Below are 72,089 nucleotides of genomic sequence, written 5' to 3'. Positions count from 1 at the left end.
ATCTTAAGATTGTTATAGTGGTGTGGCAGAGTTAGGGCTTCAGCCCAAGACTTCCAGCCCTGAATAAGCTAGGTAAGCTTTTCTTAGACTGATATTTGCATGCCTCCTCTAAGAGTAACCAGAAACCTTTTGCCCAGCTCTAATCAAGAGTTTTTGTAGGATAACCAGGTCTGAGTGTCTCCCATTCACTCAGGCAGAGGCTCCTGGGCAGTGCAAGGGCTTTCGGAGACCCTAATTTTTCAGAAAGAGTTGATGTTCCATGTTGGATAAATCTGCATCTCAGGGATTACAGAATTTTCCCTGGCAGCTCCCATCCTTGCAGCAGTTTCTTTTCCCTAGCCTGATCATTCCCCCCAACTGCTGTAGCAGATATTCCTGTACGGTTGATGATGTCCGACTCTTCCTTGGGCATCATCTCCAGCTTCACTTTCAGTCCTGGTGGCACCTGCCATGGATGTCCTAGTGGTGCGGAGCAGGGCTGTTTGTGTCCACTCTGCCCATCAGCATCCCCAGGCAATGGCAGCTCTCCCAAGGCTCCTGGCACACCCAGCCATGCTCCCTCCCAGGGCAGGGCAGGGCAGCACCCACAGCTTTCTACCATGGTGGGAGGGGGAATGTATGGGGACCTGGCCTCAGACACTTTCTAGTTGTAAAAGTCATAAGCCATTTTATTAGGCTTTTTCTTCCGATTTTCTCCCTCTGTTGTAGCAGCCATGGATAAGACAGGACATTTAAGTGTCAAGGTTACCATCCCTCCCACCTCCACTGAGAAACCTCCCGCCCCTGCCTAGACATGCTTTCTGACATCTCAGAGCCCAGTATCCTCTTGATCCTTTGGCTAAACAACAGACCTTCACTATCACTCCGGAAGCTGAGCCTTTGAACTCAGATCATGTATGTTTAAGGTGGGGAAAACCATATCTCTGTGTACGGAAAAAGAACTAGTTTTCTTTTTTTTTTTTTTTCTTACTTGCAGTTTTACGGTCTGATTAAAGACGGAGGAAACAGAAAATCCTGGAAAATTTCAAGTTGGATTACTTCTCTGCAGTAGAAGAATCCTAAAATAGAAAGGACACTCGAGTGTCATCAAATATTCCGTAGTTTTGGCTCAGAGCATTAGCAATCACAGAGCTAATAATTTGGCTCTCTACACAGAGTTACTTTTTAACTCCTTCAAACGCAGCTACTGAAGACAAAAACACATGTATGCACACACACAGAATAACAATGTCCTGATATTACCACCTTAATGAAATTATGTACTTCATGGAAAGATTTTTGAACTGATTTTATTGTATTACTCACCTTTTTTTTTTTCCTAGTAGCAGACAATTGCTACTTTGAGAAGGATCCCTTTAAATATACTAAAGCACATTCAAAAAGCTGACAAGTTGTATTTGTAGTTTTCAAAAGAAATAATTTTTGAAGAGAGATACCTTTTTTGGCATAAAGTAATTGGAAAGTACCATAGATATCTCAATAAAACACATCAAAAGTAACTTTCTATAGCTTGTTTTGACATGTCCACTTGTGGGTTGTAGCAGCTTCAACTGAACATCAGTTTTTCCCTCCGTCAGTATAAACCATTAAAAATATTCAACAGAAAAAGCAAATAGAAATAAGTCAGTACTGTGTTTGCCTATTTTCAAATAAAAGGAGATACAGAAAGGAGTGGTCACTGCAGTTGAAAGTGCATTTTTCTGATTCATATATTTGCTGTAACTATTTGCATAGGATTTAAATGTCTAAGAAAAATGCCTAACCATTTTAAAGAGAATGCTGCATTTGAAAAACCTGAAAATGTTAATCTGGTTTCATATTTACAAAGGTTTGTTTACAGTATGCGTGATCAATTCACCAAATGACAGAAAACTTTGGTAAATACAGTTTTGATGTCGAGACTCTTTGACCTGTTTATGGAGGAATAGAAACCTTATCTGCTCTAGAACCAATCCTAAAGGAGCACATTGTGCTGATTTCATTTGAGATCTTATCCTTTCTCTCTCTTTCCTTCTCTCTTTTTCTCTCCCACCCTCCCTTATGAACACTATAGGCTAAGTTATTTCCTTGTCAAGGCTGCTTATCAGGACTAGATTTACACTTGATATCAATTTGTAAACATGTAGCAAATGGTTTATACATTAAGAGAAAAAGGGAGCAGACAGTGTTTTCATCTGCAGAGGAAACGAATCTTGAGAAAATATATGGCTGTTAATTAATATTCTAATAAATAATAAATAAAAATTCATTCAATCACAGAATGAGTCTAGGAAACAGGCAACCAAATTAAGACTAAAAATAGGTCTGCACAGTGTTTGTTTATCCTGTGCACTCAAGGGCACTTTCTGTTCAGTGATGGCATGCAGGTAAGTTAAATGCGTGATGGAGGGTCTTTTCCTCAGGAAAAAAACTTTATCCGAAATACTTCAGTGCATCAACATCCTGCCACTGCTACAGCAATGTTTAAAATTACAATGCTTGTCTTACAAGAGAAAAATCTCTCTAAGGCTTCCTTGTACCTAATCCAAGGGAGCTGCATCATTTTCAAAGGCAGTAGGCAATCAGGTTAGGAGTTGGTCAATGAGAAAGATGCAGAGATAATCTATAGTGACTGGCCTTGCTTGCTGCCTATGAACCTTGTCAAGCAATGCGTACGTAGACACACAGATTGTCCCAGTGACCTCAGTGCTTAAAGCTTCAGTGCTTAAAGATTCCTGTATCTTAAGTGCTTTTGCTGGAGAAAGACTCATGAGAGCCCAAAGCTTATCTCAGGGAAGCATAAGTCTAAGCTTGGGCCAGCACATACAATAAAGGCAGGAATAACATCTGCTCCAGTGCCAGATAATGAGAATCATGAATGGTTTCTGAATACTTAGATGACCCCCAAATGAAGAATTCAAAACGTTGTGTTAGGAAGAGATGTATATGTAGCACATTACCACTGAATAACACCTGTGTAACTCACATAATGTGTAAAAGCTTATTACTGAATAAAAACACTTCAAGTATTTTTCCTTTACTAAATCCTAAGATGCATCACAATCATTTTGTACAGACATGATAAAGGTATAATAATGTGGTATACTGGATTAGGGTAAGTGGTAAATATACAACACATTAGGTCCTCTGCATCAAATGTCCATATTCTTGATTTTCTTCCATTGTTCACGTACAGTAATACCAGGTAACCAGCTCCTCAACAAGCAGGAAACCGTTTATAAGTGCCCATCTTTGGGGCCAGCACATTTAGAAGCAATATTCTCCTGTCCTCTCTGCTTAACCCTAGTAATTAGCTCATGGGCTTAGATTGTCTGGAGCCATTCAAAGTACTAGGTCTCCTCCTGTCTTCCTTTGTGGACTTAGGGAAGACAAGCAAAAGTGCAGTGATCTCACCTTGCATTTCAGATGTGATTGTCAGTGGATGAGAGGGGGTCTAGGACCAGACTTGAGCCAATTCCTGCAGCTTTGGAGAAGACATCTTTGCTCTACAACACTAAAATCCTTATTCTTCCTAGGTTATATGTTACAGACTGCCAGAAAAGGACCTGTAGATCTACTCTTCCCATCTCTCTTTACTGATCTATTTTGCCCTTCTTTGAAACTACTCCCTATTTTCTCTCATGCAACCTGCGTTTTTTCCTGCTCCTTATCATTACATCTACATTCTCTACTGATACATTTCTATCTTCATCCATTTTCTTCTACCTTTTTCTCCTTTTTCCTCCTCTTTGCAGAACTGTTCTTCCAGCCAAGCCTCATCCTTTGCTTCCTATTGTAGAGTGACTGATGGGAACCTGAGGAAGAAATTCCCTCGCTGGGAAGGCGCAGAAATCCAGGGATCTCAAAATCTGTTAAAAAGAAGTAGCAGCGATGCAAGATTTTCAGTGTCTTCTCCATTAAAGCTCCCAAGGCAATTTTATGAGTGAGACGGAAGGAAGGTAGCCATGACAACTGAAGGCTTAATAGTATCTGGTGCCTTCTGCTGACGAGTCTCTTACGGATCCCAGAGTGGAAACTAATGATGCCATCTCCAGGGTGATGCATATCCTTCACTATGACCTAATGGACTAGAATACAAAAATGGCAAATCTGGCATAGAGAGCATTATTTTGAATGCAAACCAGAAAGCTAAGATACTACATTAATCATAAACTGAAAAGGAGATTTGCACTATTCAGGTCCCAGAGAGAAGTAAAGGCTGTGTCCAGATCACCTAGGCTAAATACAGAACTCAGAATTTGTGTCTGTCGCTCTGAGTTGAATGGAAAAGGATCCAGGTTCTGGCAGACTGGCAAGGTAGTCTGCCTCATCAGTCTCCTGAACGTAGATGACACTGAAGGTACCAATTCCAGTGCAAAGTTCCATTGCATGTGATCTGAATATACTCCTCCATGACCTCTTCATAAAGAGTGAATGAGATGTTGCAGAATGTGATCTATGGTGGGATCACCTTAGAAGAAAAGCAATATGAAAATCGAAAGAATAAAAGTGAGTCAAACAACAGAGCCCGCTGATGGGACACTGTTTGCTTCACACAGACTATGGAAAGAAAATATGACTTCCTTGTGACTGTGTCATTGTGAATTCCCAAAAATTCCCCTCTTCCTTGCCAATTTCTGCCTTTGTGAATAGCATTGTAGTACGAAGAGTCCCAGTTATGACCCTAGGAATTCAAGTGATGACTCTAGTGTGTTGCTGCAATCCAACCTGGCTGACCAGACTCCTAAGAATCACATCTAGAGAAGGTGGACTGTGGTTCCAAAAGCCAAACCAAGGCAAGAAGCCAATTGCTCCTTAATATGATTGACTTCTACTAGCAGACCTCAGTCATTGAGCATGGAAAATAGACTAATCAAGAGAATCAACTTTATTTTTTAATAACTCAATTAAGTTGCACGTGATTTAAGATGCTTCTGACAAGAAATGCACTTAGGAGCTCTACTATTACATCACACCAAGCAGCAACGGGGTAAAGGTTAAAGTACTTAGTTCCCAAAATAGTATAGAGCCAAGATCAATCAAGTGGGAACAAGACCTGTTTAACATGTCTGCCCATACTCTTAATAGTATAGTGCGTGCACATGAGCAGGGCTACGACCTTATTGGCATCACGGAGACGTGGTGGGACGACTCCTATGACTGGAGTGTCAACATGGAGGGGTATAAGCTTTTTAGAAAGGACAGGAAGGGGAGACGAGGAGGGGGTGTCGCTCTCTACGTCAGCAACCAGCTGGAGTGCGTGGAGCTTCGCCTGGGGTTGGAGGAGGAGCTGACAGAGAGCTTATGGGTCAAGATTAGAGGACGGGGACGGATAGGCGATGTTACAGTAGGGGTCTGTTACAGGCCACCTGGCCAGGAGGACAGAGCAGATGAGGCGCTTTATAGCCAGATAGAAGCAGCCTCGCGGTCACAAGCCCTGGTCCTCATGGGGGACTTCAACCACCCTGACATCTGTTGGAGAGACAATACGGCAGGGCACAGGCAGTCCAGGAGGTTCCTGGAACGCGTGGAGGACAACTTCCTCCTGCAGGTGATAGAGGAGCCGGCAAGGAGGGTTGCCATGCTCGACCTTGTGCTCACCAACAGAGAGGGACTGGTGGGCAATGTGACACTTAAGGATAGCCTTGGCTGCAGTGACCACGACACGGTGGAGTTCAAGATCCATGGGGCAGCAAGGAAACTATACAGCAAGCTCTGTGCCCTAGACTTCAGGAAGGTGGACTTCGGCCTCTTCAAGGACCTGATGGGCAAAGTGCCATGGGAGGCGGCCCTGGAGGGACGAGGGGCCCAGGAAAGTTGGTCCACATTCAAGGAGCACCTCCTCCAAGCTCAGCAGAGGTGCATCCCGATGAAGAACAAGTCGGGCAAAAAGACCAGGAAGCCCGCGTGGATGAGCAAGGAGCTCCTGGACCAACTGAAAATGAAGAGGTTAGCCTATAGAGGGTGGAAGCGGAGACAGGTAGCCTGGGAGGAATACAGAGAGGCTGTACGAGTGACCAGGGATCAAGTGAGGAAGGCTAAAGCCCTGAAGGAATTGAATTTGGCAAGGGATATAAAAAGCAATAAGAAAAGCTTCTATAGGTATGTAGGGGACAAAAGGAAGTCCAAGGAGAACGTAGGCCCCCTCCGGAAGGATACTGGTGCTCTGGTTACCCTGGACATAGAGAAGGCTGAGGTACTCAATGACTTTTTCACCTCAGTTTTCACTGATAAAGCCTCTTGTCTTACCACCCAAGCTGTGGAAAGAACTAGCAGGGACTGTGAGGATGAACCACCGCCCACTGTACTTGAAGAGCAGGTTCGGGAACATCTGAGGAACTTGAAGGTGCACAAGTCCATGGGACCTGATGAGATCCATCCGCGGGTCCTGAAGGAACTGGCGGATGAAGTTGCCAAGCCACTGGCTATTGTATTTGAGAAGTCGTGGCGGTCTGGCGAGGTCCCCGATGACTGGAAGAGAGGGAACATAACCCCCATTTTTAAAAAGGGGAACAAGGAGGACCCGGGCAACTACAGGCCGGTCAGCCTTACCTCTGTGCCTGGTAAGGTCATGGAGCAGATTCTCCTGGTAACCATGCTAAGGCACATGGAGAGCAAGGAGATGGTGGGTGACAGCCAACATGGCTTCACCAAAGGCAGATCGTGCCTGACCAACTTGGTGGCCTTTTATGATGGGGTGACAGCATCGGTGGACAAGGGTCGACCAATGGATATCATCTACCTGGACTTGTGCAAAGCTTTTGACACTGTCCCGCACGACATTCTTCTCTCTAAACTAGAGAGGCATGGGTTTGATGGATGGACCACTCGGTGGATAAGGAATTGGCTCAATGGCCGCACTCAGAGAGTAGTGGTCAACGGCTCGATGTCCAAGTGGAGACCGGTCACGAGTGGCGTCCCTCAGGGGTCCGTGTTGGGCCCGGCCCTCTTCAACATCTTTGTCGGTGACGTGGACAGTGGCATGGAGTGCACCCTCAGCAAGTTCGCCGATGACACCAAGCTGTGTGGTGCTGTCGACACGCTGGAAGGGAGGGATGCCATCCAGAGGGACCTCGACAGGCTGGAGAGGTGGGCCCGTACCAACCTCATGAAGTTCAACCAGGCCAAATGCAAGGTCCTACATCTGGGTCGTGGCAATCCCAGGCACAAATACAGACTGGGCGGAGAATGGATCGAGAGCAGCCCTGAGGAGAAGGACTTGGGAGTACTGGTGGACGAGAAGCTCAATATGAGCCGGCAATGTGCTCTTGCGGCCCAGAAGGCCAACCACGTCCTGGGCTGCATCAAGAGGAGCATGGCCAGCAGGTCGAGAGAGGTGATTCTTCCCCTCTACTCTGCCCTCGTGAGACCTCACCTGGAGTAATGCGTCCAGTTCTGGAGCCTCCAACATAAGAAGGACATGGACCAGTTGGAGAGGGTCCAGAGGAGGGCCATGAAGATGATAAGAGGGCTGGAGCACCTTTCCTATGAGGACAGGCTGAAAGAGTTGGGGCTGTTCAGCCTGGAGAAGAGGAGGCTCCGGGGTGACCTTATAGCGGTCTTCCAGTACCTCAAGGGGGCCTACAGGAAAGATGGGGACAGGCTGTTCAGGAGGGCCTGTTGTGATAGGACAAGGGGTAATGGTTTTAAAATAGAGGGAGGTAGATTCAGATTGGATATTAGGAAAAAATTTTTACCATGAGAGTTGTAGAACACTGGAACAGGTTGCCCAGAGAGGTGGTGGATGCTCCATCCCTGGAGACATTCAAAGCCAGGTTGGACGAGGCCCTGAGCAACCTGATCTAGTTGGAGATATCCCTGTTCCTTGCAGGGGGGTTGGACTAGATGACCTTTGAAGGTCCCTTCCAGCCGTAACCATTCTACGATTCTATGATTCTATGATTCTATGGTACATAATGCAAAATGAGATTCCCCTAGTTAATTCCAAGGGTGGCACAGGTACTGTGCCATATACTGTCCCTGGTAGTTTCTGAGCCTTATAACAGGCAGCCAGATGAGTCCCCGGTCAATCAGTTGTGATTTTAATTGTGATTTCAAACTGATTCAGGTAAGAACTTAGAAGATGTGTTCAAGACTCATCTAGTTTCCTACTTTTCATGAAAAATGTGGAGCAGGTTCTAAATAGCCCTTTGCTGTCTTACTTCTTCATGAGGCACTCGCATTTCATTGATTTAATCTTCTGACATCTGGTCATTTCTTAGGGATTTTGAGGTCACCTGCATATAGATTAAAATCTCTGGACTCACTTTTCAGTGACATCTTCTACTTCCCATTGAAATTCACGTTTACAAAAGAAACCTTCAGAAGGTCATGTTCAAAGTCTTCATCCATACTGTTTTACAGGATCTTCTGTTGTGGCTAGTCATGTAAGGATAACCATAGTCTCTACACTTACACTAGCAAATTAAGCTGGATAAGGACCATTTCTGGGCCCTGAGGCCAACTAGCACTGTCCAGCTTGCTTTCCATGAAGGCAGGGTCTTACCTTCAAAGCAGGTGGCCACATTGAAACTGCCCATTGTGAATAACTGGTGGGCTGTACAATCCAAACTATCTCTGTGTATTTTCTTGGTAAGAAAATTTTCTCACAGTTGGCATAGGTCAAACCCACACGAGGGACTAAACTGATAAATTAAATGTGACAGCCCTCCTGCTTGTGGCCTGGCCCCTCTAGTTTACTAACACAGGCAGAGCCACAGGGTCAGAAAGGTATCCTGCTGCCTTCAGCAACGTTTAGGAGTGGATATTCAGGAAAGTGCATAAGAAACAAAGTACATCATAATGCTACTTTGTCATCTGATCTCCAGTTCTGGCAATCAGTAGATAAAGGTCTCCATAAACCAGATTTGCACATGGATCATCATTTTTAATAGCCATCACTCCTCATTTTGTCTCATTTGGAATTTTTCCTAGCACTTTTAAACCCACTGCATTTCTACGCTCCACCACATCCTGTAGCAACAGGTTAGTACTTTTCTATTGTGCAAAGAAATTATTCCTTTTTTTAATTTCGAACATGATGCCATTATGAAAATGGTGAATCATCACTTCCTCTTTATGTTCTTCACAGAATTCATGGATGTTTAGATCTCTTATCATATCCTTTCTTTATCTTCTCTTGTCCAAATAAAAGGAACCTTGTCTATTCAGTCTCTGCTTGAATGCAAGTTGTTTCATTGTTCTAACAATTCTTGTTCCTCTTCTTACTACCTTAGAGAAGGAGTTACCAGAAGTTCGTGCAGTCCACAAGACATGTAAGTGTCATGGATTTATAGAGTGGCAGAAAGATATTCTTCATTTTCCTGTGATTTGTTCTATTCTCTACACTATTGGCCTGTCAACACTAATAAAGGATGTTAAAATCATCAGAATTTAAAGTGAAGTTTTCAGAAATGTTGAGGTGAATTGTGAACTTTCAGTAGGTTTTTTTTACTAACATTCAGTGAGAGCTCTGATTCTAAGATGTTCTTAAAGATTGCATTATTACTCACAATCACACACCTTTTTAAAGACTTCAGCCCTTGCTTTATTCTCTCAGCCAGTCAGATGCTATTAGGTGTTACAAGAAGAGCCTTCTCCCAAAGAAGAAATGGGAAAATTTCTTCCAGACTTCATTAACAGACAAACAAACCTACTTGACCTATTTTCACAGTCTTCAGATGGAAACACAGTAAGCTCTTTGCCCATATCTCTGCTCCCATCTCTGTGCTTTCTATTATCTTAAGATGACTCTGAAACCATGGGAGCATGGAGTGAATCTTGTCCAGCTGGCCCCAGTACCTACTTTGGCTCAGAGAGACCCAGAAAGATAACAATGTCTTTAGCAAGTGTAAAAAGACTTCACCCTTACAAAGAATTTACTACATTTTTGCGCCCTGTTAATTAATCCAAGGAGAAAGTATTAGGCAGACTTGTGTAATTGTGCTGGTCCACTAATCTAAGGAATAGTATTTGTTTTGACTTGCGAGTAATATATGATACATTTTTTCATAATTATGAACTTCATCATAAGGATAGGCAAAGAGATTTTAATCTCGAGTTGATAAATTTTGTAGGGCTGGGTAACAGGTGGAGCCATTTATCTCTGTACTAACTTGATCGTGTTTATGAACCAATTGATGAATCCCTCAGAGGAGTTCCAGACCCACCTTGTTACTTATTTATTAACCACAAGGATCCATGGGAATCCAAACTGGATTTACAGCGCAACTTGATTATTCAAAGCCATAGCTGCCCACAATTCCCTCTTCCTCAAAATAGAGATTTATCCCTGCATGTGTATTAGTTACAATGAACGTTGTCTCAATGGTCAGAAGTCTCAATTATCAAACAAATCCCTTATGACATCGGGATAATTGAGCTCAGCTACTCTTGTGGATTGTTGAAATACCAACATTCCCATGTAATTTCTCATTAGGATTTAAGTGATCTTAGATCGTATCTTAGAAGTCCGTCTTTGATCATGGAGCTATAATGCAAACACACAGATGACATTATTCCCACACAATTAGTCATTCATCTTAAAGTGTATTTTAAATATTAAGGATGATATGTCTTCTTGTAAACTCTCCCTAGTTTACCCAGAGAGCACTAAATCAGTGCACCAAAAGACCAGGACAGTGACAACCTATTTTTTATCAGAAAAATGAGTTATCATAATACAGTGCAATTTACAGCAAGCAGTAGCTACTGTCAATGGAAACAGAGGCTTCCAAACAAATCACACAATTATATTCCTGAAATTAAATGAGAAAATTAGTCTAGGATAATACACCAAGCTCGATGTGGCTAGAAGATTAGGTTTTGCCTCAGTGAACACAAATAGACAGTACAACCCCACAGGGAAAAGGCCACCAAGGAAAAAAAACATTTCACAAGGAACAGGACTGTTACTGAGAGCTGGTGGGGCAGTGCAAAAGGCACAGGGTCTGATGTTCAGGAGTGGAAGTTGCCTTTTGTCAAACACAGACAAAATGCCTAATCTGCATCTAAACCTGCTCCTCGTGTGTGTGCACATTTTGGCCTAATCTGCACCTAAACTTGCTCCTTGTGTGTGTGCACATTTTGGCCCCTGGTTCAGCGAACAGCACAAGCAGAGAGCCTGTGGAAAGGACAACAGAGGAGTTTGTTCATGGAGTCCTAGAGGAGAAAGGTATAGAATGGATGGTAGGGTAGGCACGGGCACTGGTAAAAGACATGCTCCTGGCTTTGGCCTCATTTGATAGCAACACCAGGGAAGATTGGTCATACATGATGGGGAAGAGTTCTGCAGTCAGGGCAGGGATCTCAGCTTGGACAAGAGGAGGACAGGAGTGGATGGTGGGGGAAGAGGGAAGAATGGGTGGGGAGGCTGGAGAAAGGATCAAGGGCAGGTCTATAACATCAAAAGACATTACCTGGAGCATCAGAGAAACAAGCTCAGGAGAATCTCTCAGTTCATGACGCTTACTTACTTTCCCCATAAGCCTTCCACCTGACTGCCGTCTCCCTAGACTTTTGCAACACTTTTGCAGCTAAACTGTGACAAACTTGTAAAAAGCATTGCCATAACCCACAACACAGGAACACCTCTGAAAATGCTCTGATCACAGGTTATTTTCAGCATGTGGCTGGTCAGCTGTCATCAGCTGCATACACACCCCAAACATTTAAAACTTCTTCATGGACATGAAGTCTTGTACCACACAGCTACTGAGAAAGCTGAATTCCCAAGACATTCGGGAAAGTGTTGGTGTGCATTTTAATTAGCAGAAGCTCCCCATGGCAATGCCATCACATACATCTCCCACCAGCAGACCAATGTATGTGCGTGTTAACCAGCTGCTGTGACTATCTCCAGTTCACAGACATGTACAAAAGGTTCCTGGGTTCAGAGGTTTACAAACACCTGAATGGACTGGAAGATCGCTAGTGGTCCAAAGGGATAGAGACAGACTTCTGAAGCTCAGTTCCCACCCACCCTGCTGCTCGAGCAGGGTGTGCCCCAACCGTGTTATTTCCTGAGGCTACTGAGCAGGCTGAAGGAGTGCTCGTTTTGCTCCTACCACTGCTCAACTTGCTCAGCCGTCTCCTCTAGCTGTTAGTGAAGCAATGGGTAGGCACAAACCTCTTCCCACAACAAGGAAAATAAAATACCACTGGAGTCAGTGTGTCTTAGTGAGAGTATTCAGCCATGATAACAGCACAGAGGCAGGTGAGAGGGCCCTGGCTAAGGGTTTGAGCTCTCACCATCCTGGTTTTGAAGGATTGCTCCTACTGTCAGCTATCTGTGCTTCAATGATGGGTCTACAGAGGCTTTTCTTCGCCCTCATCAGTGAAAGTTATTATTTCAGAGGCTGATGAATGACAATACAGTATTGGCTGGAGAGACCTGGGCCACTTGGTAAACATTCTCCTAGAGGTAAAAGAGAATAGTCATTGTTATTTTTTTTCTCATACATATGAAGAATCTATAACACTTTTCCCCTGGATTTGGTCAAATTATCCTTTAGGGCATTTCTGGCAAGATGGCTGCTAGAAGAACCCGATCTTTTGGAGGTAAATGGCAGAGGGTAATGGAGGTTTCAAAGGAGGAGATAAATAAGCCCCCTTACACTGTAATCCCAAGAGTTTGAATTTTCCCAAAGTGAGAGGAGTATGGGCTGGGGGAACCAGTGACCGTGAAGCTCAGCATGGATGGAGGCTGCTTGCCTTCAGTAGTTGATTATGACTTGTTTTTTAAAGAAAACAATTATATGGACTTGATGTCTTTTTGGAGACCTTCAGCAGCACCAGCTTCTTCCCACTGGCTTTATGGGTACATGATACCTGCAGAAAGCAGTTTTAACCACCTTTTAGATGGGCCTTTCTCTCATTCATTTCATAAGGTGACCAGCTTAGACTAGGTACCTTTTAAGCAGCTGAAGTTAGATGAGCTGAATCTCACCCCAGGAGCCACAACATTAGGCACGGCTCTAAGTGAGGTGGCTACACCCAGGTGAATATAACTCTTACTTTGCATCTTTTTGTGGATCAAAGACCTGATCAAGAGGTGAGTGAGGCAATTAAGGCAGTGAGGGATCCTGCATGTCCTCTCAGCTGTTTCCATTCACTGAGCTCCTGGAGCGCCTCAGCGGAAAATGAAAGCTGCTTTTGCTCCTCCGCAGTGTCCTCCAGGGAGGGCAGGAAAACACCTACCCTCCTTCACAGCAGATCACCCCTTGGGCACAAGACCTGGCTGTCACAGAGGGACATGATTTGCCTGCAGTCTTGGCACTTCGGATGCCTCTATGTTTTTGAATCATCCAATTCTATCAAAGTTGTTGGGAAAGAGAGGTTTAGAATAGCTAAGGCAGAAAATTCCCAACTGTCTGTTTTGTAATTTTTAAATCCATTCCAGGAGAGCTAGCTTTAGCCCTATTTCCTGATCGCTTGGAAAAACTGAGACGATCAATTAAAGTTTTCCCATGCACCCTCTTGGACAGATGGTTGAACCATTTTAATTAAGTGTATGTATTGGACTGACAGAGTTGATGTATCTGACATGACAGACATTTTCTGTGTTCATTTAGGTTTTTAATCTTTCACTGTCTTTAGCATGCCCAGAATTGTGCTATTTGCACTGTGCTCTCAGAAGAACTATTCAATAAGCAGTCGATTGCTTGGATTATTAGATTTTTATTGTTTGTTTTTGTTGGTTTTGGCCACAGTGAAAAGCTTCTCAGTAGCAATTAGCTACCACTCTGGCTCTAATATTGAAAGGATCTCATTTTGGAAGTCTCTGTTGGAAGACGAGAGAAGGGGTCAGATTTTTTAAGATCTAAATATCTTAAAAAATTTAGATGTGGAGAAGGGCAAACAGAGACATATCAAAATTTTCAAAAGCATCTAGGTACACAATACCTTAAATTTCAGTGGAACTGAAATGATGTTGAGCTGGATATCTGCAGCTCTAGACACCTAACCACCTTGCAAGTCTACCACACCACAGTACTGTGTGGTGGATGTTCTCATTGGTTCCCATTTAAAATAAAATTAAAGTAGCCAGATGCTCTTGCTCCAAGGAGTTTTAAAATGAGACACATGCTTCTCTTTTCTTATATTCCTTTACATTTGGCAGCCTTGCATGTGATGGAAGTTATGGCACATGGCACCAGTGGTATTCAAATTGAGGACAGGATCCAGTGGAGTATAGGGCTCTCCGTTACACAACTTGAAGAGTGGGATCTGGGTAAGAGCATGTTCCTAACACAGTTTCACAGCTAGAGCTCTCTTCCTCAAGTGTATGGGACCATAAGTTTGTAAAAATATAACAGGTTCATAATAATGTTGTAATGCATATATGGAAGCAAGAGAATTGTCAGTATTTTTCTTTCCTTTTCATTCACTGGATATTTGTACAAATATTAGACATTGCCACAATATGTCCAAGCTCTCTGACTTTACTGGGCTTCTTCACATGATTTTTTCAGTCCTGTTTTAATATTAATAGATATTAATAGGTAGATTTGGTATTAATAGAACCTACTCTGTCTAGATTTCAGTGAATATCAATCAATAGCTGAAAAAGTGCCATATACTGGAATATTGTAGCAGCTACAAATACTTTTCTTATTTCTAGTGCCTTTACTGGCTGACATGAATGATTGTTTTCACCTAAGATAAACTCCTATAGTCTTACGTGTCTCATGGCAGAAAAAGCAGTGTCTCCTGTCGGTGAGAAAACTGTACTGGAAAAGCACTTCTGCAGAGACCTGGCTGAGGTGTTTATTAGAGAGAAGAAAAGTAGTGTCTTTATCCTCAAGACTTTCCAACACCACAAGATCAGGATCCCTCAATTCAAGGAAGTTAAATTGGCTGAATGGTCATTGAGGAAAAGTAAGAGGAAATAGTAAAAAGTATGAATGTGGTCATATGCCTGACAGTTCTGGAAGAGTTTATATTAGAGACATAGCAGACAACTAGAAAGAAAGGACAAAGAAGTTACGTTGTCAGGTTGTTCTGGTCAGCAAATGCAAGAAGACCTGAGGTTTAAAAATAAATAGATCCTCTCCTGGATAGGCAGAGTGAGTGAGAGAAAGCCCTAGGTATATTCAGTTTTTGATAACACGTATGTATAGTCCAACCTGTGCATGTACAAACCCTGCACTCCTTCACACGCTTCAAATACCTTCAGGCATAGATGAATACCTGGATAAGCACATACCTCGTTGCTTGCTTACATGGGAGATTTTGTTCAAGCCATAAAGGCTGAGCACTTCTTTTGCAAAACCTCATGCTGCATCTGCATATGTGAGTATTCTGGGAAATTCAAAATAGCCACATGTGAAATGTCCCAATAATGAACATTATCCAAGGGCTTTAGGAGTGGACTAGTGGACTTACCAAATCACTGACGATTGTGTTCGAGGTGGGACAGAGAGGCAGTTAAGTGATGGGGGAAGGGAAGGAGAGAAGACAGGAATATCGCTCTGCAGAAAATGGTAAAAAGCATGATTTTGGCAAACACTGATTGAAAAGCACAGTGCTGAGAGATCTGCAGCTCTTTTCTAGCAACAGATCAGAAATGTTAATATTCCGTGCAGGATTACAGTGAGTATGATACATTGTACTGTCAAATCCACACACAAGTTCAGTAAACAGATTCACTCCTTCTGACCAGAATGAGCAATAATACTTTTCATTTTCTAAAAGGAGCATCTGATTTGATCTAAGAATATCAAAAGGAGCCAGTAGGTCAGACTGACATTATTACACAAGCAGTCAATTTTGATATTTAAGCTTGTACATTCCTTAAGCCTCAGTCGAATTTCTTGGCATTGTCAAAAAAAAAAAGAAAAAAAAGAAAGAAAGAAAAAACAAGCCATGCTCCTGATGAAAGCAGCTGTCATTCAGCACTAGAACTCGTCCTTCGAACAGCTGTACTTGATCTCAAAACTCTCACCTGCACAGCATGGTAGGCTGAATCAACTCCGCTCTTTGTCTCACTACCTCAGATAAGCCTGTCATCAAAGTGAAGAGATAAAAAAGAGACAATCATAACTCTAATGTCATATTTGACAGAGGAAGCTGTTAGTCAAGTAGCTTTAAACTGTTTCTCCTATACATCTATCGAGTGACGTCCTGGCACAGCGACAAGAACTTATCACAGTACTTTTTTATATGAGAAAGGAGAAAAAAAATACCAGAACAGATGTGTCATCATAGACACACCATTTAGTGGACCTTCAAAGTAAAGAACTGGAGACGCTCTTTCATGAGACAAGTGTCACAACATCTCCATCTTCCCATCTTCATAGAGGTTCCTACACAGGCCACTGCAGACAGCACATAGCAGATCACTAGAGGTAACTACACTAATACGGAATTGGCTCAAAGCGCCAAGAAAACAGGTTTCCTGGGGCCAGATCCTGAATTTGCTACCCAAGCAAAATGCTAAGTAGCGTAGGAACTGGTCCAAAGGCAGCTTCCTAATAAGAAACTGAAAATAGCTTGCTCATCATAGCTGGCATTCCAGGAAAGGTGAGGAAGAGAGCTAGCCCCAAATGTACAGACCGGGATGTAGCAAATTTAGGCTGTTGACTACTCGCAAGACAATTGTTAACCGATCCATCATATCAAATCATTAGCTAACCTATATTTGGGTATCATCAAAGTTCCTCTTTTAGTAGCGCAGCAGCTTAAATGGTACCATTTGAATTTATGCACTGCAGTTAACCCAGGCATCTCACAAAGCTTTAGAAATTATAGCCATAACATTCTGGTCAGATGGAGCTCTTGCGTACAGAAAAATGCTTATGCTGGAAAAACACAAGCACAGCCCTGGGCCTGTGGGGCCCCATGTTGATGTAAAAAGGAGATGACTTGGACTTCATTCAAGAGATCCACAGTAATTTTACACACCTAAGCTGTCTTGTGACTTGTTTACCTTCCTGAAGCTCCCATAGTGATCGTGTGCAAAACCTTCAGCATCTAGGAGTTTGCCTTGACTGGGAGTTTTTGGTTTTAGTACTGTATCTCTCTTCTACAGGTTTCAGCTGGATCAAGGTCAAGAAGAAGAGTAGAAGTCAGTGAGTTTGGCTCCTAGCCCTTGAAGTTTTGAATTTAAAAGCGCCTAAAATATAGATGCAGGCAGTTCTACTAGTTACATGTGCTTATAACAGTACTGTACAGTTAACTCTAGTACCATATCTCACCCTAGTGTTGGATTAATCTCCCATAAATCAGGTCTCTAAAAGTTCAGCATCTCACCTAAGCCATGGATCTCAGCTGCCCCTGAGGTCAATGGAAAGAGTCCACTGAAAACAAGAAACTTCCACAAAAAGAGTGACCATGTCTTGAGCTGAGTGCCTTTCTTGAGGCCTTGCCCCCTGCCGCAGCTGAGCTCCCCTTCAGGATGTGAGTGAGACAGTTTGTTCAGGTTAGACACATGTCTTTTTGGTGGCCAGTGTTAGATGTGATGAATCCCATCCTTAGAGACAGATCTTTAAACATCTTGAGGTCCTTCCAGTGTAAACAGGCAGAGGGATTTTCAGAGGTTGCTAGATGTCCAACTCCTACACAGCTCATTAGGAGCAAGACACCTCAAGAGTTTTTAAAGAAGCCCTGCAATCACCTGTCTGCATGGTTAAGGGCATATAATCCTAAATAACCACAGGAAAACAGGAATGACAATCAATTCAAAACCACAGCTGTATCACAGAGGCATTGGGGGAATAAATAATTGTGCTGGTTGAGGATGACAGATCAGTTTGAAATGATTTTTGGGTTTTTGAAAGTATCTCCTTTCTCAGTAAGAAAAATGTGATCAGATCACTTGAAATGTTGTAATTAAATGAATATATTTTTAATCTCTCTGATTCCAAATTAAAAGTAATTTTAAAATTTAAAAAAATCAGTTGTTTTTCCAAATGCCAGAAGAGATGCTCAGGCAAAACTCCTCGACTCTGCAGTGATTTTCTTCCAAATATTCCGTTAAATAATTTCATTTTCCCATATGTTTCAGTGTCTGCAGAATTACAGCTACCATTTCTTAGGCAGTTTGTGAGTTATATTGAAGAAAATCACAATGTGATTGCAATGTGTTAAAGCTGTTGCATAGCTTGTAAGTGTATATCCAAATATGTGGTTCATGATATGCAGTTGTAAGGACAAGTCCTGAACCTGAAAGCCAGTAAAGCTCCCTCCCTGTGGTTTTACACTGATACCAGAATAGGAAATGTCCAATTTCTAACCTGTGTTCTCATGATTGCTGCTGGATTTCAAGAAAGTATGTTGGGCAATGTGCAATATTGTCTAAATGCTCTGCTGCTATTTCTCAACGTATTTTAAAGGATTTTTTTTTTAATTTTACAATCTTTACCCATTATAATTATGTATAAGCTACCATGTTATTATGTCCCTATAAAACCTAATTATGCACCTGAAAATAAGGAAAGATTGGGAAAGAAGTATTATTCCACCATCATATTATTTCCAAATTAGAAATGATGTAGCACACCATAGCAGAAGTATTATCTGAGCACAGTTAGTGTAAGAAATACTCTATAGAGCACCATCATTTATGATTGTGATGGAGTCACAGTGCCGGATAAGTGATGCAAATTCTTGTGATCAGTGCAGAATGGCAGTTCAATGACTTTGTTTTACACGAGGCCCTAACGGAAACATCATACAAAACCAGAAAAATTCAATACTGTGGTTAGTGCTGATTTTTCACAGCCGTCTCTTCACAGAAGGTCCTGATCTTTTTCTAGGTGCTGCCACCCCTAACAATCGCTGCCCTTGCTGGTACCAACTAACAGACATAAGGAGGAACAAGAGTCCCTATTAGGAACTGAACCATTTTCTACCCTGCGGTACTGCTGGCACCCTGTGTCACAGATGCAGAAGGAGGTCTGTTCAGCTCACTCCCTGCATTGCCCTGTGTGAGTATGGTCAAGGGAGAGCCACTTAGGCTGACCCAAAGGGAAGGGAAGAGATCCCCTTTCTGAAGGTATTGGATCCAGCTTTCACCTTGGCCAGTGATCAGACACATGGGGAAATGGACAGCCCTATGAACAAGGAAGGGTGAAGGAGCACTGAGTACCAGGTAGTCCCTGCACCAGCCACTCTTTCTGATGAACCCTCAACATGCTGAGGGACAAGAGAATTGAGTCTTGGATAATTTTTACATCCGACCTGTGAAACGCAGGTCACTCAGCACGGATGGAACATAATACTTCCTAAGACCCAGACAGAAGAAAGGTTATTCCTACTGTGTCATAGCAGCTAAGCCACAGGAAGCTGTTGAAACCCTCTGCCAGCTTTCCTGAAATAAAACAGTTTTAGTTTCATGCATGTAGTGAATTTTTACCTTACACTTCTGAATTTGAGCCACAATTATCTTATCTGCAGAGTGATTAAGCAGTCTATTCTTTCTCTCCTTTTCTACTCCTCGGTCAGAGGTCTGCTAGCCCACGAGGGTTCTTGATGCCTGGGACCATCCTGCCTCTTCTTGGTGGCTTTGCATATGTGTGATGGACAGGAGCATGCCTGGGAGAGTTTGCTGTTTGGGCAGGGACCCCATCCAGGTGCTGAGTTTTCATTTATAGAATCATCACCCAAACTTTTACACCTTAGGTTATGTTCTGTGGATTTACTTCCTCCACATTTATACCAACTTTACTTCATGGTGCTATTTTTGTAATGACACTAGATCAAATTCTCCATGCAGTTCCTCTTGCATAATCACTGCAGAGCAGCACGCATATAAATGAGGGCACGGTTTAGCCCACTGTGTATAAACTAATGTGAACTTAGACATTAAGCACAGGTGACTTGCAGCTTCCCTCTCATATAACTAGACTCTGCTCTGAAATGACAGTGAAATAATTACTTTTAGGGTAGTGCAGAACTCAGCAGTTTTCCCACCTGCTAGTGCAAGCGATTAACTCATTTTTATGTCATCTTTCCTGTTGCAATCAATGGTCAACACAGCAGAAGACAATGATGCTGGGAACACAGGGTTTACCCACTTGCTAAAAAGAAGACCTCTACTGTGGATATAAGAAAATCACTGCAATTAATGTATTTTAGAGAGATTTTTTTTAGCCATGCCTTTCTGGCACACCTTTATGGTGAGTTGTTGGGCTGAAAATAGTAACTCAGGAAAAATAAACTAGAGCCGGCTAACCCTGAGTTTATACACATGCATTCCCTGTGTGATTAATATCTGTGTGTAACCAGTCTGGGTCTCGGGTAGACAGAGATCCCTGGCAAGTAGGACTTTATCTCACCATGAGCCAGTCAATCTGTCCTGCAGCTTTGGACTACACCGAAGGAGCCGTGAGTCCAGCAGTGGGTTAGTTCCTTTCTCTCAAGTTGTTCTCCTGACAGGCTGTTGCTTCATCTGTAATGATGCAGCAAAGGGATCCTTTCTAGATCCATCGGTCTTCCTTAAGCCTTGAAATCATCAAAACATGTATTACATAGGGAGTGTTTTATCCTGTATTTCCAAAACATCACAGAAGCATGGCTACTTTCTCATCTATGCTGTTTAAAAGCTGTGGGTGACTCTGCCAGCTCACAGATTGAAGTAGTCTGCTTTGTATCATCAGAAAGAACATGGGAGTGTGGCATCCCCTTACTGCTCCCTGAAATACAAAGCTCATCTAATGTTTGAACTTTAAACTTGCTAGCCCAGAAATAACACACATAATGTAAAACAAAACTTGCAGCTCAAGGCCTGGGCATACCAACATTGAGAAGACCAACAGCCTTGCGGTTGCTGATTCTTACAACCAGATCAAGAGCTGGGAAATGACTTGTAGCTCTTTGGGTCTCATCAGAAGCTTCATTAACAGCGCTTCATGTCTCTGAAAAAGCCAATGTTATTATATATCATTACCCATATCTAATCTTATGCATGAGTGGCACTATCTTTGCTATCTGGTATATCTGCCTTGACCAGACTCTTCTACAGGACGAAGACTATACGAAGATTTTGCAAGGTATACACCTGACCACTAAAAATTACCCCAGGACTACATGGACTCAAGTCTACCTTTGTTATCAAGCAAATTGCTCTACAACTACATCAGCTGGTCACTGAGGGGGCCAGAGGTGCCTCCTCTGTTTTCAGTCATTTAAGCCCTTGGAACGTGGCACAAAACACTGCTTCTCTGGCCTGAGAGTGATCCAAACCCACTTGCACTAAGCAAGATGTGATCCAGTGATGAATCAGATCAACATTCCTCCACTCAGATGCATGAGATACACGAGAAAAGTTCTGCCTATGAAAACATTAAATGCTAGCTATTTGGCTGGTAGAGCTAAAGAAGACAGAACATCAAGAAATCAGAACCACAAATTCAAGCTCTCTGGCATTTGGAACTACTTCACACAAAGCTACATTCTCACCGCCCACTCTCCAAACACACTCAGGTGCTGGCATTTTCACCCAGACTAATTAACAAATAGTGTGGCAATTAAATCACATGGCCTCACCATTAAGTTCAGAAAACTCCCTTACATCGCCGCAGAGTATAGCAACACAAGTCATAAAATTATTTTATAACAACAATTTAAGTGAAGCAAATATCATGAAAATACAACACAAATGTGATAATTATTCTAATTTATGTGATAACAATGTTACGTGTAAACTAAATTGTCTTCCCAAGTCCATCCAACTTCGAACAGCTTCCCTACTCCACAAATGTGCCTCGAGTATCCAGCAGCGTGTGTGGAGGGGCATAGGGTGACTTTTTTAACTCTGACTTTGCAAAGCCTCCCACAGCAGTCTATGAGGAAACAGCCTTTTTAGAAGATCTTCCAAGAAGGAGAGATTTAGCCATCAAAAGGACTGTCTCATCTCCCCAACAAGCTAGGAATCATGAGAGCAAGGTGGTCCTTGAAAATACTGTTTTTCCTTTCCTGGCTGGTCCAGATGCCCCAGTAATTTCAGCACTGCCAGGCTTCATGGTCTGCTTCTCCATGTTGTGCTGAGTGGTAAGAGCCAGAAGGGACAGATCAAGGCCAGGATGTTGTCAAGAGCAGTCCTCGTGTGGTTCACGACTCCAGAGCCCAGAATGTAAGGACTGTCTGCTATATTTGGTCAATGAGACGTCTGCCTTCCTGTTCCTCAGATCTTGACTCTTGGACAGCTGCAACGAAGATAAGAAAAGCCTCAGGAAACTAGAAGATGCTCATTTTGGGAAGGTATCTAGAGGGGGAGGTTAATACACAAACAGAGAGAAGGAAAGCAGTAGAGTAAATGAGAAAGGCTTGGGGTAATTTTTTTTAATTATTATTTTTAAAGTAGGATTAGTTAGTGGCAGAGAGATATCATTTCTATGAAGAGAAAATGGAAAAGTCCACTAATTACATACTATATGAACATGAGTAAGCCAGCATTTTCTGAGTCACAATAAGCAGTTATAGAGTGACAGAGAAATCTTTTTAAGTGATGATTCAAAAATAAAAAAGGCATTTGGAGTCATTGAGCGTGCAGAGTTAGCCCAGGTAACCACATGATCTTATCATTACTACCCTTCATCTGTCTGCCGCCCTCTTCCCACCTAGCGTTTGATACACTCACTTGTTGCATCTTGTCTTGCAAGTGGCATGACTTCAATTGCACTAATTGTGTGCATAAAGTTAACCATGCATGTAAATGTTTGCAAGATTGGAACCTCAGATTATAAACACTGGGAGAGGGCTCATCTCCACCAGTGTAATCACGGAGTGCTAGATGCAAGGGGGACTCAAACGTAAGAAGAATTTTTCTGTATTATAAAAGAGAAATTACATCATTATGCTGTAGTATTTATTTTTTGATTCCTTTTGTCTCTGGTTATTTATCTCATACTCACGTTTCCCTTCTGTGCTTTTTCTTTGCTTTAAAAAACAAGGTGACAGAAAAGGAGTTGTAGGCATTTAGACAATTCCATTTGTTTTCAGATGGAAGGATTATTATTGTATATTCTCTTATCTGAATATAGTTCTCCCAGGGTAGCTACTGTGCTAATATTATACAAAATTACGTAGGTGTTGCATGAGGCTGTAATTTGCACTAGAGGTTTAAAGGTTGTTATTATTTATTACCTGCTTTACAGCAGTATCTCAGAGTCTGGTGGGGAACCAGTGTGCTGCGTTCTGCACAAACACAGAGCAGAAGGAAAGTCCCTGACCTAATACCAACCATGAGCTCCACAAGCAGATCAGAGAGCACCCAGGTGGGGCCCAAGGCAGCAAGACAGACTGGATTGGGCCACCCTTTTGCCAGGGATTAGGGATGTCAGGGTCTGAGTCTGTTCAGCCAGAGGAGAAGTAGCCACCTACCAAAACAGGCTCGGATGGCAAACTTCCCAGGAAAGGGAAACAGCGATGGCAGGGAATAAAACTTGCAGAAAGAAATTTTTAGCAGCAGATTCTCACTGCCCAAAGCAAATGTACCCCTAGAACAGCCCGGCCCATGACCCCCAGTGTTTGCACTAGAGGACTAGAGGCAGGACATGAATGCAGGCAGAGGAAAGGGTACAGAAGGCAACAGGACAAGGCCAGCCGGTGGCACAGGCACGGTGAAGGCCACGCTATAAGACACTGTGAAAAGAGACCCCTCTGCCTTAAATTTACAAAATGACTCACTAACCTATAATAACATTACCTAAAACTCGTAGTGAGCTCTTCATCTTCAAAGCACTTTACAAAGATTAACTAATTAATTTCACTGTCAAATCTTTTGCAGATCTAGTAATGTTATTTGGCTCTACCTCAGAGAGCAATTTTTTCCAGGTACTGGCAGGGTAAACATTCATAATGATATAACCAGTGGGAAGAAGGTTTTTAGCACTTGAACGATATTTTAATGAGAGACAAAGGTTAAGGATTGACCAAAGGGCTTCATTGGGCCACTCACTTTGAAATCGAGACTCCCTCTTGTTCCTAGGCTCGTGCCAACACAACAATCCATGTGACTTGTGCATATTGTATTTTAGGAAAACCCAACTACAATGCTAGTTATTTGTGGATGTATACATGGGTATGGCTGTTCTTCTCAGGTTTCTGCCTTGTGTTCTCATACATTTTCCCTCCTGGGGACTCAATACCTCTTTCTGTAACTGCTCTGCCCGTCACAAGTCCAGCCTGGACCCTCTGCCAGCCCCATGCTGTGCCACTAGGAATAAAAGTGGCTCCCACAAACAAGTTTCACTTTCAGTCTCCTGGCTACTTTGCAAAGAAACAGAGCAACTCCCAAAGGCATCTCCTGCCTCCCCATCCAGATGCTCAGCTAACATGGGGCTCTGCACGCTCTGATTTATGGAGGCTGGGCCTGGCTGAAAATGTTCTTCCAGAACAGCTATATTGGCATCAGTATGAAAAATTCACATCATCAGCAGCCAAAATTAGACTGAAAAAAAATCTTCCCTGTGGACACTGACAGGAGAGAGATTTTATCAGTGTCGATTAAGTTGCCCAAGGAGGTTGTGTATCTACAACAGTAGAAAATCTCCTTCTGCTACATGCTGCATCAGTATTGTGTATATCTGCTGGCACTGCTGTGGGGACAGACATCTTCTTGTAGAAATCAGGACAGAAACAGGTATAAAACCAGGTGTGTTAAACCAGATTGTCAGAGTTTACCACAAACTGAGAGCTGTTGTTCTAAACCAATACAGTTTTTTTCTTGTCTTCCTTTTTTTTTTTTTTTTATTAATACTCACAAAATATTCACAAAAATTAAAAAATGTTGACACCAAATCATAGATTCCTAGTCATTATTTAACAAAATGTCAGGTATATATAAGAACCCTCTGACTGTTTATCCTAGAGTAACATATTTCTCCTAGAGTAACAATTAACAGAGAAAATAAAAGCTACTGGTGCAAAAAACTACACAGTGATAGGTCTGGAAAGGAACTGAAAAATCATCTTTCTCATTTCTCTGCAGGGAAGCAATAACAGAATATAGCAATGGGTAACTTGGAAATGGCATCTTTGATTTCTAGTGATAGAAATGGGTAAGCAGAGATGTCACTGCTGTCATGGTAATTCCATCAGAGATGACTGTGTTTGTATGCTAGGACTGAAGAGGAACTTCACAGCCTGCTTGTTAAAGTTCAACATTTGGGGAAAAAAAGTCTCATAGCTGGTGACCACTCCTCAGACCAAGTGTATGTCGACTGTTTGCACTTCACATCTCAGACTTAACAAGATAAAAATGTTACAGGAGGTAAAATATCTTGTCAAAACACCTTTATCTCTCCTTTTGCACTTAAATCTCAGTATTGTCTATATTTTTCATGGCCAAGCACAGACTTCAGTTACAACGGTGAATCTCATTCAATGGGTTAATATAAACAAAATCCAGGGCAGAATTTCACACAGCTTAAGGTGGATATTGCTAAAAGTTCTTGCTTTCATTTTCCCAATTGATGCAGAGGGTAAGGTGTTTCTGGAACAATTTGGTGCTAATATCATTACACACCATAAGTTAAGCTTGCTGTCAGCTTCTCCTTAGTCTAGCAAAGGCACAAACATGCCCTTACCAATCACGAAATCAAAGATACCCAGTGTGAATTCAAGACCCCAAGTGAGCTCAGTGAGAGTTTTCAGTGCCAGGAGGGGACAAGTTTAGGTGCAGAATATTTGATGACAGCTGTCTATGTCTCCCTGGGATGCTTGGGAACAAAGAGCAAATGACAGCCATTTTGGGTTACAGAAGGTAACGCTCTCTAGGGCATTTCCAAACTCTGAAAACGTCTTTGCTGTAATGAATGAGGTTGTGCTGCTGGCCGAGGAGCTGCTGTTGACCCTTGCGTGTCCTCTGTTACCGGTGCTATCTTGGAATGCAGGGAGAATCCAAAATAAGAGTGTAGTGTTTCTCGGTGGCCAAGAGAACAAAACTTTCAGCTTCAGGAATGTGAAGTGCGGTTGTAGAAAGCCATCAAGTAGCGATAGTAACAAAAACGTCAATGGCATCTGTTATGGATTGTAGCAAAGAAGATCCAGCTAAAACACACAGGATCATTCTTCCTGTCAAGACAATCAAGACACAACTGCAAATGCCTCTGAAAGCTAAATGAAAAAGAAGTGCCAGTGTTATACAGGGAGTTACAGCAGGGCATCTGCAAAAATACCCTTGTTCTAGTCTACACAATGTCTGTGTGGCGATTTGCATCTCAAGCATAGCCTCTGCACCCCTAAACTCACCTGCCAGATCCCTCAAAGGAGAAAAATCTAAAGTGGAGGCATTAATCCATTAGTTTTCTCAAGAGTTAGTAGTCAGTGTGTGCTAATGCCTTTGAGTGTTCAGCCCCCCCCCCGAGCCATCCTCCTACTCTTGCCTTTCCATATGCATTCTGCACTTCCCTGCTTCAGAAGACTTTGGTTTTGTGCTGTTTGAAGCCCAGGCTGGTGGCCTCGGTGCCACTGCTGAGAATTTTCAGACAGAGGAAGACAGGTACAAACCCTGGGAGAAAAGCCATCACTGTCTTCATGTTCTCACAGTCCTTGTTCAGCAAGCCACATAAATACAGACATCACCCATATGGACATCCTATCTACTTTGCTGGGATGGTTTGTGCACTGGAAGTTGTGAAAGTGCTTGTGCTCCTTGCTGAATCAGGCCCTAAGTCACCTGATTTACAGGTCAGCCGAACATTATGGATCAAGAGTGAAAAAACCTGAAGTCTCCTTATTGACTTGGATGGCCCCAGGACTTCAAGCAGTATTCTTCTGCCTTAACCCCCGCCATAAGTTTGTCATGGCAGAGTGGTGTTGTCTTGGTGTGGATAGCTATGGGTGCACCCTTCGAATCACCCACTGCAATATGGGGCTATAGCATCTGAGAGGCTAGAGACTATCACACCCTGGCCTCCTTCTCTGTCTTGTTGCCAGCCCTGAGCTCACTGAGCTGCTCAGTCCAGTAGAAATTGGCCCCAGGCATTGCCTTATGTCTTAATTCAAGACTCTGTTTCACTCTCTGCCCCTTTTCCAGGGAAAGCAGAGCAAAGTGCGCTACGAGGTGGTTTAAAGAGAGCAGGGAAAATAAATAAAGACAAAATGCATTTTTTCAGTATGTTTCTTCAAAAATGTGCTGATTAAATAATTTACCTCCAGTCTCAGAATTGTGAGGTTTAATGAAGCTGACATTTCTTCCCCTCCAATGTTATGTCAGACTAAAAACCTTTTCAACTTATAATAGATACATATGGTAATAGATATCTGAATGAAAGATCAAACAGACATTAAGTACTGCAGAAATAGCCTGCTAAAAAGATGAAGTCACCCTCTAATGACATTATTATGACATACAGATTAAAAGAAGAACCAGTAAAAAAGAAGGATGATAATGCTATTGTGTTACTCCACTAAGGTATTTTACCAGTAAAATGAAGTTACTTGCTTTCTGCATCTATCCACTCAACTGACTGATGTTTTCAGAAAAAAAAATGTACAGGAGAAAAGAGTTGCTCTTGAAGAAGAAAAAAGCCCACTGAGCAAACCCTACCTGTATTTGGGGTTGGTACATAGTATCAGATGAACACTGCATTTCAAGCGTTTGATCCCATGCCTCAAAAAACTACAAACACCATAAACCAAAATTAAAAACTTTGCCAGCAGTCTAGTACACATAGTAGGTTCAAACTGAACCCCCTTGAGGAAAGGATAATTACTACCTTGTTGTAAAGCAGATGCATTTTTGGAAGCAGATGCGTGCAAGGTGACCCTACTTTGGGAAACCACATTTGAAGCAAATATTTATTTGTATAACAAATGGAATACTTTCTACCAGCCCATTATGCAGCTAAGATTATCTCGGACTTTTATAGCGACACTACATAGATAATAAACTGAAAGCGAATTTCAGCTGGTGCAGTTTTGCTCGTTCTTCAGCTGTTCAACCATGTGTGGGTCGAATGGGTGGAGAGCCACGTCGCAGTCTGCCAGCAGTAAAGCCTCTCAGACAAGGGGCCAGAGGGGCAATTCCACAGCACAGGATCAGCAGGGTAGCTCCTCATCACAAGGGGAACATCTTGGAAGCTTTCTCTGAGTAAACTCAGGTTTCCCTACTTTTGGCATGTAGATAAGACCATTCCCTGAGGACATGAGCAGTTGTGGACACAGCCCACCTCTCCTGCAACCTATTTATATCTGCCATACAGACAGAGGACAACGTGATTCAGATGATAATCAGTTCCTGGCAATGTTACATAGCCTGCTTGAGTAAAAAGCAATACAGTTCTGCAGATGAGGCAGAAGGACACAGTCCTTCATTGAACCCTCCTACTACAAGTGCCTAACTTAGGCATAGTGACGGATTCTATCCATCGTCTGCACAGTGAGCCAAAATCTAGCAGACCTGGATAGTAGGCGTCTGGTGTGCTCACTGCTTTATTGAACTAAGTTGCCATAACAGTCATGACAACTAAGCGAGGCACCTATTGTAGGTGGTCCGAACACAACCCACATTGCCGGAGTGCTGTTCTCTGTCTTCATCTACTCCTCCCCAAGCCATGAAACCAAAACACTATCAATTTGCTACAGGCTGCTGAGAAATGAGAAGCTATTTCCCCTCTGCTTGCCTCAACATGGACTTTAACTGCAAATCCTCTCTTAGAAGTACCTGCAAACATGACACTACAGGGTTACTCGTGGACTCTATCAGAAAGACTGCAGGTTGCATGTCCTCGCTTTGTGGGTAAAAGGTTATTTTTTTTCTTACTGTCCATGCTGTCCAACCAGTCTGGGGACTATATATGAAGGTGGGTTCTCTTAATGTCTCTTGCTGTTGCAGAAGGGATTCTGCAGACCAAACTACCTCCTAAACTCTGAGTCTTGAAGAATTCAGAGATCCTGTGCAATCCAACTTCCCTGAAGGAACTGATGCCTTAGGAAGAGCAGAAGCTAGCAATATATCCAGTTCTAGATGCCTAGGACTTGACAGGCAAATTCTACACCCTGCCCTTTTACAGCTAACACCTGCATTTATCCAGGAGTGCAAGGAGGTGCCATTTTTCGCAATGACTTCTCAGAAAAAAGCAACACTGCAAATGTACAGATAGGCAGCAGTAAGTCAGGTTCATGAGGCATTTCTTCCTGTACTTTAGGAGCAGCACATTAATGAAACAGTCAGTACTTGGCTGCTTTTTTCCCTGCCCTTACCTGCTACCAAAGGCTGAACTGGCTGAGTGAACTGGCTCTCCATAGCTCCTTTGGAATCTGATATCTTCAGGTTCACTTTGAAGAGGTTTGTGTCTGTGATACAGTAATATTTTTATATCCACATGACAGTAGGTATTGGTTCTCTTGATGTAGTCCCACTATGTCTACTCGCTGCTCCTGGGCTTTACTTGTCTCTCTTTGTATTTGCTTAAATAAAACGCAATCACCAAAAAAACCCACCATATAGTGACATGACAGAAATACTGCTTTTTAAACCCAAAACGAAACTCTGGTTACTTTCATACTATTTTATAAAAACAGGACAGGGATTATTGAATAAAAAGCACATTGACCTTGAAACCAAGCAGCAAGGCCTGGCTTGACCCATGCCATTGGCTCTGGGTCTCCTTTGGGTTCCATTTGTTGCCTCCATGGCCCTGGACACAGCGTTCTTCAGTTGCATGTGTCTGAAATAATGAGAGAGCAGTGCTGCAGCCTGTCAGACTGATGTTTTCACAACGGAAGTTGTAGGTAAATGACATGGCAATGGCAGAGAGCTGTGCAGTGCTGAACCACATCTGGTGCAGCCCTGTCCCAGAGCTGCCTTATGGGTCATCTTTCCCAGAAACATGCTCAAGCAATGTCTAGGGGAGTGCTCTTTGGCACACACAAAAACCCTTTCAGGGAACAGGCCAACAGTTTAAACATGTGGATGATTAGCAGTCCAGTGCCTGGGCTCACTCCTTGGGGATGCCTAACCCATCTTGGATGTCCAGTTTGACATGTGATTAATTATTCTTTGTGGGTGCCTACTTTTCTCCGTTGACTCTGAGGAGTTTGAAAAGTGACTTGCTTAGATTTAGATTCTTTAAATTTTGGATGGCTAAGGAGAGCAGATGAAGAACGCTCCTTACTTCTTCATTGATAACAAATAGTTGATGTCAAATAAGCAATCGTAATGCATGTGGAATCTGGCGTTACAAATGATCTGTGTCAGAGTAGGTGTTGCAGAGGATTACAAGGCAAAGATGTATGATCCTTACCCTGAGGAGCTTAGGATCTAAGTGAACAGCTTATATACATATTCCTCGATGCATTTTACAACCATAAATTAGTATACAGTTGTCTAAGCGAACTCTTTCTCAAGAAAAGAATAAAATATATAAAAATCAACATATTTTGTTTCCCTATAAGAAAGGGATAAAAATGCAAGCAACACATTGATCAGGAAACGCTGATTGTCGCAATTGTCACAAGACTTGCAGTGGGCCAAATTTGTCAACGTAGCAATAAAATTTACGTTAGCATCAGCAAAGATGAGCAGGAATCTGATGCAACCACTTTCTGATGCAGCAATCTGTGGGGCCCAACTTCCTCTGGAGCCTTGGCCATTGCATCCTCATTTATATGAGTGCATATTGATTGTACAATGGCACAAAACGGAAAAGTGGTGATTCATACCAGACCTTCATCCATTTGACAAACTGGAGGGCACTAACAGACTGTGGTCCATAGATTTCTGGCAGAATTTAAATACTTCTGCAGTGTCCAGGGAAGGTTGCTAAGAAAAATAAGACTGTCTTGTGGCTTACCTCGCACTTTGAAAAGAAATTGAGAGGAGTCTACACTTTCATTAGGAGACATAATGAAGTTGACAAGTCAAAAAAGTCCGAACACCACTGCAGTAGAAGTTGGAGACACCTAAGCCTACACTGCTGGAAGACTGATGCCCTTGCTCATGATGGAAGTGTAGAAAAGAAGTCACTCCACAGCGAGCAGAGAGGTTATGTCAATTAATCTATGCTCAATTGTCCCAAGCCCTAACACTTGATCAGTACCCCTGGATTTACCAGATGTTTTTCTAGTCACCAGAGGACTCATGTTTTTTATGTTTTAAACTCAAAGTAATATATAAGGGGGAAGAGGGATGATTAAAAATTTCATCCATTTTTGAGGATAAAGGCAGAAAGTGCTATCTTAAAGCATGCTCACATCTGGACTGACCTGCACGGAGGACTCCATGATATGCAGTCCTGATCACCATTTAATCCATTTCTTCGTGATTTAATTGTGCTGAAATGCCCCAATCACTGAGCATGTGATCAGCAATTAAAGACCAACAGACCTCCAACCACAATAAAAAAACATGTTGTTTAAGTTTTCTAGATAATTCAGGGCATCTTGTGTAACAGAGGTAACAACATACAGGGTATGTACAAATATACATGGGCAGAAGAGGAGGAAGAAGGTGATCAAACATAATAATAATGCAACTTCAACAGAATTTGACCTTATCGCTAGATAATGCAGAGGTGGTTAAGGCTGAGTGGGATTTACAGATATTATTTTGGCCACCAGAGGGTTCCCATATTTTTCCATTTGTGCAATTGAAGCAGAGAGAAAGGAAAGACTGTAGAAAAGACACTTGAAAAACTCTGAAAGCAATAAAGATCAAACAAAATGCATCCCCAAAGTAATGCCAATAATTTACCTGCAGCTCCAATTTCATTACTGTAAAAATCAGTGACTGCATTTTGCAGAAGGAAAATAGATATTTTCTGCTCTGGTTACAGCACCCTCATTCTTTTTAGCACCATTGCACATGAGATCAGGATTTGAGCAGCAGACGAGAAATTCCGTGTATGTAGGACACCTATTAAAGGTTTCATGTGATGTTAGAGTGAGTAGGTTAGTACAAAAGAAACCCCACAAAGTAAATAAGATTTCAAACGTTGTGGTATTGTCAGGGCAAAACCCCAGATTCCAAGTCAAGTTCAATCCTGCAAAGCTAGTAATGGCAGTACTATTTTCCTAACTTGGCTTCAGTCACTACCATGACTCTCGATTCTCAAATAATAGGTGATTCATCTTAACGTTATTTAGGGAAGGAGTCACAATGGCTTTGATAAGTCAAATGATGGTCAGATATTTTCCTTACAGCTCATTAATTTTCCCAGGAAACAATGGGCCAAATCCTGCTGTCAGTATTGCTACTGAAGACAGTGTACTGGAGATGCTTTTTAATCTACGCTAGTTATAGATGCCCCTCTGACATGTACAGGACAGACTCTTGGGTTTGTGTTTTCTGACCTGCTTTATCAGACCTCTTGAGGATCTCCTGAAAACGTCAACCAGAAATACGTTCTTTGCAGCAACCAGACAAAATCTCAGACCAGAGAGTATGATCAGGGACAGCCTCCAGTCCGAGCAAGATCCTTGGAAAGTTTATTCAAGGTTTCATGGCTCCACCACAAGACTCAGAGCCCTATAGGGAGAAAAAAGATCCTAGTTGCCCGAAACAGCAGTGTTAGAGCTTGTAGGGCTGCAGCAGCTTTCCTTTGGGGGACAGACGCAAGAGTGTCCTTGTTGGTAAGTACGGTGATCAGAGAAGGCAGCCAACGAAGGTGTGCTCGTGGCTTTCCTTGTTTTGCCACCAGCAGGAGGAGGTTGAATGAACTGTGCAGCCTAAAGAGTAGCTCTTGAAAGGGACTGACCACACTGCTCCTTCCTGAGATAACTCAGAAGTCTTCGCTATTGTGCAGATTTCTCCTTTGTCAGCATACCAGGAACTCCACCAGCTTGTGCAATATGGTCCAAAGGTTCAGTAGAATCAAAATCTCTTTCCTCATTTGAGATCAGAGCCTGATGCCTTCAATCACAGCAAAGGTAGACTTACTGCACAGTTCACTGACTTCAATGAAGCTTCTCATGAAGAAATCTATTTATTCAGTTTGAATAATGGGCACAAGAGTCTGGCTTTCAATAACACAGGCACGGCAGCTTCACAGGTGTTATGGTGTTCAGTATTACTCCAAAGTTTCAATTTTTATGTCTAATAAGATGCTGACCTTCTAGACTTCATATGATGCATTATAATTAGAAGACTTATTGAGAAGCCTAATACAATATTATACCCACTGGGGAGTCAAAAGTGCAAATAGTAAAAATATCAAATCTCAATATTTAATTAATTGAAACAAATTAAATTTCAACCTATTTCTCGTTTCTGTCAGCTACTTAAAGTTGCATATGAACTTTAGAATTTATGTAGATTTCCCCACAGAAGTTCCAAGTGGGAATTTCAGACAACTAAGATCTGTGCTTATACCCACACTTCTCAGCTTTTCAAAGACCACCTCAACCGAGAGCTACCAGGGCTCTGTGTGGGAAAATTCAATGAATATGACTTCTCTAGACAGGTTTCTAAATGGGACTCGGACACTTGAAAAATCTGGCCTTTCTTCTTGGTGCAGAAGACTTCTGGATCCCTATCTTTTAAAGCTCCCCCATCAGGCTATTCTCAAAGCACATCTTTGTCCCAAAACATAGACAGAAGACAGAAGAAGATATAAAACCCAAAATGTTTCAGCAAGGCAGTGAAGAGTGAAAGGCAAATAGAAGCAGCTTTCACAAGAGACTGAGTGACTTCCATTTTTGTGTCATTTCTGACCTTTATCCAGCATACAGAAAGCCTTTCTTGTAGACAAATGGAATAGTGCAAAAATAACTGAAGAACTATTGCAGGTGTATTATCAAATCACAGCAACAGTGTATGTGTCCTCATTCCTTGTAATGATATCACTCCCAGGACTGTATTCATTTGGCTCACTGCTGGGTAGCGATTTGTTATTAAAAATATATAAGCAAATGAAAACAGACACTCAGTAAATGCATCACCAGTGATGGACATGAAACTCCTCTGAGAAGTTTGTTATTACTAAACAGTCAGCATGGCTGTAGTTCATCTGTGGCGTTGCCGTTCTGCAACTGCATTTCTCCACAGTAAAGAAAATGTACAGTACTCAATCATATGCCACAGGTCCTTTGATTAAATGTATATATACAGTGCATGATAGCCCACAGCAGCTTAAGTACCGTACAGTGTGTTACATAAATGCACATTCAGGATTATTACACATACCAAAATAGACATGTACTTGATAGAGGTTGTTATGGTTTACAATTCCCTTTTCACTTTCCCTCTCTGTGGTAATAACTATACATGTATTGGCCTTAAACACCTACATGTTTTAAGCACAGGTTAAATTATAAAAGAGATTGCAACATCTTCTTCGTCCATCATCATCTAATAAATCAACAGGTCCATTTCTGTGGATTGATGTAATGGCATTTATGAGCATTGGCAAAGTCATATCCACTTAACTGATGCAATTAAGTAGTGCCGTGCTCTTATTATAATAATAATGGATTGACTGATGAGTAATTTATTTCTTTCCAATGTAACTGACAAAAATAGGTTATATTCATAGACAACGCAATGTATTTGGATCATAAAACTGCTGCCTTCTCAAATCCACCATTAGCTTAGATTTATCCTCACCAGAGAGTGGTGGAAAACACTTTAAAGCAAGTACCATGCTTAATGAGAAATCCTGGCCCTGATGTGCAAAGTCCCGCAGAGAAGGTGAATATTTTACTAGCTATTTCTCATAAGAGAAGTGCTGCTAAACACTGTCATAAAGAACCAACTCTTAGAGCTGCCAGCTGAACTCTGTGTCTGGGGAGGGAGATGGTTGTGTTTGGTTTAATTTTAGTTGAGTTTCCAGGAAAAATATTTCCTTATTGCCACTTGTTACTCCGAGCATTCTCCCTGACGCTCCTTTCCTATCAATATTGTGAGACCTGTGCAAGTCAGTGCTTTCATCACCCTCAACATGACCCTTTGGAGTATCTTGTTATCTCCCATGTTTATGACTGTCATTTACACATGTGAAGATTAAGGGCCAAATTATCTGCGGTCTGGGAACTGGCATGATTCTGCTGACTGCAGAGCAGCAGCTCCAGTTTACAGGCTGCAGGGGGTATGGAGATGGGGGAAGAACCCCGCCTCCAGACACCCCAGAAGTTCTGCACTGCGGCCTGTCTCTGCTCATCGCCCTTACTCTATTGTCTGTTTTGAGCATAAAATCTTGGAGTTCTCAAGGGCATATTACATCCGTTTCCTTCATAACTCCCTTTAAATTACGGCAGCGACAACTCTGTCCTCCACTGACTACAGCCAAATGTTCTAAAGTCCTATTTCACAGTTTTGTAGGATTCCACGAAAAAAGAAACCACCAAATTATCTCATTTAACCTCCTGTATAACACTCAAAGAACAGAAAACAGCCTGAGATTCCTGCATTAGGAGGGAACTGATTAATTGGGATAAGCCCAAATGATCTCTATAAGATTTCCACTTTCTAGGGAACAATGGAAGAGGGAGGATCATGCCTTTTGCAATCTGACCTCATGGAAAATACCTGCCCAACCCTGAAATCTAGAAATCAGCATGACCTGAGCCTATGAACAAGGCACGCCTGCCAAGACTCAGGCAAGAGTGATTCAATGTGTCACCTGGGAACACTCTGATGTCCCATCTGGAGGCTTTTCTTTATCTATAGGGCATATTTTTATGTTCCAATATGTTTATTGTTTGTTTGTGTGTGTGCATACAATTCTTCACCCAAGGGAAATTCCTTCCTTGGTCTTTGAAACCTGACGTCCAAGGTTTGTTGTTATTTGAAAGCAGTCGCATTTGTCAGAAATAACACTGGAGACAACCCAGAGCTTCTTGTCCTCTGCATGGATTATGAATGGAAAATGGGACATTTCACAAACTCCAAGGCCAGCAGAGATCACCGCAACCACCCCAAACTTCTGACCAAGGTGTCTCTGACACCCTGATGAGGAGAGGAACAGCTCTGTTGATGGGGACAAAGACCTTCGCTGTTAAAAAAGATGAAACATCTATTTCTTCTCATCAAATAATGGTAAATAACGTAAGTTTTCCCAACCCTGACAAACTGATCTTAAGTGTTACTCCAGGATCTTAAAGAGATCTTTCAAATACACAGCACGATCACTAACATAAAAGCAGAAGATGTGGTTCATATTATTGTGGTTAATAGTCTGACATAAGAGGGAAAGAGAGAGATCTACAGAGGTTTATTTACCACTACAAGTGTTAACAAAGTTTGAAATCAAGGTGATTTATGATTAAAGACAACAAAAAGGTTAGTTTCTACTCACTGTGTCCAAATATCTAATGCAAGGTTAAGTCCTTGTCTCCAACTCCAAGGTATTATGTATTTAATTTTCAAGGCACAACTGTATGTTGCACAATGACCAATAAGATCATTAATGCTGGCTTTTATTTCTGCTCTGAAACCTCTAAGAGAAACATCTTATCTCTGAGAAGGTGTGATCTATGCCTGCACTCATGCACTCATATATTATTTATCTTGATCTACAAGTGATGTCTTATAAAGGGGCCCATGGAGGAAAATAAGAGCCATTTGTGCTACCTTTCCTCAGAAATGTTTAAATAGAGTCCTTTCTCTCTGACCACAGAGCAGACATCTCATTCCTGAAACTACACCTCCTCACAGGAAGAAACACTAATCGTTCTCACCGCTGCAGAATGTCTGGTTCTTGTTGTGACCTGAACTCACTGCTTTAAATACTCCTTCCTCCTCACAGATGATGTAGCCAAGACCCTTGTCAGACTACTGATGTCAGATCTTGAAGCACAAGCCTCCTAAGTCCCTTCTCTGGACTGATCCACATGAACAGAAGGCAGGATCTTTGTTATCGAATAGCTCTTAAAACAGGTTACATTTCTTTGATAAAGCCCTTTGGCACAGGAGGAAAACAAAGGTGAAATAACACCGCGGTGTCAAAGGTACAGTGTTAAATCATGAGAAATTCCCATGTAATGAATACCCAAGCATGCCTCTTCTAGCTGCAATATCAAGATGTTGGCCTCTGAAAATTCAGCAGAATGGATTAACTGTACTGGTGACCAACATGAAGCAGGAAAATGAGATGGCGGCCAAGAATAATAACGCTGACAGACAGGCATGTGATCCAATGAGAAGAAGGTTACAGCTTCTGGCTTATTTATAGTCCAACTTTTTTCACTATGCGTCCTAGAAGTTGAGGGGCTGTTGTGACACCACAGTCACCATATAGTTAAGGTCTGGAATGTCATGTGCTGGTGAGTTAAGAAAAGCTTTTTGATTACCCATGCTTTGCACCTGGAATTTAAACCAGGGACTGGGTATGAAATAGTGCTGGATGTGCTTTGGAGATAAGAACTCATTCACCATGCTAATAGGGCCCTTTTTTGTTGTTGCTACTTTACTTTTTCTTGTGGCATTTATTCCAATTCAATTAAAATAATTGAAGTTAATTTTGAAGACACATTTAACTTATTGAAACTTGAGAGATGCAAAGGTAATTGGCAATGGGTTTCAGATTTTTTGGAAAGAAGAATGATCAGTCAATTTGCAGTAATGAAACAGTTTCCTGCTACGTGGTCAAAGGGAAGACAAAAATGGTCATGCCTGAAGAAGAAAGGGACAGTTCTATTTGGGTGAAAAAAAGTGAGGATGAGATGGAGAAGTATAACAATTATTTTTGTGATCGGTCAGTGGTGTCAAAGGAGAACCACATTCCTAGCTTGGGAAAATGGGCAGTATGAAAGAATAATGTTTTTCACAGCTGGATAGACTACTAGGTCTCAGCAGACTTCATAACCTAGAGGTATAAGAGGAAACCTTGGAGGCTAAAAGGAGAACATTCCTGTCTCTCCGGCTACTTCTAAAATTCTATCCCTGGCCTTTCTGCTTAGTCAACATCTCTAAGAAGGTCTCAGGGATCAAAAATCAAGACAACTGTTTCCGAAAACTGTATGTAGAAACAGGTCAGGCTTGAAGGATCAGTAGATACTGAGTCTGCCAGAAGATGTGTACTACTGTAAGATGCTGCGCCTCTGCCTATAGGACCTGGAAAGGAAGGCAAGCCAGACAAGCACAAATAAATTGTAACACACAGAAGAAGGCAAGAATTTTGTTCTTCATATTTAGGGATGAGGGAACTGTGTTGAGATGATAAGACGTGCAGGTTTGTCTAGTATGTGCAGAGCTGGAGCATGCTGACATGGGAGAGATAAAGACTTGATCTTGATCTACGCTGCCTTTTGCAGCCATGTCCCAAAGGACATCTGTATTTTCCAGGATAAGTAGTGCTGGTTGGTTCTATCCTGTTGTATTGGGTTCATGTGGCAGGGCTTTGGTAACGAGGTGGGTCCTGTCAGAAACTGCAATAATAATTGGGGGAGGTAATGGGCAAAATATGGACTGAACAATGTTAGCGGAGTAATCATGGGAATTTTGGTTGTTTTAACTGTGGTGAAGGGATGAGGGGTGGATTGTGTGCAAATTGTCCGCTTCCATTTGGTATCGTGATGATGTTATTTTGATTTTGGCGTGGGGAACTCTTTTTTGTTGATGTGAGGGAAGTCTGTGAAGATGGTGTGATGAATGTGGATTTTAACGGTCATTCTTAAACATGCGATTCACAGAGGCGAGAAGTGGAAAGTACTGGGTTTATGTGGTGGGGTTTTGGTAGCAGCAGAGGGGCTACAGGGGTGGTTCCAGTGAGAAGATGCTAGAACTTTCCCTGGCTCCAAGTCAGACCCGCCGCTGGACAAGGCTGAGCCCATCAGAGACAGTGGTGGTGCCTCTGCGGTAACATATTGAAGAAGGGAGAAACAAAAATGCCAGAGAACCTGCAGTGGAGAGAGAGTGGAGGTGCAGACCTCACCCCCAGCCGCCCGTGCAGGTGACTGTCTGTGCTGGGCCACTGTTCCCCACAGCTGCGTGGCCCCAAGCCAGAGAGGGGTTCTGGAGAGAGGAGCGGAGTGTGAGAGAAACAACTCTGCAGACACCAAGATCAGTGAAGGAGGAGGAGGGTGTGTGCCAGAGCTGAGATTCCCCCACAGCCCGTGGTGAGACAGTAGTCAGCCCCCCTGCTGCCCATGGAGGTTAACGGTAGAGCAGAGATCCACTTACCTGCAGCCCGTGGAGGACCCCACACCAGAGCAGGTGGCTTACATAAAGAGAGATGTAACTGCTACAGACACCAAAAATCTAATGCTTGGGCCCACATTGTCTCTGCAGTACTCTCCTCCCTTGTTCTCTGAAGAACTCTCTTTCCTCCTGTCCTGACCCCATACCTAACTTCATTTTTCTCCCATTTGAATATTCTCCTGAATCATCCCAAAGTCTGTTAGGAACAGACAGTGTACTGCTGCCTAGCATGTTTTTTAGGAGGCCCCTTTCAAACCAACTATCTTCTCTTTATCATGAAGACACACTGCACATGGCAACAATCCCTTTCCATGGCCATTGCCTTTTCAGGGAAGTTCTCTGTATATCCAGACACTAGACAGCCTGGACCTGGGAACACGTTCTGTAGAAGGCCAAAATCTATTAGGAGATGAAGGAGAGCACATAGCTTTGATTACAAAAAGTATTTGTTTCACAAGTGAGAACTAAACAGGCTTGGCCAGGCTAGCAAACCACAAGTTCTATCCAAGCACGTAATATGAATATAATAAAAAGGAAAAAGAATAGCCCGAAGGCATAGTGTCCAGCAAGAATACCTTCAAAGTGGGACAAGGAATCAGAGGTCCTGCACTTCTTGCTCTTTTCCTCCTCCCTACTGGTGCTGTCATCCATAAACGATGGTGCAAAATACAAGGTGTTGGAGCATCTGTAGTCAACAGGCTCTGCTGCAAGAGGTCCTGGCTCATACCCATCAGTCGAGCAGTCCCTGCATAGATACCTGCTAACTGACACAACCTGTGAGAACAGTGTTCTTGCCCTTGGGAGAGTCTCATCTTTTTCTCAGGGCCTTTCTCCTTCAAGAAATTGAGATGAAGAGTGTCCATGATGTCACACTGCATGAGACACAAGGTCAGTGGAATGAATATGCCCACCTGCCCAGTAAAGCAGACCACACTGACATGGAGCTAGAGTTATTTTCAAGTCTTTCCAAGCTCCTCTGAGGGACTTGCTGAGCACCCTGCTTTTGTTTGAGTGTGAAGATTGGTGATAGCTCGGGAGTACAAACCACTGAGGTGTCTCCATCAAAAATGCCTGAGTTTGCTCCTGCCTCTTACATCCCAAGGTCAAACTTTGCATGTGGATGGCCAGGTTAGACTCAAGATGTAAACTGATTTCCTTGCAGTGTGGATTGTCAAGGGACCAGAAAGAAGAAGAGAGAAGTGCAACATAGGTAGACGGCTGTTTCCGTATGACACTCAGATCCTAATGTTTTCTACAAGGTCCTTTCACTGACACTGTTAAGGGAAGCTGAAAACTTGCAGGTAAAGAAATTCTTGTGTGGACTAATAACTAGAGAAAAGATGGGAAAACAAGAGTAGGAATGGATGGTGATGTTTTACTATCTCGGGGATTATCAATGGAGTTTCACAGAGATCTGTCCTGGGATCTATGCTATTCAGAATATTCATAAACAAACTGGAAAAGGAGCTGAGCAGTAAGATGACAGTTTTTTGTGATACAAATTTAATCAATAAAAGCAATGGAAACCGAAAAAAAAACCCTCACCATTAGCAAAATTAGAAGCAAAAGGTAATTGTTACATGCTACTGAAAGATTTAATTTTAATTAGTGACCAGCTGATAAAAACCGTCAAATGAAATTTAGTGTTGATAAATGTAGGATAGTACATCTGAAGAGAAAGTATTCTAAATACAAGAAAAAGATGGCATGTTCTAAATTAGTTATTACCACTCAAGAAAGGGGGTATCAAGGAAGGACATCCCATAAAATTATCAAACAGCAAATTTAAAACCCCCCAAAAATGAATTTTTTTTCACATGACGCATAATTAAACTGCGGAACTCATTGCCACAGGATGTTGTAGAGGCCAAAAGTATAAATGGGCTCAAAAAGCAATTAGACAAATTCCTGGCTGAAAAATTCATCGAGCGTTACAAAACACAAAGATGCAGATACAATCTCTGGCTCACGATGCCCCTAAGGCACAGACTGCTGGAAGGGTGTGCCAGAATAAAGTATCACTGTACGGTTGCTCTGCTTTTGCGCTCTTCCCTCAAATACCTGCTACAGGCCATCGTCAGAAACACAACACTGACCTGAGGAAGGATTTCTGCAGCCACTGCTATGGGAGTAGGTAGTTATGTACAAAGTTAAGGAAACAAGATAAAACTAGGGACCAAATCCATGCAGGTGCTGCAGCATTTGCGATTGCTGAAAAAAAAAAATGAATCAGAGAGGATTTGACAGTTGTCAAGTGAAAAGAGATTTCAGTAGAAGAATATCAGGTTTAGCATATGGGCTGATCAACGTAAACAGGTATCAGTCTTGTACTGTTGGGTAGAGAGGAGGCTGTCAGGATGCCTGCTAAGTGGCTTGTAAAGCTCATGTAGCCATAAGCCATATTAACAAATGAAGTCCACGCAGAAAGGCTTTCTGAGACATCATTCAGTGAAAGACATCAAACAAATCTGTGGAGTTATAAATGTCACCGACGTGTTTCTTGAAGCTTACCTTGTTTTTCACTGGAACCCATGAAAAGCCATTTGTATTTAAATGACTGCAGCAATGGTGAATTGTTTCATTTGGGAGTTTAATAGATGGTTTGCCCCAGTTTGTCAGAGTTTTCTGTAACTTTACGTGACTGGCCACATAAATTTGCTGGAAATGATCAGATAGCCGGAGATTGGCACAGCAGAGGAATTCCAACAGAAGCACAGAGTTAATGAATCTCCACCCGTGTCGAGACATGCGGATGTGGAGAAGTCCAGCCAGCAGCACCCGGCTGGGCTCCTCCGAGCTGAGCACACCGACTGCACAACGAATTGCCTTTGCACTGGGGATTGCACCCACGGGGGGGTGGCAGAGACTGGTAAGAAACTAGCTATATCCAGCCCTCTCTGAGCATGGCTCTGGAGAGGTCTCAGGCCATGTCCCCAAGAAAATTATTATGCCACTGAAAATCATTTGGGTAGTGGATACAGACTGCCACCTGATATCTCCTAGTGCTAAAAAGCAAGTTCATTTCAGCAACTCCAATCCACCGAGACACTGAAGCAGACCCCACGTATTTTGGAGGACTCCAGCTCCTGCTAAAAACTCAAGAGCCTCCTCAGCTGTGTAGGGACCAAGGCCTCTGCGTGACCATCACCTCATGTGTTGGAGCTGAGCAAGGGGAGCTTCAGCTCTCCATGGGCAGTGGCTTGGCATGGTGTGGCATTTCTTCTTCCTATCTATTTATCACAGTCTATCCAAACTGAAAGCATTTACTTAGTTTCTGGGTTTTTCTCATTAACTGTTTCAGAAACGAGGTAAATTCTTTTTAAGTTCACAAGTCCATTATTCCCTTTTAGTTACCCAAGTAGAAACTCTTCCTAAAGTTAATAGATTTGAAGGGGAAAATATTCCCTGGAGTGCCTATGATTTCTGGTTATCCCAACTGTCTGTGCTCTGCAAATCAATGCACTCGAATCTGGTCAAATCTGAGCCAGACAGACTGAGAAAAAATAAATTCAGCAGAGGTTTGAACTTCGTTCATACATCTTAATAGGGATATTATGCTTAAACCCCTTTGTGACCATTTAAGTGATAAGACTATTAAAACTAGCGGCAAAACCAGCCCTCATCATGAAAATGCATTTTAAGCGTCAAGAGGATAGAGCGTTAATCTTAACTACCAGCACCCTTGCACAAAAACTCACAAAAATTAGGAAAAAATGCATTGCTAATGCCAGTTTACTATCTAGGGACAATTTATGGTTTTTTTCCCAGTTAGTTTTGAAGAAATGCAAAAACTTCTACAAGGACAAGAATTTTATGTTTACAGAGAAATGGAATACAGCAGATCTTTTTTTTTCCTTTTTCCTCCTGCATATTTGGATTTCTCCTGCTCACAGTCTATGACTTTCAGCTACAGGCTATGACTGATCCCTTGACAACTCTAGTCTCTGCGATAAATTGTTCAAAGTCAGACCTGAGGCTGTGTCAGTTCCTAGAATATCTGGGTTTTATATCTTCTCTAGCCTCATTTTAAATTTAAATGATAACAAATGCAATCTGACCCCAGATGGAACAGAACATATTTTTACATCAGATTGGTGTTTTCACTAACACGTCTTTGGTAAGCATCTCAAACCTCACAGTCATTTATGCTGAACCCCTACACGCTTTCTAAGAGGAAGATGAGCCTTGTACCGCTGTGGAGATGATGCACAATGCCAACTGGAGACTGGCATTGCCTTGCTGAGAAATAGAGCTGTGATCTTCTGGGCACATCAATTCCCACTTTTGTCCCCAATTCCTCTGTTTCTTTCTGAGTTGATTTTAGCAAATAATTTATTTACTTCTTGTGTGTGTTGGCAGGGAGATTTAAATTGATTTTTTTTAATGTTTTATTTGCAGATGAGTCTATTGCATTTTGAAAACATACTGTATAATCTGTGCTCTTCCTTGAATTTCACTGTGACAGGATTTGGACCCCAAAGGTGGGCTATTCCCTTTTCCTTCTCCCACACCGCTGTTTAAAAAAAAAAAAAAAAAAAAAATCAGTAGAAGACTTTATAACAGACTGACCCCTCAGCTCTGTTATTTGGAAGAGACGGTCAATGGCCAAGGAGAGCCTGAGGCTGGAGAGGACAAGACATGCACAGAGAAGAGAAGAGAAGAGAAGAGAAGAGAAGAGAAGAGAAGAGAAGAGAAGAGAAGAGAAGAGAAGAGAAGAGAAGAGAAGAGAAGAGAAGAGAAGAGAAGAGAAGAGAAGAGAAGAGGAGAGAAGAGAAGAGAAGAGGAGAGAAGAGAAGAGGAGAGGAGAGAAGAGAAGAGAAGAGGAGAGAAGAGAAGAGGAGAGAAGAGGAGAGGAGAGAAGAGGAGAGAAGAGGAGAACAAACCTGACTCCATAGTTGCACAGCAAAAAGGCTCCTCTGTTTTTGTGGGCAAAAGGAAAGGGCTTGTGGCTTGGGTTTTATGGTGACGGAACTAATGGTCCGAACTGGCAAGGCACTTCTTTCAAACACTGGTTAAATTCACAAACCCTTTGCTCTGGTCTTTAAACCTAGTTCTCACCTGTCAGTAATCCCTTTCCTGTTTTCCACCGAAGGAAAGAGTTGTGCCATGAACAAAGGGGAAAGAGATGCCACATGTTAGTAGCCAAGATAAAGTACCAGCATTTAAACAACACCAAATGCTCAGTTCAGACAAAGAGGGATATCTCTGATGAGTCCAGTGCAAATACACACCCTCACATCAACTGTGGTCATCTACAGTACCCATTTTGGTTGGATTTTTTTCCCTCTTTGACCCCTCATCACCTCTTTATTCAGCCTCCCCCAAGCAGAGCATGATGTTTGAGTCAAGCTTTTGAACTCTCTGTGTGTAAGTAGGTTTCGAAGTAAGCAAACAAGCTCATACATCCCTTGCCTGTGTAGGTGTGTTGGCATATTTTTATTTGCTAAAAACAAAATAAAAACATAATCTGACACAATTAAAAATGTATTTCAGAGAATGGTCTGTGCTGAGAAATCCTTGCACCTGGTATCATAATTTGTAATGTTTAAGAAACAAGTTGGCATTAAAAAGAATCAAATGACAATACAGATAATAGGATCCAAAAGTCCCTCCCAAATTACCAAACAGTAGAGAATTGGATAAGATCACTCTGACTGTTTCTAATATTTTAGAGTTGTGGTTGCCTGCTATGCTCAAGCCTTTGATCTCATAACTTCGCCAGCTGACAATGTGATAATAAGTGTTAAGGACAATACAGCAGAATAAAAATCAGTGCATTTTCTAGAAAGGCACTGAGATGTGACGTGATCGGAGAAGCAAAATGTATATGAAGGACAAATTTTGCTCTCAATTGTCTAACGTAAATGCAGAGTTCTGGATATGGCCTGTTACAGGAGGATTGGTTCAAAATGTTAATTCAGCAAATAAAGGAAAAAGCAGTTATTCAATTTTTTTAATTCCTTGAGCTGATGGAACATTTATTATGCACAGCTCTTGCTGCATCTGTTTGTTAATCACATAATATAGTTAACACTGCCAAAGGAGGACAGAAACTGTACAACAAAGCAACTGAAAAACTATCCTCACCCGGAAGAAAAAAACAGAACACCAGACTCCCATTTTATTTGTATTTTCTGGATTGAATGAAACAAAAGCTCATCAGGTCTGTAAGACATCAGCTCAGAGTTTGGGAAGGACCACAAGGCAGATCTCTGTGAGCCATTGAGCCTCAAGAAGGCTTGGGGGTCCTGAGCCCTCCAGACCCTGGCAAGATATTTACAATTGTGCCCAAAGTGACCATGAAGGCTGAAGGTGGATGAGTACCCATTTCAGCATCATTTTTGCAAACACTAAGCAGCCATAGCTGAAATAAATAGGAACTGGCTTGCAGGAGGCCACAGAGAACTGGGTAGTTTGCACCCAGGGAGCCCTTTGCAGCAGCCAGTGAAACAGGGATGGTCCCAGCTGTGAGGAGGGAAATCTCCTCTGTGGTTGCACAGATAGCACATTCAATCCCTGTCTGCATCTGCCCTCAGTGCATGCATGTAATTCAAAGGAAAATTTGGATCGCAACCTGCATACCAGTCAGAGTGATGTAGGAATGCCAGTGGTCAGAGTTTGTCCCCTGCCTCCACCTGCCTGTGCCTCCGACTCAAAGACTGTGATGCAGACGTGACCATGACTCAATGGCTCAGCCAAGAGGGGCTCCTGTCTTTCTCCCCTTCCGATCTAGATCAAGGCAGGAATCATCTTATGAAGGAGCCACCTACTTTACCTGCTGCGCCTTTCCTGGGACTGTAAGCCCGCCTGGGTATTCCCCAATTCACCAGATTTTCGTAGTGAAAAGAGATAGGAATTGACAAGAGAACGGCAGATAAACCCAATTGTGCTCACTTGCTTCACTGGCTGGTGCACTAACTGCAGGCAACTTGGCTTGGTCGGTAGAGGAATACATTATCCTTCTGACCAACCTGCTCAGAGTCTTCTGTAGGCAGTACTGTAACTATTAAGATGAATCAGAATAGAGTGAAAGAAATTCACACATACATTTTTAGCAGTTATAGGAAAAAAAAATATTCTTTTTTCTCACACCAAATAAACATCACTGACACTCAAAGACAATATCCAACAGAGGCAGAAAGGACTCCAAATACCAAAGTCCTAAGAGCCCAGTTTGCCACCTCTATGGGATTTTCCAATAGCGCGTGACCAAAGTTTAGCCTAGAACTTGGCTCTGGACCAAACCCAAGGCCAACAAAGCCCAAGATTGTAGTTTTCTAAGACATCCAGTCCTGCCATATGTTTACCAGCGATATCATAATTGTCTGTGCAGTACCCAGTCTGCTATGGATTTTGTAGCAGCTGTCAATAGCACTCATTCATCATGGGCCCAAGATAATTGAAGCTCTCCATCTGCTGCAGGGCCACTATTATCAACAGTGATACTTGTGTCAGTAACTTGCTGAAGAAGGGCCTGAACTTGCTCCTAGTGAAAAATCAATGGGATTCCTGTTGGCAGAAGTGGAGGCAGCCCTAACCCTTTCAGTACTGAAACCCTGAGCGGCTGCTTAGCGTCCGCCTGCCCAGCATCCAGCCCTGTTCTGCTCCTGGATCACTGGGAGGATGTGGACGCAGGCAAAGCTCTGCCGTCATCACACAGCCTTTGCAAAGTAGTCCTGCAAAGCACTCTGGAGCTCAAATCCCCGCTGAGGGAAAGGGCAGGCAAAGTAGAAAAATCAGAAATTTCATCCCTGAAGAAAGGGATGATGTCAGCTCACGTGGACAGGAGAGGCAGAATTCGAGTTATGCATTCGGTTTATAGCCCCTGACTCTATCAACAGTGAGGCATGTTTACGGGAAAGTGCTAAAGGAATTAATCTGTTACTCAGCAACACTAATCAAGCCTCCTGCCCCATGCAGTTCATAAAGTCCTACATCCATGCATACCTTTATATTCACATTCACAGGCAGCCCCATTCCATCTTCTGTCTGCTGTACAAAGACAAGGAAAAAAATGAGGTGTCCGCAATAAAATCTGTTATTGTAATAAAGCATTATTTTTTCTCGGATGAAACAATTATTTTCTATCATTTGCAGTTCTCTTTTCTACTACTTTATCCACTTCCGAAAAAAAATAAATCACCCTCTTTTTCTTCTTGTTTTTTCTTCCAAGAAAAGAACAAACTTTCGAAAACCAAGGCGAGTTATGACCTCTTTAATAAAGAGGGGAAAACAGAAGTTGTTGTCCTGCTGTTGCGGGTGCAGATGAGATCAAACTAGAACTTTAAATCGGAACACCCTTGAACTTTCAAGGTCAGGTTCACGTCTAAACTTTACTGCGAAGGCGAGTCAAAGCCTGTGCTCAGATGGATGTGGATAGCTCCCACTGAGTTCAGTCAGCATTCGTTGATTGTAGCAGTAATATTTTTGTTGCATTTGTTTACTCCAGTGCAGATTCTCAAGGCTCTGACTTCATTTTCATTCTTTCTTGTTCGTACCCTGTGTAGGAAAGGCCACTTGCTTGAATACATTTAGGTGCTCTTTATGCACAGAGCGATGTAAGATTAGGAAAATGAGAACTTTAGTGAGGACAGCCGTCCTTGCAGTGTCACTCCAACAGCAAAAAACAAAGAGTGCCGAAGGTTCAAAGAAGATAACGCTGCAAGGTCTCAAAATACAAAGCAAAACCATGGTTTCACTTTTCATCAGAGGAGCACAGCAAGTAAGGCGCTCTTCCGCTGGGTAAAAATTTAGATGTTATTTGAAATGTTTTGTTGTTTGGTACATTCTAGACCCTCAAGGTTTTAAGGTATAGGTAATATTTTTTTATTGGAGCAATGAAAGTAGCTGGAAAGGGCAGTGCATGCTTGAATTCCTTGCCAGTGAAGGGACTGAGTCCCCCAGATTATTTTACAGCACCACAATAAGGAGGCGGGTCACATGAGATCTCTGGATTGAGGTGACTGGGAAAACTGTAAAGGAAGTGGCCCATGTTGTTGCCTTTGTCTTCTGTGGATGTCTCCTTTCTTCCTCCAGTCACAAGCAGTCAAGGTAGTCGGGGGTTTTTTAAGCAAAATAGGCAGGAGGAAAGGAGGGAAGAAAAAGTAACAGTGAGGTATACTTTGATGAGTGGCTGAAGTCAATATAGAGATGATCTCAAGACACACAGACATATTCCTTTGCTAAAGAGAATCGTTTCATACCAGAAGGAAGAGATGAGATTTTCTTTTAATAAACTTTGATTTTTAGAAGAGACGTAAATATTCTGAGTAAAAAAGATATCTTTCTTTTCAATATTTAATGAGCCTTTATTTTTGCCCATCTACTTTCAGTACATGAAAACAAGCCTCTAACGCAGGAACACACTCTCCAGCTGCAGTGTAACAGATGTGCAAACCATTAGTATCTGCTACCCATTCCAAGTCATTAAATCCGAAACCCTGCAGGAGGAGTCAAAGGCACCATCAGGGGGGCTGTGGTAGTTATGGTGTTTCTACTTAGCTGATTTCACTGGAAGGGCCAGTGTTTTACCTTGAGGCATAGAGGGGAGTAAGGAACTCAGAGCTGGATTAATTATGGACAAAACAACTGTGAAAATGTACAGCTTGAGTCATAAGATCAGTTTCCTGAGCCCTTCAACACGGCAAAGGGGAAATGAGTGGGGCCTCAATGACAAGGAAAAATGTAAATAGGATCCAATGAACTCAAAAACAGCATCAAAACAGAGGAGATCGTAGGCTAAAATGCTCCAGTGTTTGAAGAAAAGGACAGTTCCAGGATTTTGATTCAGGAGAGGTCAGCTCCAACAGTGAATAGTTCAGGTTGGACACTCTTAAAAGGGCAGCCAGGGAAGCCAATACAGAAAGTGGTTAGTGTCCAGGCAGGGTCTTCATCCACAGGGTGATGGGTGTGGAGATCCAGGATTTGGGAACCACCCTGTCATTTGCATTCAGTGCTCCTGAAACAACCATCTCATCATAAGCTAACCAGTACTGCAAAGGTACAGTCCGAGGACTGAGTGGAAAGATGCACCTGCCCATGAAACCAACAGAAGTGCAGGCTGGGGACTTGAGATGTCCTCTTCAGAGATCCTCCTGGCCCTTGCCTGCTGAGAACATGGACAGCCCTTGTGGGTGCTGAAACTGAACCTTGGCAGAACCTGAGTGGTCAAACAATTGCAGAAACCTCATGCATCTTTCAGAAACCCAAGCATGTGTGCCTGAGGCAAGTGTGCCTCAGGCATCCAAATCTCCTTCCTCGTTCAGAAGATGCTGCTCCTCCTGGGACAGAATTTGTCAGCCTTAGAATGCCCCAAATTCACAGCATTTTTGTAGACTGCATGGCATTCCGGCAGCCGGCTGACTTTCTGATGTTGCACGTGGGTGAGCTTTTGCTCACTCTCTCGCCATCTCTTTGCAAGCAGCGGGAGCCAGAGTGGGGTGTCACTGGCAATGCTCAGAAGCAATTCCGGAAACTTTATTGCTCAGAAGTGGCACTTGGCCAGCAAAGGAGAAAGAGAAGAGCTCATAGTTGTGTGCTCACACACACTGACAAAACTGCTACTGATGAATCAGAGAGAGAAATCTGGTAAGGTGACCTTGGGAGGTCACAGAAGACTCGTTTTTGCCAACAAATACGAACATTTGCAATCAGGCTGTGGCCTGGTGCCAGTCTCTGTTTTATGTGCTATCTCATCAAAACATAAGAATTTTCAATAGCTGGTTTAGAGGCCTGCTTGCTGCAGTATTATATCTCTCCAACTCCTACAGGTTTTGAATTGTACAGATACAAAAGCAGGGTATTGAGGAAAGCTGGCACTTGGATTGGCATTGTTCTCAATGAACATTTTCCTGCATTCTGAAAATCGCCAACTGGTCAAGTGCCGGAAGGTCACTAAGCAACGTGGCAAAACTGATGACAGAACGGAGGCAAAAAATCTCTGGAAAATGAAACTCCTCCATTGTCCGGCCTGGAAGGTCAAAAATTGCCATTTTAAGATTGCTTGCGCTAACGGAGGCTCACCCACCCTAGGTGTCAGCCCTTCGGAGAGAACTACTGTAAATATCGCCATCTGTGATGTTCCTGGCGAAGGACTCTGCTGATGTAAAGGTTATTACTCATTTATAAACATATGGCTGCTGTAATCATTCGGTCCTCTGTTCATAGTGGGATTTGTGTTTTGATGGAGCTCAGTTTCGAAACAAAGATATTTTTCGCTACTCAGCACTCATAGGACATTATCAATTTGATTTACATTAATAAAAACAACAGAACCCACTGTGGGAAATTCTTAAATCAATAGATGTGATTTTACATTAAAAAAGATCCCATTGAAAGCAGTCGGTCTGAACGAGCACCACCCAGAGCAGTCTGAAATCAAATCCACAGTGACTGTGAAAAAGATCATGAACAAAAAGACAGAGGATTCTGCTGTTCATCATTGTCCCGACTAAACAAAATAATAAATGCTGACAGAAAATGTATACCTTTTCGGCATTATTTCCATTTTTAAAATCTGGAGAGAGAAACCACTGGGGTTTACAGTACTTGAGCTGACAACATCTTTTCAGTGATACAGTGCTAGCGAAGGCTGTGAAATTGTGTTTTAAAAACGGATTTTATCACCGGTGTGTGTGATGTGTGAACATTTGAGCATGTGCGCTTGCGCATATACACGCCTTTCAAATGAGCCCTTTAGATCTAAGATCCCATTTCCTCCATATAGTCAACAAAGACCATAAAGCAATTTCTGCAGGAGCAAGAGTTCACGTAGAAGACCTGAAAGCTAAAAATTCCCACCGAACCAGTTCAGACACAATGCATAGCTTACCTGTTGTCTGTCTGCTTCCAGAAGCAAAGGGACTGGTTCATCTGACTTATTGTAAATGTCTAGCTCAGGCTGAGATAAATTGCTTCCTAAACTCCGTTGACATTGTGGAGAGCCCTTGATTAAGAGTTTTGATGACAGTAGAACCCGTGTTTGCATGGCTGTCCCTAATATTATGCAAACTCTGAAAAAAACCTTAAATATTTTATTCATTGCTATATTGAAATATCCTGCAGTAAACCACACCCCCATCCACAAAAAGGTATGGCTGGATTCTACATACCAAGACATCTCTTTCTGTACTTTTCACCAGCAAGTCAAATAAAGTAAGAATTACCAATACATGATCCTGTCTCCCCAGAAACATTTTTCCTGATGGGAGACTCATCTGCCATATTTCAGATAATGTCTAAAACCACTTGTCACTTGGATTATTCTCACATAATACTTGAACACCCGGCCCACGTTTCGTCATTAATAATATTTATGTAATGCCGCTGCAAGGTGAAGCAGCACGTTACGTCATCTCAGCTGAGTGAAGAGCAAGTTGCACTTTCTAGATCACAGCACCGTGATGTTACATATATTGAAGTTCAGTAATGAAAAAAAAAAAAAGGAAACAGCTATGTGGGCTTTGCGATTTTTAAAATTAAGCTTGGGGAATGAAGATGAAGATGTACTTCAGCATCAGGGAGCTTTTAACTGTTGGTGCTTAAATCAATTTAAAAATCACTTTGTTTTTTAGAATGCTGTGTAGTTATTTTTATATGCAGTCTTAGGTTAGGACTAATACTTGAGCTCCTGAAATATGGTGAAAATCCCTTGGAATCCATTGGAGAATCCTCATATCCATGAGAAAGCTTCAAATACAAAGATCTCAATTTTTTTTTGTTTTTATGTGAAAGTGTGCAAATATCCCTGATTTATGGCATCTGAACACCAAACTACCACGGTCCTTCCTGGAGAGCTGTGGGACAACATTTGCACTACAACAGAACTCCCTGTGCTTTCTTGTAGCAGAACTAAACATATTGACACAGTTAGAAACTTCAGTTTTAACAGAGTGTGTAAAATTTCCAGGATTTGGAATTTTTTGTATGGTAACAGCTAGTACATTGAACAACTTCATCGGTACATGTTTATGTTTTTTCCTCTAACTTGCATCATTTAGTCTTTGAACAAATGCCCTTGCTACATGGCTGGCAGAGATACATTAATTATGGCTATTTGAACGGCAAAGAATAGAAGCACAGAAAGGATAAATGACTTGGCAGAGCCAGAAAAAGGATCGAGATTTCCTAAAAACCATTCCAGTGACAACCACAAACCCATTCCTGAGAAAAGACCAGGAAGTTTACCATACTGTTTCCCCTGCAATTTATTCCATTAAATCACTGAAAAAAGTCTGTGGACATTCTTGCTACAGTTTAAATAGTAGCTTAATTCAGTTTATCTTGAACCTGTACCAAATAGACTTGAGATAAATCAAAACATCTGAGCAATGCAGGTATAGCTTTTATATTTAAGCCCACTGTTTAACTGCTGATGATTTCTCATAGCCCTGAGACATGGGTCAGAAGAATCTGCTTCTCATATTTTGCAGAATAGTGAGACACTCAGATGTAGAGACTTTTGTTCAAATAATAATTGCAAGCAGATCATTTGTGGCAGATCTGCTTCTCTGTGAGTTTTATCATTAAGCTCTTAGCTACAACCTCTCTCCCCAAAGCCCTGAAAATTGTATGTTGTTTAAAAAAAAAAAAAATTGTTTAAATTCATTGTCGAAGAGTTTTTACAAAACAACTCCAGAGGCAGTTTCATCATTCCAAGGCACCGTGACTGGGGAAAATACCTGCAGTACTTCTTTTACTTTTCTCCCGAAAAGTTCCATAACAAACACTAGAAGTGAGTTTGCCGAGTCTGTACTTACAGGCGTAATCTCCTATTGACACATGTATAAATTACGAGGGGAGAAGCCCTATCCAGTCACAGCGTAACGCTCTATCAGTGAGATTTCTGGGATTTTTGAGCAGTGTACTCTGTATATGGCAACTGCCGGCTAGTGTTTGCCTATTCTTCACTTGCTTAAAGCCTCTGGTTTTGTCTTGAGGGTCCACGTAAGGTCAACTTCCCACCCCCCAACAGTGGCATAGAAAACTGCACTGAAGGTGGAAGAAAATGCCTCTCCTTACTGAGCAGCCAGTGTTGATAAAACAGCTCTCTGTTAGAATAGCTTTAAGGGCAAACAGTGAGGAGGTTTACCCATTCAAACAAAGTTAAGAGTGAGCAAATTCTCTTAAAGATGTACCTATGTCTGAGATCTTTGTTTCGTTTTCGGTTACTTGATAGAAAATAAAGATAAAGCCAAGAGCAGGCTGCACTGAAAAAATCCTCTGTGCTCCTGAAAATGTCTCTTTTATGTTTGAGAGAGAAACATAAGTGAAGGCCACTTTATCCAAACTGTTATTAATATTTTTTAAAAATTGAATAACAAACTCTTACAGCATTTTCTTTCTTTTTTTTTTCTAAGTCCTTTTTGCTTTCTCATTTTTCTGGAAGAGAACATGTATGGGGAAGCCATATGTTTTTGCCATGTCTAATTTACTCACTTCGATGTGCTCAGGGCTTAAGAGAAAGCGATCAAAGGTGAGGCTGTGCGGTTTGTAAACATGAGATCATGGTTATATTGTGAAATTTGCATATAATTCTGTCACCCGCTTCCATTTGCTCGTCTTCTCCTGGAGCTTCAGATGGCATCTTGACAAGGACTTCCCTAAAAACATAACCATTAATAAAGTAGGACTGTGGGGTTTTCTCAGGGGTTGTCTGGCTTAAGGATGGGATTTGACTGGTTGGTCTAGTTTCAAATTTAGACAAGGTCCAAACTGGAAATTCAAGATGCCGTTAGGAGAGGACCACAAATGAGGAAGGAGTTGAGCCCGAAACGTGGGGGCAGCCCAGAACCGCCTTTACCATGCTCACCAGGATCAAATAATGACTCAGAGCTCCCTGAAAGAGATGCAAGTCAGGAGCCTGCCCCACACAAAACACACCTCCTCCCGCTTCCAGAGGTGCATCCTTTGAAGTAGATGCCCTGAAAGACATGCATAGTTTGCCAGGGATGAGGGCAATGGCTTCACAAGCCTTTCTTGTTTAAAGGGAAGAGAAATCCCCCGCATCTCCTCCAGTCTCAGCTTCAGCTCTTCTCCTTGGAGTTGCAGGGCTTTTCTCTGCTGCCCGTATGATCTCTTCCTTAAGGCCAATCTCACACTGAAGCTTTGCTTTTCTCCCAAGATGGAGCCTACTCTAAGCTAACTCAACAGGCAAGTGCTGCTCAGCAAGGACCATACTGTAGACTACTTGTCCTGCTATCTGTGGGCCAAATCTTCAAATGCATGGAAAGGCTTAATAAACAGGCTTGTACAAAGGGTTTGGGGATGACCTCAGTACTGGCAAGACAGCATCCTCCCCCATGCTGTTCTCCGGTGGCCACCCAGCCATGGAGAGGGACTGGCCTGTGCTGCCTTCGCCCAAATGCTGGCAAACCAAGAAAGGACAAGGTAATAGCCATGGGCTCAGAGATGTGTGTGGTGTTGTGTATTTGGGCTTACTCCAGCCCTGCAGCCCCTCAATGCATTTCCACGGATGGGTCCCACATCACACTTTGCTCCCCTTCAATCAAGCTCTCTGCAATGAAGCCCTTCCACAACATTACTTCTGCTCTGCTGGCCCAGCTCTCCCATGCAAAAAAAAGCACACTATTGTGCTCCCAGTGTATATTCCTGATTTAACAGGTTGTTATGTGATATGCCTATTTTTTCCTTTCCCTTCCATGGCGAGGAGCTTAGACCTGTTTGATGAGAGCAGGACCGCATCAGAAAAGGCAGCACAGAGAACTTCACCTTCTCAAGAGCTGTGAGCTCATTCGCAGAGATAGAGCACTTAAAATGAATTAGTGTATTCCAACACAGCAAAAGCTATAAATAGAGTGCTTATAAATAAACCAGTTTTGTCCCTCGCTCAGGCACCAATTCAGCAGTCTCCGCCTTCGTGTCTAACACAGGCGTGTACTTACATCCCACTGATTGCAACAGGGTAAGGCACTTGCTTTCAATTAGTCATGTTTTGCTTAATTTAAGTCATAATGCTAAATCTATCCAGGTACCAACCCTTCTTTCCTGTTAAATCAACAGTGCTTAGGAGCCTACCCGCCCACCCCCCACCCCCCGTGAATCCAGATCTTACATTTTAGGACAACCTCAATGTTTTATGAATGAGAGGTAGATATTTCCTCTTTCGAATGCTTCTGTTCGCCGTTCCTAAGTGACTACTCTTCCTCGCATAAGGGAGCTACTATTTGCATAGGACATCTTTCTTATTCCAACACAGAAGCAGCCTCCTTATGTTGTGAAAGGAAAAATATCACAACTGTTACAAATCTTCAGAAACAAGGTTTAATCTGAAAGCGAATGCGAGCGGTTATCACATGTAAGCAACTCTAAACAGCCAGCACTATCGTATTAAACATGTTGTGATAGACTAAGCCAAAAAACCCCGAACCTCTCAGAGACATGCATTTCTGGATTGGCAAGAAGAGCTAGAATATATGGTTCAAACACATTTACTTGGTCAAACATCCTGAGGACAGTGATGGCATACTTAAGGAAGTGGTCAAACATCTGATTATCACACAGACTTGGATATAGGTTCATGTCACCACTTCGCACCAAGTATGCGCAGACTGAAAATAGCCACCAGCCATGATTATGCAGAGATGTTTAAGATGCCCAAATCGATCTCTCTGAGCCTATAAGCAGTTTTTTATGTAGCTGACAAGATGACCACAGTGACTCAAGCAGGGAGCCTGGTGTGAGTGGGCAGGGTTTGCACCACAATTTCTGTTTTAACATACTAGCTCTGCTAGCAGTATCTGATCTTGCAGGTTAAGCCTGGCTTGAAAGCTTACACTGACACAGAGAAATACCTTAGATAATAAATTAGCTTAAACACAGTCTTTCTTTACCTCCAAATTGCAAACATGGTTTTGCCCTTGCCATGTTTGCTAGCTCAAGAAATGTCATGTGGATATGTGAGACGCCTCTGAGCGCCTGCCGTCAGGTCACTGGCCTCTCTGATGAGTCTCACTGCCTCTTTAACCATTTTCTCCTTGGCTGATCTTTACATCAGACTGCAAACCTTTTTCCTTGCAGAAGTGGTATGTGTTCCTGCTTACTACCCTGTGTGCATTTTAGTTTCTTTAAATTTAGCTGCGAGTTCATTTTCTTTGCTTATTTTCACATGCTTTCTGTCCATGCACCAAAAATACAGTCATCAGTGCTTTATTTTGGTTTTAAAAACAGCAGCTAGTTTCAGAATAAGCTGGCACAAACAAGTGAAAAATCTACCACATTTACATCAGCTGAGCAGCCGGCCCAGAGGCTGAAGGCAAAGCAAAGCCCAATGCCAAGATAAGATGCTGGGTTTTGAAATGATCTTTTTATCCAGCCTTAAAGCTAGCTGTTCTAATTGAACCATAGCACTGGGAAGAATGTTGTTGCTTTAAAGAATTCTGACATACTTAATGCCATATCTTAAGCTTAAGGGTGGGATTGATGCTATAGACTACGAAGTCATAACATTTAAAAAAATTGACTTCCCCTACTGAGATGCCAGAATATGTTGATCTTCAGGTTGCAGAGCAAGACCTTTGCCAGAGCAAGGGAAGCAAATTCTGTATTATTTAGTATTTCGGTCCCTTTAAATGACAGAGTTCCTTGTATTTGTTGTACACAAGGTAGGGTTGATAGCAGTATCACACGGGCTGCCAAATGACCACTGTTGGACTCTTCCACCCTGTCTTTGAAACTTTCTGAGGTTGCCACCAAGCCTCTTAGCACAAAAGTTTCTGTGGAGCCTTCTTGTCTTCTGTAGGGTTTGAAGGAGCCATCAGGTTCAACTCTGCATCCCACCATGCAGAATCAAGCTCATTTCTTGTGGGCAATACTGAGGGTGGTTCCTGTCTCTTGCTAAAAAGTGGAGAAAAAAACACTTTTGGGTTTTTCACATCTATGAGTCATTTCAGAGAAATCCAGTCTGCAACAACGGCAGAAAGTGTTTCACACACTTAGAGTCCATGTTAATGGTGTCCCAGGATCTTGTTCTGTGTTCATGTTCTCTTTAAGAACACAACGGTCTTCTCGTTTCTCCTCAAAAGGGAAATAATTCCTTTGTGTAACCTTGATTTTTTTTTTTTAAGGAAAACAGTAAGAACTTTGGAAATAGTAGAACATTTCATTTTGTCTTCGTCAATGTTAAAAAATCTTACACTTTAAAAAAATTTATTGTATCTTCCAGTCATGGTGTCTGGAGATACTAAAAGAATCTGCCAATGTCATCTGGACCTTAAGAATAATTAACACATTCGTTTTGAAAGAAGACATATTAAAATAAAGGGCCGAACTCTACTCTTGCAGAAATTTACCCAGCAGAAATATTTCTAAGGCACCAAACAAACCCTGCAGTGGCCAAGTCCTCAAATATTCTGTATTAAGTCCTGTCTCTAGAGAGGTGCTTAAAAATTCATAATACGGCGTATCTATTGATGTATTTAAGGGAACTCTGGAGTGGGAAAGTAGAACTCTCCACCACTGTCAAGATAACACTGCCAAATTTTCCTTTGGATTTGTACATCTCCAGATGAAAACCTGAGTCCCCTTGGGGCCCAGATATTCTAGTTGGAGCTGACAGCTTGGATCTCTATTGTGAGAAATTATTCATGGTATTAGCCGTTCTTTCCTCTTAAGGTAAGCATGTGAAATATTACATCTTCACTCTGATTTCCTGCAATAACCTGATACATAACTCAATATTAGGAGGTGTTCATCAGCAAGAACAAACGTGTAAGCGTTCATGTGGCAGTATAATATAACAGAACTCGATACCAGGATGTAGCTGTTGAAGTGAACTTGCAAAGAATAGCAGCTATATAGACATTACATCAAGTCGGGAGCCTTTTTAGGGAAGGCAGTTAGAAACATGCACTGTGAGGCTTTCTCACTGTATATCAAGTCTTTCCTCTGCATGAGAGGAGTTCAGCTTTACAATAGAGCTGCACTTTCTATTGCACTGTGAAAATATTTGCCTTTTTTTTATCTGTTACCCTAGTCTAACACTGTCAATAACCCATTTGTTGAATATATGGGAGTAAGCAGTGTGTTGCTATTGAAATAGTCCATCTGAAAACTCTGATATCAAACATGTGAGAAACAAGAGGGAGGTTAAGCCCTGCTTTGGAACAGGGCAAAAGCTTTCCATTGAGTGTAGCTCCCTGGTTCATGGTTTTCTGCCTATGTGACTCCCAGTTCAGAATTATACCCTCAGGAGCAGTGAGGCACAGGGAGAAAAGACATGCAGGGGATGTACACTACACATATCTAAATGAAAGCTAATTTAAGTCACAAGGGAGGCTCAGCTTGAATAAGGTGCAAATTAAATCTACTGGCATTATTCTCCACATTTGACCAAAACCTAACCATGCCTAAAATGCTCTGAATGCTGCATTTTTTGTCAGCTCCACATTCTTAAATGTTAAATCCTGCTTTCCTCTGAGCAAATAGACAAGGATGTAGTTGATAATTTGATTTCAAAACTTTTGTTTCAGGTTTCACTGTGTAATCATCTTGCAGAGAGTAGGCTCCCTGCTCGCTCCAGCCCAAGTTACGCACACTTTGAAATACAAAGAGCAGTAGAGACTGAGTGCAAACCCTTCTGACTTCAACACCTGAGTGACCCTGTTCTCCTGAAAAAGAGATTGAAGTTTAAAAGCAAATACTGTCCTGTAGTCTATACAATTTTAAGTAATCACAGGCACATAGAGCGAGCAGCTTTAAAATCCTAACAAATGAAGTATCTTTTCCCACACAAAGCTGAACAGTTCTACAGCGCTATTTAATTTATACTTTTCCAGATATGCTTGAAAATGAGAGGTATAGTCCATAGCTCATATAGCTTTATCCGACATTTACTTTTCCAGAATGCAGCAGTCCTCTACTCTGCTCTCGTGAGACCCCACCTGCAGTACTGTGTTCAGCTCTGAGGCCCTCAACACAAGAAGGACATGGAGCTGTTGGAGCATGCCCAGAGGAGAGCCACAAGGATGATCCGAGGGCTGGAGCACCTCTCCTATGAAGACAGGCTGAGAGAGTTGGAGTTGTTTAACCTGGGGAAGAGAAGGCTCTGGGAAGACCTTCTAGCAGCCTTCCAGTACCTAAAGGGGCCTACAGGAAAGCTGGAGAGGGACTTTTTACAAGGGTGTGTAGTGATAGGACAAGGGGCAATGGCTTTAAACTGAAAGAGGGGAGATTTTGTTTAGATATAAGGAAGAAATTTTTTTACCATGAGAGTGGTGAAACACTGGAATAGATTGCCCAGAGAAGTTGTGGATGCCCCATCCCTCGAGGTGTTCAAAAGCAGGTTGGATAAGGCTTCGAGCAACCTGATCTAGTGGAAGGTGTCCCTGCCCATAGCAGGGAGTTGGACCGAGATGATCTTTAAGGTCCCTTCCAATCCAAACCATTCTATGATTCTATGATTCTATAACCCCTGAAGTACCCAAGCAAGTCTAAGGGCTCAAGAGGTCACACATTCAAAAGAGGTTTATCTGAATTAGCCCAATGCTTCTCAGCAGCTCCTGTAAAATCAAATATTGCTGGACGAAGAACAAAGGACAGGAACATGAGGGAGGCCGGGAAGCTTTTGCATGGGAAATAATGGTAGACAAAAGGCGGATATACCAGGGATGGGAGGAGATCTGGGCTTGTTGGTCTGCAATGGTGGAAGGAGTTGGAGTAGTTGTGCCTGCTGCTTTCTGAGAGGGATTTCCCCCTTTCCCAGCAGGAAAGCTGCTCTGACCAAACCCCCATCCCACCAGCAGCAGTAGCGGTCAGGCTAGCTCTCTGAGACCCTGGCGTAAGCGAAGTGGGCAGCAGGACCCTGGCAGTCTTTGGCAGCCCTGCCATAGACAAATGGATGCTTGGCTGACTCCAGATGAATTCACAATACTGCTCTGAAGGGCATAACATTTTTTCTCTCTTTTTCACAAAATTACAGATGGAAAGATTAAAGAAATTCCTTATGACTTATCTTGTGGCAAGTGGCAAGAATAAAATGTGCACTTCCTGCCTGAAAGCCATGCCTTTACCCATAAGGTCACCCCTGCGTCCCACTGACATAGCTGAAGAATTACACTGAACGAGTCACCAGTAACTATTTATATTTGAGGGCTCAGAGCACATGCTGTTAACTAGAACACAAAAGTTACGCTGGGCTGCTGCAAAGAACAACTTGCGGGTGCCCAGGGAAGGTCTCGCTTGCATTTCCAATCCATCCTCCCACACTATCTTTGTCATAGGGCAACAAGTAACACAGTGGCATTTTTATGTGTTGCTTTTTTCCTCACCCGCTCTGACTTCCGCCTCCAATTTGACCTTTTGTCTGCCACAGAGGTCCATGGGAAAGCCAACTGGGTCACCACGTCGCATAAGACCAGCCCCTACCCATTTTGATGGGCAGAAGTTGAGTGGTCTCCTAGATGCTTTTCTATGTCTTGTTTAGTACAGATCAAAGATGCAAAGAGGAGAGCTGAAAGGTTTGCGTGGTCCATTGTATGCAGAAAGGTTCTGTGGATTCACGCAACAGTATTTTCTACAAAGAATGAATCTGGCAAAATATGTTTCTCTTCTTCATACGACACACAGTGCAACACAACCTCATTAAGAGGTTTAAACAAAAACACGAGAAGCATATATAGAGAGAGATACACATATATGTATATTTACGTGGACTAGGCCTTTGGGTGGTGCAAACCTGCATAATATTCTGTAACTCCCATCCACTGGCAATGCAACTCTGTCCCTGTGTGGAATTTACTATGGCCTATGCATATTAGGTTAAAAAGTTCAGATGCAAATGGAAAAATAAATAATTGAGCATTATGTTAAAAGCTATAATAAGGCTATGATCGATTATTAAGGTGCATTTAATAAATGGTGATTTAGTTGTTACAGTCCAACAGGTTTCACGTAACCAGAGCTTACAAACATCTATTACATTTCCTTTTGATGTGCTTATAACCATCTATAATAATTATGTATGTAACACACTCATAAATCCGCTGACTCTATATTAAACCTCTCTGAACTCTTCCTAAATGGAATCTTAATACAAAGAGTGAAAAAGGTACTCCATTATGGAAATAGAACCGGAAAGCAAGAAATATCTGATGTTAATAATTTCAAGTGCACACGAGGGAACTACAGTATTTTGCCAGTTGTGCGCAACTATACGCACAAAACATATTCTAATCAAAACTAGAAAAAAAAAAAACTGAAAACAGCGAGTTGTAGAGTAGCAGATATCTAAATACCGCCCTATTAATATGTATGTCACTATATATACCTATTAATATATACCTCATATTTGTAATTTCAAATAAAATATCTTTTCTAGAAATTCTTTTCCCTTCAAAACCAACAATAAAAATATAAATGTAAATGTATATTTCTAAACATAAGTCAAGAATTAGGCCAAATCCTGCTCTTCACAACAGCCTTTTTCCTGAAAGTGAAATTTCTGCACGTTGTGGAAAAAGCACAATACTCTCTTGCAGAGAATTTTGCCTGATAGTAGACGTGCTGCATTAATAAAATGCAAGTTTTGTCTCTCCCACTTGCAGATTTGTTCCCATAGACTTCAGTGGTCAGAATCTCCAATACAATTTGAGTATTTTAAGCAGAAACTAATAGATGAATTGACGCAAAGCAAAGCAACTAGACACTTTTGCATAGCTTTGCGTGCTAGATTGTCTGCAGGAGCATTTCACAACCATTCCAGTCCCTGATTAAGGAAAAGGAGGCGTTTTCATTTTTCAGAGATGCATTTATACAGCGTAACCCTGTCCAAGGATCGTCTAAGCTTGATTGTTTAATCATTTCTTTAAAACAATGCGAATGGAAGGCAAAGTTATTTTGAACCACCACCACAGGCTGAAAGGCCTTGGCTGAGATTTCATACCAGACAATAGAAGAAAGACTGCAAAGAGATAACAAGGAAAACATGATTAAATCACAGAAGTGACACAAAATCAATAGAAGCAGGCAAGGATCAATAATTCTTTGCTCTGAGTAACAGTCAGTAGTGCTTGTACTCATTTTCAGATTTCTCCAAGATTATTTCCTATTTGATTTGTATAGACAGAGACTTTCTTTGCGATACTGCTCTTTTAGCATTTTTATTAAGATTATTCTTTTGTAGGTATTTATTGCCTAATTCGTTACCTACATTGGCTTCATTTGTGCTGGCTTATACTGGAGCCTATGACTAATCACAAAATAGCAACATATAGCAATAATTTAAGAAACATTAATGTGAATTTACAGTCATAGTGAAGAGGAATTTTCAGCTTTTCATACTTGTACAGTGGGTTTCATCTGCTTCTTCATTTAGTGTGTCAGTTCACAGTATTTGTCACTAAAAATCCAGGAGACAGTGACAATTCATTAAATCAAGACTTTCTAAAACAGAGCAGCTGAAGCAGAGAGATTCAATGCCATGGAGTCAGAAGGATCTATTACATTTATGCTGGGACGAAAAAGGAAGAGCAGCAGACAAATTGCATTTTGCACATTGCCTAAGTTGTACAAACACATCACAAATAAACATTGAAGCCTATTTCTCAAGCTTCCCTAAAAACGCCTGTTAAAAAGAAGCCCAAGCCCGTACAATACTCCAGCAGAAACAACAGCACAGATGCAGATCCGTAACACCACCAATTCATCCCATGGTGGGTCAAGAAGAGAATGTATATGGTCCTTGTCCTGGGTTAACAATTAACACAGTGCTAAAACTCAGTCCCTGAGACCTGTACATACACCTGATTGCCACTGCGTCTAAGGGTGTAGGTGCCCCATATGTTATGCCCTGCGCTTTCGTGTCACTGAGAAGTCATAAGGTGATTGCCCACCACTCACAGATCCCAAGCTGAGGTAGCTTGCCCATTGAAGTCAGTTTTCACAACTATCCTCTGTGGATCTATCCTACTGTATCAGCAGCTATGAGTCTTTAAAAATCACCAGTCAGGCTACAGAAAACATAAGCCTGGCTTGCAAACCTCAAAAGGTTAAGAAAAAGTTATTTTTCTTTGCATTCTAATGCTTGTACTGGTAGGCTTCATTCCAGTTTAGTTTCCCTTTGCATCATCAAAATCCTTCTTCCTCATGAAGGAAGGAAAAGACTAAGTTCTTAGCTGACTCCCACAGCTGATATTTAAAACACTATCAAACCCCACTGCAGTTGACTTGTATTTCAATATTTTGATCCCAGTGGGGCAAGGTGTTTGTCCCAAAGACTTGGTGAAAATCATAACAGTTGGTAACATCAAACTGCTTTATGTCCTAGAAGGTTTTAGCTCTTACATTTAAAACCTGTGTAGAGTCCCCTCAGTTCATCTTGATGGCTCTCTCCCGTCACAGCAGTGCAATTGAAAGGGTTTCACTCCTGTTAGAGCAGTATGAAGCAGGAGTAACATCAAGGCAAAAAAGGCCCTCAAAAAGGAGTGAGGGGTACAGAGGTACTACCTCCAAGTATATCCTATCTGAAATCATCTACTAACTCTTGATACTCTTTCCCTCAGATGCTTTGATTTTAACTACTTTCAAATACACCTGATAGTTTAACAATAAACTTACTTAAATTGCAGTGTAATGGAGCTCTTCATAATCTGGCCTTGATCCTCTGGCCAGGTGAAACAGGAGGTCCCTCAAAAGAGCCCACTCTAAATTCGCTGGAGGTGGCAGGAATTTAGAAAGCAAGCTGTTGGAAAGACAAACTGAAAAGAAAAGTCTCCACAGCTCTGCAGATGGGTATGAGGCTCAAACAGCTGTTTGTCTTTAAGCATAAGGAATAGGAAGCCTTAACAACACAGTCCACGTATGCTCTGGGTAGCTTCTCCCTAAGGACAGTGCAGCAGCGACAGATCCTTCCTGGCTCAGTAATCATCAGAAGGGGGAAAAAAGAAAATCAGCTGAACAATGTGATCACCAAGATGCCCTACCAGGGTAGAGAAAACAACTGGAGTAAATCTGAGGTGATAGGACTGTCAGCAGTGTGTTAGTGTTGCCTATTTTAGGTAATGTTCTAAAGGAAATTCATGTTTTTGCATGTGCACAAGACTGTGAAAGTTCTTAAACACTCATCAGTAAATGGTCAATATCCACATACACACTGGTTGATCTGAATGCCTTAGGCACATGAAGTAGGTACCAGAATTCTAGAAAGCAATATTCTCAAAAAAAAATCCTCGTTTCAAAATATTCACTCAGTAGAATGTGGTTCATTATAGACAAGTCTATTATTATCAACACAAGCGAGTGAAAAACATCTTCTTAGATCTTGTAATAATCTCATGACCTTTTCTCTCAAGTCTGTGTCCAGTGTTACACACGGTAAAAAAGTGAATAGGAGACATCAAAAACTGTCAAATTTTGTTCTTTGAAAGATCCAAAAAAAAAGAGCACAAGTTGCCAAGGTACAGAGGAACTAAGCAGACATAAACTTAATATAACCTTCCCTTAGCAAGCCTGTTCTTCTAGAGGTTAAAAGGACTTTGAGAATGGAAAATACAAATGTGCTACAGGGAAGACTTAATGCAACATCTATATTAGATTCAGGGATGTACCTTTAAAAGCCCAATGTCTTGTCTTTCATTTGCTTACATTGTAAATAAAGTGGAAGAAGTACGTTTGTATTTTGGGGTTATATATAACTTCCTCTAGTGGTCTTCTAAAAACAGAAAGAGAAGAAAGAGGCACTGTTTAGACAGGACGTTAGAATTTGGCAGGGATATACCAAATTACACCAACCTGTGTGAAATCCCTGCTGCAGAAGAAAATGTAGGAGAATTATGAGATTTAAGCAGTAGACAGCTCATGGGTAGACAACTCATAAGTAAACAGCTCAGCCTCTCTGTGCCATTTTGGTCTGTTTCCAGATCAGAAATATCCACATGCCTTAGCAATAGCATTTCACAAACTCCGTAACTGCCAGGGCCAAAACTTTAGCCCTGTAGGTATCGAGGCTGGAATAACGCTGAGCAAACAATATGGGACTGGATAGTGACAGTGCTCCTATCAAGACTTATAGGGTACACCAGCAAAATGTTAAACAAAATTCAAATCCAGCCTGCCTAACTGCCCATCTCACCTCTAGCCCTCCCCATCAGTGACAAAAGTCTTTGGTGGCCAACACAGCTGGACCCAGGAGACAGAAGGAAAAGTGATGAGTAAGATGATGAGCTTTCTAAAGGCTCAGAAGATTCGAAAATGTTTCACTGTGAAGTGTGTAAGAAGCAACACACAATTATATGATGAGCTGTACAGTAGTTTCTTTTCACTGACAGTGAAACAATTCTTGAACAGTACAGATTCACACACCCTCGTACAAGGCACAGTGGTATGACGATGTAACATGTACACATGTACAAACACACAGGTTTAGATGGCGTTCCTGGACTGTCTGCACCTGCTTGCACTGCTTACACCCTGCAAACTCAACCCAAAATGGTTTATATCTCAGCCTATGTAATCATATAACAACATTCTCAGGAGATAATATTTTTCGTGTGTAGACAGTAACATCTTCAAAGCCATGCTGGAAAATATTACTAACTGATAGAAATGGAAATAAAATGTTTGAGGAAACTAGCTTGGAGAACCCTAAAATGAAGGAGATTCTTTCATTGTGATACCAAATAAAGTTATTTCCCTCTTCATGAGGATTTACAGGATTTGTGTTACTTCTTCAGCAAGGAGTGTTAGGGAGCACCCCAGGTAATTCTGTTGGTCCACAGTTCTTTTGACAAAATGTGAGAATAAGGTCTCTTTCTCTGGGCTGAGCACACACTGGGAATATAAATAATGAAAAAACAAATCTGTAGCTGTTCAAGAATGTTAGGGTAGCATGTTTCTAAAATTCTCCTCCTGAAAATTCTGCAGAAAATACGGATTTCTAGAAGCTTCCTTTGCCTTGCAGTATGAAAAGAGAAAAATAAAACCAACTATTGATTTTTTCTCTATTAAAATACCACATTTTAGTCCTTTATATCTTGCTTTGATAAACAGACACTGCCTTCAAGTTGAAAGTTTTCATTTAACTAGTTTTTAATTGCAATCAGAAGTTTATAGTCCAACTATATATAACCCTGTAAATCATCATTAAAATGCCACCAGTCATGAAACAATGACCAGAACAATGATCGCTGTGTGTATATCAAAAGTGAGAGATTTACACTCCAGCTGAGACAATAGCACAACAAAGCAAATGTTTGCAGTCTTCGAGAATATCAATGTCATTTATAAAGTATGAGTAATAAAATCAATACTGTTGATATTAATCAGTATCTGGGTGGACCTTGTTCTTGGACTTAAGATAGGCTTTCTGATAAGATAGCTAGCTATTCATATGCCTTTTTGGTAAATAAGAATACATTTCCTTGAAGATATAACTTTCCAGCTATAATAACATGCCGGTATGCTGATGATTTATAAACATATTATAAAACACAGCAATGCAACAGCTGTGGAAATACAGTAATCAGCCTTCCACCTCTCTGTTACATGAGGTCAAACCTCTTATTTGCCTGTAATGACAATAAGGAATAAATAAATACCCTGGTACCTGACGAGGGGGGCGAGGCTGGCTGTTCTCGCGTATGTGCTTTGCATCGCAATCAACGGCGTGTACTGAGGGAGCCGAATGACACATTTAACCGCTCACTATTTATAGGACATGTAGAAGATGTCTGTTCCAGAGGCTCTTACCTAGGCTGAACTAGAAAGGCACTTATAAAATTGAATCTGCTGCTCAGGGCTTGGACTCTGCAGTAAATTACAATCTATAGTTCTGCCTGACTGCTGAGCCACGATGAGCTCACCGCGCTGCTCGAATCCTCGCTGAGGCCGTGGTTTCAGTTTGCGTTTTGTGCAACTATCCTTCTATGTCAGCCGTGCACACAGACACGCAAGAAATAATAATCAGGAGGCAGAGAAACACGTTGCCAGGAAAAAAAAGAAAAAAAATTTCACAAGAGCAGCTTCTAAAAGGATGTCTTACTTTGTCTTTATAACACAGCCCTGGCTCAGCAGTCCTGCTGCAATCTCATAGTAACGTTGGTAGAATTAATCCAAACTTGTACCAGCGTTATGAAGAAAAGAGAGGAACTGGTACTTTGCAGGTCACAGTCTTTCTCTCTGTTTTCCCTCTCATTTGTACCTCTTTTATGGGGCTCCGTCACACTGTGGCATTTACAGGTCACAGTAGCATTCATTGGGTGTAACACTTATTTAAGCTTATCTGCAGAAAAGAACCTGGCAATGATCTACCTGGAGCTCTTTTACTGCTGGAGATGATCCAGGTTTTCCTTTGCTTCCTTACCCCTCCTTCTCATCACACGAAAGGAATACTAAACCTGCCTCGCTGAGCCTGTATTTTGCAGGAAGGAATTGAAGGTCCAAGGTCAATAGAACATAACTTCCTTCAAAACAATAGAATTATTTGGGTTTTTACATTGAATTACAGAGGGTAGGTTTTGACCCCCCAACCAGCACTGGAAATAAATCAGAATCATTCAGCTGTACAGTGAAACACCCAGTGTACCAGGTAATTCCTCTGGCCAACAAGCTGCAGCAAATAACACAAGCTTGCGTGCAAAATTAAATTTGCATTTTTGCTGCTAAAATTGATCAGAGAATGGTTTGTTCAATTCAATTCAGTTAAAAGTCTCACAGCAGTGCTTGCATACTTCCTACCTTGTGATTAAAGTCAATTCCCATTGTGCAGAGACCAGCAAAGTAAAATTAAAATATTAAAAACTATTTTGTCTGCAAAGCATAAATACGTGTTAAGCTGGCAGAGCTTGGAGCCTGCCAGAACCTCATGATTTCAGTACTTGTGTTTGTCCAATAAAAATAATTCTGAACGTTTTAGATCTCAACACAGCAACTCGCAGCATAAAAATAGAATGCTTTGGGATATCAATTTTGCAGGCAGACATGCACTTTCACAGAAACCAGCTACATCTAGCAGCACTGGGGCTGCTCATGTGAAAAGTTCATGCTCGTCTGAGTTCAGCAATCCAGGAGACAGGCTGCTAAAGCAGTCTTCTCAGTAGCAATGTTTTTGTCTTGTCTCACTCCACCAAATGGAAAATACTGTAGATCTGGAGAACCACTGATTCAAAGTGTGAGTTGGCCCAGATGGTTTAGAAAGAAGCGAGACAGGTCAGCCTTTTTTATTCATGTGGCCTCAGAAATATAAATCTTGTTACAGGGCATGTGTATCTCTATATACTTATGTACCCACGCATGCATAATATGTCTTATAACCCTAGAGGTACTTCAGTGGTCATGTGTCCAAAGTCTTTCCAAGAAAGAAATAATCTTACAGCCAGATAGATATTGTTGTCATAGTTGCCGTTCTTCCTCTGAAGACAAATGCATCTCGTTCTATTTTTCTCTGTACACAAGTCAAGTCTTACCAAGAAAAGGTGATCAAAAATAGTGTTTAAGATCAAAAGGACAAGAAGTTATAATCCAACTGGAAAATTAGGTATGACAAATCCAGCACTATGTCCATGAGCTGGTGGGGAACAGACCTTGGAGGATTCTCCACCACAATTACCTTCTCTTGAATAGTTCTGCAAGAACTCCTTTATCTCAGTAAGACTAACAGGTTTCTTCCTGACTTACCCTAGTGAACCCAGTGACTGGCTCCTACTTCATCCTACTGAGATACCTTCCACCTAGGCCATACAACAAATTGATATTTTCCTTTAGTGTAGATACTTCTTGCATGTAGACGTGGATATTATTTTTTTTCCTGATTCATTGATGGAAGAAGCTGACACCTTTGGAAATTAAGGATGGGATCCACTTATCTCATCTCTATAGCCTATGAGAAGTTAGACATTTTCTCTAAACCAGTTGTCTGGGCTCCACTCCTAGTCAGCATAGAGAGACATAAACACCTCCAGAAGGCATTCATTGGCCTCTATCTCTTTTCACTGACTATACGGGGACCTTAGACAACCCAGGTTAGATTAGATAACTAAGCGTGAAGGGAATAAATGTAGGTGAGATGAATGAATCCCTTGTGATCTGACTTCTTAGTCTTGACAGTATCTTCAAGACCCCACCATACCTGCCCCTTTGAAAATCTATATATTTGATTTGACATGTTGAAATTTGACCCTTCTGTTACTCTTCTTGTTAAAGCATGTTCTTGTTAACAAAGCATATTCTTAGCCTCAGTCCAGAATAGTGAATTATTTCATTGAACAAAGCAGAAGCAGAGAAGCCTCCTGAGAACGATGAGCCCAACACCATCACAAAGCAGGCAGTAGGGTACCCACATCTCTCTCTGACTGAGAACAACTCTTGGATGAAAATAGAGAACATTTGAGTCCACTGCAAATTCAGACAACCTTTGAATTACTGACGTAGAAGTGTAACTCTCCAAGAACTAAGCAAATAGTTGCTGGGATGAGTTCATCCTTTCTTCTTCTGTGAAGCATCCATAGGAAAATATTTTCTTAAATATCTTCTCACTTTCACAGATTGGGTTTCTACATGTACCTAATAGACTATTCATAAAAATTTCACTCTGAGAATTGAAACAAGCATTATTAAGGGCTGCAATGCAGCAGCACCCAAAGGCACTGACCGAAACTGAGGTGCCATTGAATGAGGGAGTGTATAAGCACCTTGGGGCCAGACTCACGTACTTTTGCTCTCATTGGATAGTTTCAAATACTCTCACAGAAGCCAATGGGATTGCTCAAGGAATATGTTACTCAATGGGAATAAATGTACCAAGATTTGGTTTACCCTGAGGATCTTGCAAGACTAAAGAATATGGGTGAAATATTTGGTCCTATTAAAGACAGCGGCAAAGAAAACAAAACAAAACAATTAATTTCAAAGAGCAATATTTCACCCAAAGAATAGGCAAAGCGACAACACATCATCTGTACGATGTAGTCAGAATAGCAGCAAGCACTGCTTAACTACCTGTTTTTCATTCCCAACTAAAAAAACCACAGAAACATACAAAATGTGTGAAGAAACAAGCAGTCAAAATGGCTGCAAATATTAATAGGAGTATACCATATATATGCACACTTGTATCTCCATTGTACACCACTTCTTTAGTTTGCATTCTAATTTGAAAATATTAATTACACTCGTTGGTTAGATCACACCATATGGCATTTCTCCTCTTTCCTGACAGCATAAACCTGACCCATAGTCAGAAATGGGTTTGATCAAAGTATTTTTCCATTGGACAGTGAGATGAAAACAGTGCTTGTAAAAAAAAATGAAAGCACTCTCATTTAGTGATGACACAAGTCCAGAGCAGAGGTTCTGATTAAAATAAAATATGTGTATGTATGTGTGTGTATGAGAAAGAGAGAGGAAGAACTTTAATAACCTAATGGTTAGGACATAATGAGGGATTATTATTTAAAAAAAAAAAAAGTGGGATACTGTCCCTATTGTGATGAATTATTTACACAAATGATGAAGTTCTCACAGGAAAGGCTGAGAAAATTCACTTCTCAAACAGCTCAGTGGTTAGGACACACACTGGAAATATGGGAAACCCAATCCTCGGTCTCTGCTCTCCAGCAAGCAAAACAACACCTTCCTACAGTCTTCTGCATCCCAGGTGCAGATGGAGTCTGCTGTCTAATAGGCTTTTCTGCCTTTTTTTTGTGAAAAGTTTTCTGGCTTTTGCTTTCATCTCGATATGGAAGGGAGTTGAAGTTCTCATTACGCTTTATGGTGAGAAAAATTTAGGCCAAGTTCTGCCATGAGGACCCACTTCATTCAGACATTCGGGCTCACATCTGTTTGGGGAGCCAGAATAAAAGCAAAGTTACTGAAATTTGGGAGGAAATTGCGTTACTTGTAGTATCACTCCTTTTTAGAAAAAAAAACAGCTCTAAACTCAACTACGTAATGGCAACTTGCTCATTTAAACCTTCATCAGGGCAGGTAGGAGCAGGGCCCAGGAGTGAGCAATACCCACTCTGGGTCACAGGGTGGGGAAAGGACAGAAGTGCGCTATTCCAGGAAATACCTGGAAATGCTGGGGCTCCTTTGAATATGAGCACTGTCTGATTGCACCATCGCATCTGCCAAAAACCACTCTGACTCTCAAACAGAATGATGCAATTTTCGGTGCGAGTCCTACAAAGGTACCCTCTAACCCTTTCCTGGGTTAAGCACCTTCATGTCAGAATTCTTAAAAGAAGTCTGCTGAATATAACAATTCTAACTGCCTTCTGTCTCATATGAAATGTACCACTCACAGTGGAAGTAACCAGGTGTGGGGAAAACACAGCTTTCCACAAGGATTTCTATATTAAGTCCTCTTCACTGAAAAACAACTAAATATTTGCGGTTAAACATAAAGGGGACATATAGCATATGCTATACATAGCTGTTCTTCTATTTTAATATTCCTGGTATTTGCAACATTCACCCAGTGTTCTGCAGGTCATTAAGAATTACACATATTACACAGCAAAAATTTTCTAGAGTTTGAAAAGATCAACGTTATTACAGAAAAAGCATTTCAGTCAATGGTAGAATAAAAATGAGAACAGATTGCAGATTTTGATTTGTAAACTGGGAAGTTACTGGAAACATTAATCAGGAACACTGCAGGGGAACACCTAGAAAGCTATTGTTTAATTAAAGATAGTTGACATAACTACAGAGAAATCATGTGTAAGCAAATCAGAATTCTTGACTTTTGGATACAGTGCCGTACAAAAGCCTAACATCATATGTAACTATTGGTTGAAGAGCAAGGCACTCTGTTGATAAAGGACTGGCCTATAGATTACATGCAGGTGAAATCAGATCAGGATAGGAGGGTAAAACTCAAAAGGGTTAGTATGTGGATGAGAATTCCTCATATAGCTATGCCAGTGACCTTAAAGAATCAATGAACCAGGTGATTAAATTATCCAGATTGTACCTGCTTGGAAAGATGGTCATTAAAGAGTGCTCCAAACCTGGCATTAACTTGTTGAATTAAGAACTTGAGATGAATGAGTGAATGCTATAGAGGATATATGCTATATAACAGAAGCTAATACTAGGGGCAAGAAAGAAATATTAAACAGAAGAAGAAGCAGAAATT

This window comes from Tauraco erythrolophus, chromosome 7, assembly GCF_009769465.1.
Source record: "Tauraco erythrolophus isolate bTauEry1 chromosome 7, bTauEry1.pri, whole genome shotgun sequence".
Taxonomy (NCBI): Eukaryota; Metazoa; Chordata; class Aves; order Musophagiformes; family Musophagidae; genus Tauraco; species Tauraco erythrolophus.
Note: the sequence above shows the minus strand (reverse complement) of the source record.